Below are 72,089 nucleotides of genomic sequence, written 5' to 3'. Positions count from 1 at the left end.
CAGGGTTTAGGGCAGTGGTGTTCAGGCAGTGTAGGTGGTCATGCTGGGGGTGGTCTTTCAGTGTTTAGGGCAGTGCAGCGGTGTTCAGGCAGTGTAGGGGATCATGCTGGGGGTGATGTTTCAGGGTTTAGGGCAGTGGTGTCTGGGCAGTGTAGGGGGTCTTGCTGGGGGTGGTGTTTAAGGGTTTGGGCAGTGCAGTGGTGTTCGGGCAGTGTAGGGGGTCATGTGGGGGTGGTGATTCAGGGTGTTGGGCAGTGCAGTGGTGTTCGGGCATTGTGTGGGGTCGTGCGGGGGTGATGTTTCAGGGTTTAGGGCAGTGCAGTTTTATTCGGGCAGTGTAGGGGGTCGTGCTGGGGGTGTTGTTTCAGGGTTTAGGGCAGTGCAGTGGTGTTTGGGAAGTGTAGGGGTCGTGCTGGGGGTGGTGTTTCAGGGTTTGGGGCACTGCAGTGGTGTTACCGCAGTGTAGGGTGTTGTGCTGGGGGTGGTGTTTCAGGGTTTAGGGCAGTGCAGTGGTGTTCGGGCAGTGTAGGGGGTCATGCTGGGGTGTTGTTTCAGGGTTTAGGGCAGTGCAGTGGTGTTTGGGCAGTGTAGGGTGTTGTGCTGGGGGTGGTGTTTCAGGGTTTAAGTCAGTGCAGTGGTGTTCGGGCAGTGTAGGAGGTCGTGCTGGGGCTGGTGTTTCGGGGTTTAGGGCAGTGCAGTGGTGTTGAGGCAGTGTAGGAGGTCATGCTGGTGCTAGTGTTTCAGGGTTTAGGGCAGTACAGTGGTGTTCGGACAGTGTAGGGTGTCATGCTGAGGCTAGTGTTTCATTGTTTAGGGCTGTGCAGTGGTGTTCGGTTAGTGTAGGGGGTCGTGCTGGGGCTAGTGTTTCAGGGTTTAGGGCAGTGGTGTTTGGGCAGTGTAGGGGTCATGCTGCGAGTAGTGTTTCAGGGTTTAGGGCAGTGCAGTGGTGTTAGGACAGTGTAGGGGGTTGTGCTGGGGCTAGTGTTTCAGGGTTTAGGGCAGTGCAGTGGTGTTCGGGTAGTGTAAGGGGTCGTGCTGGGGCTAGTGTTTCATTGTTTAGAGCTGTGCAGTGGTGTTCGGCCAGTGTAGGGGTCATGCTGCAGGTAGTGTTTTAGGGTTTAGGGCAGTGAAGTGGTGTTTGGGCAGGATAGGTGGTCGTGCAGGTGGTTGTGTTTCAGGGTTTAGGGTAGTGCAGTGGTGTTCGGGCAGTATAGGGGGTCTTGCTGGGGGTGGTGTTTCACGGTTTAGGGCAGTGGTGTTCGGGCAGTGTAGGGGGTCTTGCTGGGGGTAGTGTTTCAGGGTTTAGGGCAGTGCTGTTCGGGCAATGTAGGGGGTCATGCAGGGGGTGGGTTTTCAGGGTTTAGGGCAGTGCAGTGGTGTTCGGGCAGTGTAGGGGGTGTTGCTGGGGGTGGTGTTTCAGGGTTTAGGGCAGTGGTGTTCGGGCAGTGCAGGGGGTCTTGCAGTGGCTGGTTTTTCAGGGTTTAGGGCAGTGCAGTGGTGTTCGGGCAGTGTAGGGGGTCCTGCTGGGGCTGGTGTTTCAGGGTTTCGGGCATTGTAGGGGGTCGTGCTGGGGCTGGTGTTTCAGGGTTTAGGGCAGTGCAGTGGTGTTCGGGCAGTGTAGGGGGTCGTGCTGGGGCTGGTGTTTCAGTGTTTAGGGCAGTGCAGTGGTGTTCGGACAGTGTTGGGGGTTGTGCTGGGGCTGGTGTTTCAGGGTTTAGGGCAGTGCAGTGGTGTTCGGGCAGTGTAGGGGGTTATGCTGGGGTGGTTTGTCAGGGTTTAAGGCAGTGCAGCGGTGTTCGGGCAGTGTAGGGGGTCATGCTGGGGGTGGTGTTTCAGGGTTTAGGGCAGTGCAGTGGTGTTCGGGCAGTGTAGGGGGTCATGCTGGCGGTAGTGTTTCAAGGTTTAGGGCAGTGCAGTGGTGTTCGGGCAGTGTAGGGGGTCATACTGGGGTAGTGTTTCAGGGTTTAGGTCAGTGCATTGGCGTTCGTGCAGTGTACAGGGTTGTGCTGGGGCAGTGTTTCCGGGTTTAGGACAGTGCAGTGGTGTTTGTGTGGTGCGCAGGCATGTGCTTCATCACTAGGCGAGACCTAAAAAGCATTGCACCAAGATGGCTGCCAACACTTCCTGGATTGAAGTGTTGGCAGCCAATTAGAGCCAAGCTCGTGCTTGTGTAGTGAGGTCCCACCCAGATATATAAAGATGTTTTTCCTTTAATATCTCGAAATACTACTGAACGGATTTACACCATTTAAAAAAAAAAATGTCGCTTTATGAACCAATCACTACCTTTTTGCCAAATTTGGTGCAATTCCGTTCAGCAGTTTCAGCTGTAACTGTGTCTAAAGTTCCCTACAGGAAATTGATTTTTTTACCTCTATTTTTTGAATTTCTCAAGAACTTCTGAACGATTTTACACCCTTTAAAAAAAGGTCTCTTTCAGAACCAAGGGCTACCTTTTTGCCAAATTTGGTGTAATTCCGTTCCGCAGTTCGGGCTGTAGCCGTGTCTAAAGTTTCCTATAGGAAATAACATGGAGAAAACGCGTTTTGGGACCCTCCTTTTTTCTCGGCCCCCGCTTGGCCAATCACCCCGAAAGTTTCAGTTTAGGAGCTGACCGGAGCGGGACCAACGTTTTGAAAATTTTGCGAAGATTCGTCAACCGGCGCCAAAGTTATTGGGAAAAGAAAAAACGCTTTTTGAATAGAAACATGGTCCTAACTATAACTACCTACTGGCGACCACCTAGAAACACCCTGAGCCCCTAGGCCTGCTCAGGGGGTCCCACAAGGACCCCCAAAGCCCCAAAATGTTTTTTTTTCAAACGGGAGGATGCACGCTGGATCCGCGCATCCTGCCGATACAAAAAAAAAATCAGCATGGGCTCCTGCGCTAGATATGGTAATTTGCCCCCGGGGGTGGCCAAATCCCGAGGCCATATTTAAAAATTAAGTGTGGGGGGGACCACCACCCCCTGGGGCACGCACATAAAATAGGCGGGAGGCTAACAGCCCCCCCGCAGCCCCAGGGGCCGCCACCCCCGGCGCTTCTTAACAATGGGTGGGGGGGGGGCTCTCAGGCCCCCCCAGCCCCGGGGACCACCACCCCCTGTGACAACTTTAAAATAGGTAGGGGGCTCTCAGGCTCACCCAGCCCCGGGGACCGCCACCCCCCGGGGCAACTTTAAAATAGGTGGGGGGGCTCTCAGGCCCCCCAGCCCTGGGGACCACCACCACCAGGAGCAACTTTAAAATGTGTGGGGGGGGCTCACGGGCCCCCCCAGCCCCGGGGACCGACACCCCCAGGGCAACTTTAACATATGGGAGGGGGGCCGCGCGGCCCCCCTCCTGGAGCCTTGTACAGGTGCTGGGGACCGCCACCCCCAGGGCCAGCTCCTACAGTATCCCGGGGTGCCCACCCCCGGGACACTTCTGTTTGCAATGGCAGGCCATTGCAAACTGCTTTGCTTCAATGAAGCAAAGCAAATTGCTTTTCCACATGGGGAGCAGCATGTTAGCTGCTCCCCATGTGGAAAAGCAATGCCGGCCCCCGCAGGAGGCGGGGAGCCGGCTGGGACCATGGGGGGATTGGGACCCCCCCCACGGTCCCCAACGAGAGCTAGGCACCTGGGTATGGGGTCCCGGAGCCATAAGTGGCCTGGGAGGGGGGCCACACGGCCCCCCACCATTAAAAAAACAATTAAATAAATAAATTAATAAATGGCTGGCCTCGGGGGATGGGGTCCCCGGGGCTTTAAAGTGGCCAGAGGAGGGGGCTACGCTGCCCCCTCCATAGAAAGATAAAAAAAAGTTGCCCATGCCCCGGGGATGGGGTCCCCGGGGTAAATTATGGCCTTGGGAGGGGGGCCACGCAGCCCCCTTCCCGATTTTAAAAAGAAAAAAAAAATTGGGACCAGGCCCTGGGGGATGGGGTCCCCAGGGCCAATAAATTAGAAAAAGAAGGGGGGGCTACATAGCCCCCCTTCTAAAAAAAAAAAAAAGACGGGATCGGGCCAGAGGCCACGCCCCCTCCTTACACCACTCTGCAAACACTCCCCCTGGCGCATTTGCAGAGGGGGAAATAATTCCCCTCGAATACTGGGGGTCCCTGGGGGCCAACTAGCCCACCAGGAACCTCCAGTATGCGCCAGGTGGCTGCATTGCAGAGAGGTGTAATGAGGCCACGCCCCTTTTTACACCTCTCTGCAACGCAGCTCCATGGCGCTTACTGGAGGTACCTGGTGGCCTAGTTGGCCGCCAGGGGACCTCAGGATTCAAGGGGACTTAATCCCCCAACTAAAAAGGCGCCACGGGCGCGTTTGCACAGTGGTGAAGGTAGGGGGCGGGGCCTGAGGTGATATGTGTGCAAACACGCCCTGTGGCGCATTTAAAGTTGGGGAATTCATTCCTCTTCAATCCAGAGGTCCCCTAGGGGCCAACTAGCCCACCAGGTACCTCCACTAAGTGCCATGGAGCTGCGTTGCAGAGTGTTGTAAAAAGGGGCATGGCCTCAGAACACCTCTTTGCAACGCAGCTCCCTGGCGCATACTGGAGGTACCTGGTGGGCTAGTTGGCCCCCAGCGGACCACAGGATTGAAGAGGAATTAATTCCCCAACTTAAAATCCGCCACAGGGCGTGTTTGCACTTGTCACCTCAGGCCCGCCCCCTTCCTTCACCATTGTACAAATATTCCTCTAAAATCAGCCGAACTACGAATTACGGTTTTCTCACCTGTTATCAGGAGAGAACCCAGGGCTGCATCTTTTAGCCCAGCACTGACCCTGAAAAGTAATTCAAAGCGTACTTACCAGTAACTTGTATTTCCTTCCATAGGAATCCATTGTGTGGTTTTCAGCAGAAAAGTTTCTAAGTATCCATTTTTAAACGGACAAATATTTCTCTAAAATCAGCCGAACTACGAATTCCGATTAACTCACCTGTTATGAGGAGAGAACCCAGGGCTGCATCTTTTAGCCCAGCACTAACCCTGAAAAAAGTTATTCTAAGCGTACTTACCAGTAACTTGTATTTCCTTCCATAGGAATCCATTGCGTGGTTTTCAGCAGAAAAGTTTCTGTGTCCATTTTTGAAACGTACAAATATTCCTCTAAAATCAGCCGAACTACGAATTCCGATTTACTCACCTGTTATCAGGAGAGAACCCAGTGCTGCATCTTTTAGACCAGCACTGACCCTGGAAAGTAATTCTAAGCATACTTACCAGTAACTTGTATTTCTTTCCATAGGATTCCATTGTGTGATTTTCAGCAGAAAAGTTTCTAAGTGTCTATTTTCACAAACTAAAAATATTCCTAAAAAATCGTCTGTATGACTCAAACACATTCTTTCAACTGTTTACAGGAGATTCACCAGTGCTGGATCCAGGATCCACCACTGAGTAAGAAAAAGTAACGATAACACTACTTACGTTCGAAGTGAATTTTCTGCCATAGGATAACATTTGTGATTCTATGTGAAAAAAATTTGTGTCAACTTTTAAAATACAATAATATTCCTTAAAAATCACTACTGTAACCAAAACGCTTTAACTCAACTGTTTACAGGAGATGTCCAAGGACTGAATCTAGGATCCAGTCCTGTGGTTAGCAAAGTAATCCATAAAGTAACTAATTGCATTTGACTAGAAATTCACTTTGAGCTCAATGTTGCATTGTGTTTGAAATTGTGTTGCCCATTGCAACAACTGTAACTACTGTACTTAAAAGTCTATTGCCTATTTGCAAAGTATTTAAACTAAAGTAATTCATTCTGAGAAAGTATATTTTGTACTGTAATGCATAATGTAATTATAATGTAATTAAAAAAATATCTAAAACTAAATAGTTTAAAAAATGTAGAAAATCTGTATAAAAAAATCAGTATAACAATTAATACATTAAAAATTGTCAATTACAAAACCATTGAAATTCACTGAAAAAACCATAGGTTTCAGGCCTGATATAGTTAGGAATTAGCATTTAAAAAACCTTTGAAATTCACTGAAAAAACCATAGGTTTCAGGCCTGATATAATTAGGAATTAGCATTTAAAAAACCTTTGAAATTCACTGAAAAAACCATAGGTTTCAGGCCTGATATAGTTAGGAATTAGCATTTAAAAAACCTTAGAAATTCACTGAAAAAACAAAAGGTTTTAGGGGTGTTATAGTTAGCTGGACATTTCACTCGAACAAAACCATTGAAATTCCTCCGATATAGTTAGTTGTACTAACTACATCTCGCGTGCCCGCAATCCACTGCTGATGATGTCACATATTACATCATTTATGACATGGTCAGTAACATCACTGATGACATATCAAATGACATCACTGATGACATCACTGATGACATCATCCAGTGAATGTGGTTTGGTTCGTTATTTAAATATGTATTATATATATAGCAATTTGCACTGAAGAATGAGTGGATATATAAATATAAATTTCTGAATGGAACATTTAGTAGCAGTGTGATTGACTGTTTACTTGACTGATGTATAGTGTCTCACTAAATACATTGGATAGTGACTAAACTGTGTGAATATCTGTATCACTTTGTCAGTTGTTGTGTAAACTGCTGCACCAGTTGGTTACTAGCTATTTGAAAATCTATATTAGTTATAGATTAGTTAACTGAGTATTTGTATGGGAGAGTGAATGTGTGTGTGGTTTGGTGGGGGGGGGGGGGGTGACAGCCCAAAGATGTGTGAACAGTTGATTCAGTAGGTATATGAAGTTAAAACTACATGTTATAACAGTTGTTTGGGTGAGTGAATATCTTTATGGGTGTGGTGATGAGCCAATATATGTCTTAATGGTACATGTCCAACAAACTAGAAAAATAAAAGCCATTGTATGTGTCAGTTGTATATAAATAAGTATACATAAGACTCAGTGATTGTATGAGTGACTGTATGGATAACTGTATACTTGTAATAGTGTTTTTATAACACACTAAGTATGAGTTATTATCTATATGAATAGATGAAGTGGTGTTTTTATAAGTGTATAGCTAAGTAAAAGTAAGTATGATCCATTGTTTGCATAAGTGAGTAGGATGACTTCATAAGTGATTAGGATGTGTGCTGGTGTGTAATGTCGATATAGGTGTATAAGTATATTTGATAGTGTTCTATTGATCATTGACAGCATGTAAGAGTGAATCTATAGGTAAATGATTAGATGTGTGTATAGATCTAGGAATCACTGAATGGGTGTTTAAAAACTTGTATTGGTGTGTCAATGGTTTTAAATCTGGCACTCTGTATTTTACAATGAGTGATGAAAGGTTATACTAGTGTATGATGATGTGTATCTGATTGTCACGTGGATGATGTCATCAGTGATGTCATTTGAGATGTCATCAGTGATGTCACTGACCATGTCATGAATGATGTAATATGTGACATCATCAGCAGTGGATTGCAGGCGCACGAGATGTAGTTAGTACAACTAACTATATTGGAGGAATTTCAATGGTTTTGTTTGAGTGAAATATCCAGCTAACTATAACACCCCTAAAACCTATTGTTTTTTCAGTGAATTTCTAAGGTTTTTTAAATGCAAATTCCTAACTATATCAGGCCTGAAACCTATGGTTTTTTCAGTGAATTTCAAAGGTTTTTTAAATGCTAATTCCTAACTATATCAGGCCTGAAACCTATGGTTTTTTCAGTGAATTTCAAAGGTTTTTTAAATGCTAATTTCTAACTATATCAGGCCTGAAACCTATGTTTTTTTCAGTGAATATATATATATATATACATATATATATACATACATATATACGTATATGGTCCAGTCGAAGGCACATCGCCGAAACGCATAGACCGTTTGTATCCCCTACCTTGGTGATGGAATAAATTATAAAATAATTTAAATCTGCTTCGAGTCCTGATTGGGGTGCTGTGGATGCCTGCTGCTGCCGGACGGGTAGTTTCGTGATTTCCTGAACATATATACGTATATACATATATTCGTAATGATAAATATAAAATATTGTACTAAATATTATATAGTGTAAAATAAATATTTTGTATTAATTATGTTACACATATGTGGATGTGTGTATAGATAGATACACACACACACACAAACAACCATAAAGAGTTATATATAGTATTAAATATTAGTTGAATTTATTTAATTTACATTATTTTACATTTATATGTTAAAATATTTAACATTTACTACTTAAAACTCTAGTTATATTGAAAAACCAATATATTTGTACTTTTGGGGATGATAATAGTGCCAATGATTTTTTTTCCATATATTTTAGGCCTTACCATTATAAGACCACAATATTGTGGTAAACAATATTTTTGGTCATGATATTGTTTACCACAATATTGTGTCAGTGATACTCTCAAACATTAGAAAATGTCACTTGTCTTTTAAAGGATTTTCAAAATAGGAGCAGTTTAAAAAAATGTAAGGAAATGGTCCGAATCTGAAGCAACTGAGGGCTGATTATGATGCCGGTCAGACCGCCTGTCAGACTGCCTGATTAAGACCGCCGAGGCCGGGAATGCTCAGCCCGCCCTAATACGATGCGACCGCTGCTACCACAGAGGTCTCATTGTCAGCGGAGCCCTGCTTTCCAGACATGTTGCTGCAAGTGGGTACAAATGCATAGGAAACATGTGCAGTTGTACACACATGCATGGCATATGGGGGGGGCATGCCTTGTGCACCACTTACTCCATTGCTGGAGTGTTGCGAGATGTGCACAGTCCAGTCAATGGGGATACATGACAAATGAGGACTTACCTGTATTCCACCCCCACAACACCGTCTACCTCCGGGTTTCAACTGCTAAGGTGTAGGGCGACCTTGAGAAAGGGATCCATGCTGGAGACCGCAGGGAAGAAGGGGTATTGGCTGAGTATGCACCCCTTTTTTCCATTGTTTCTGACGACTTGAGGTAGGTGGTTGGACCGCCACAGTTGGCTCATTGGAAACCCGCATCATAATCTGGATGGCGGTAGGAGATCAATGTATTGCCCTATGGGTGCTGTTGTTCTCTGACTATAGAAATAAAGGTGTTGTGTTGCACTCCAATATGATTCAAAATAATCTACTGGTTTAAACAAGTAATATAGTTTATTAGGATTTGTGTGCACTCTGCGAGGGGTCTCCACCCTTGTCCCTAGCTAAAAGTGAAGAAAGTACCTAGGACATGTGCTCTAGACACAGTGTGCACTACTCTATCCCCTGACAGGTTTAAACAATGATAGTAACATGAATCGGTAAGCTTCAACAATTAAACAATTTGTCAATCATGCATAAACATAATAATATTGCAATAGAAAATTCTATGCAAAAAACACGCGTGAATGCTGTCTTCCAACAAGTCGCTTTCATTTCAAAGACGTAATTGTTTTGAGAATGCTTTTCACATAGTGGCTAAACTTGATAGTCTTTGAAGACTAACTGTTAAGTATATCCCAATGCATTTCAGGCTCTAACAGTAGCCCTTCTGCAGGAGTATCTATAATCAAAAACATATGTATGAATATGGGGGGCTTGGTCTGGCCACGAGGAAAGATGGCTACCTGAACCAAGGGCTCTGCTGTGAGACGAGCTCTGGGTGGAGGAGGTGGCATTCCCAGCTTGAAAGAAACCACCACCGCAAGCGGTCTATCCCAGGCCACTACAGCCTCTGCTCAAGGTGAGACCATGGACCTCATCCTGTAGGATATCTCAACTGTCAGGCGACGACTGGAAGGGATGGACACTAACATATCCTCTCTGGTGGTAGAGGCAAAGTCGATCAAGACTGACAGTGCGGTGTTCCACACAAGGACAGAGGGGCTGGATCACTGGCTAACGACAGTAGAGGGCCACCTCGACTCAGTGCAAGGCAGGGACCAGGAGCTACTATTCCTCCTCAGCAAGTTGATCGACCTGGAAGACCGCAGAAGGAGGGATAACGTCCTCTTCTTTGGCTTTCCGGAGAAAATCGAATGTCAGCACGCCAAAGCATTACTACGCGAAACTCTCCCGAAACTGGTTGGCATCACCGTTAACCCACGACTGCAAATACTGCATACACATCGCATCAGCCCTCCACGTAAAGACTGAAACGTGCCCATGACCCCGCACCGCCTGCTTCCTAAGGCACAAACAGACGAGGCAGCTGTTGGCTGCAGCACGTGCCCAAGGTCCATTCACATATGATGGGCAAGGCATCCGCAAGGCAACGACCGACGAAAAGCATTCCTCTCCATGAGGCCCCAGCTGCGACAAATGAACATCAAGTATGGTCTATTCGAGCCTGCCTGCTTCCGCATCACCAAGGATGGGTACTCCAAGGACTTCTATGACCCCGAGGACCTATGCCTCTTCCTGGACAGCATGAGACCACAGGACATGGACACACACCATACCATTACCGTACAGGCACAACCCGGCCTTGGACCCTCCCAGCAGATGTCAGGCAACAGGCGGCAGAACACCAGTGGCTCCCGGCATCGTGGCAGGGAACTTGAAAGATCCACCCTCACTCATGAGGACAAGGCCTCGGCCCACCAAACGGTGCCCACCTTTACACAGGAACAACACAGAGACAAGTGCTCCTCCCCCTTAAAGCCCATCTCAAATGCAGAATGAGAAGGAAGAGGGACCACTCACAGTTACCGTTAGAGTCTCGGTTATAGCAATGGCTCCAGCCAGGGCCACCAACGCCACAGACAAGCGGGGGCGGACAATACGCTGAGAAGAAAGAAGACATCTAGCAACCGGACAGCTGAGGATCGCTACCATTTTGATCACTGTGTTACTTGTGCTAGCTATGTTAAAAACTCAAACAGCGATGTATACAGTATATGTTATCCGCAGATATGGCCCATTAGGCCTTTGCTATGTTTGCTATGTACAATGTAATTGATGCAACTGACGTCACTACCTCTAACCCAACCCCACCTGCAGCAGGCATGTAACCCTTCCTTATACTCCTGGGCGGGACCAGCGTGCTACCATGCTACAACATGACGTACCTCCCCATGCCAAAAGCCAATACTGCACACACACCGGTCCACAGGACATATATACTCTTCCGTTCTGCCCTAGCCATCGCCCGTCCTCCCGACGGAGCCCCCTCCTCGCAGCGGTGCTCCAGTGATCCCAGACCCGTGGTTGAAAGCTTAGGACCTCCAGTGCTGCTGCACGGCAGCCTACAGGCCCTCATTCCTAGTTGCCCCCCACCACCCTAAGCCCCCTAGCAAACCGGAATACCCTCCACGTGACCTACACCCGAGCCACCGGCCACAACTGCCCAACTGAGCTGCAATACCTTTGCTTTGTGCCAGGGCCCTGCACCCATCACCCACGTACATTTTCTCACCACCCACCGTCTCCCCTCCTCCGTCCTTACAGCACCATCAAGACCTCGCGCGCCCCCCACAACGCTGATGACCCTTAAACACATTTTCAGTGTACACTTGACACAAACTCCCCCCTTGGCTTCCCCAGCATGAACAACACCCACCCTCTCCGCGCAATAACATGGAATGTCCATGGACTCACACACTACATCAAAAGGGAAAAAGTACTTTTTTATCTCCAATCAAAGCGGTGGACATGGCATTACTCCAGGTAATGCACCTAGATGCACTGGAGTTGCACAGGGACTGAGTGGGAAAGGTGATTCACAGCAGTGTGCAAGGGGGAGCGCCCCAGACACGAGTCCCACCCGCAAATGTGATGTTTCGATCCCCATCCACAAATCTCTTCCGGCCACGGTGTCAAAGACATGAATGGACCCAGACAGATGAAACAAGCTCGCCAATCTGCAAATAGGGGAAGCTCATGTTTGCGTGGGATCAGTCTATGCCCCAACGGAAACAAAAAACATTCCTTTTCCAATTGAACTGCTTATTAGTGGAAATGGGTGCCTCGCAGTACTTTAAAGGCGGATACTGGAACCTGGTAAGAAACCCAGTTATGGATAGAACTGGCCCCCTCGACAGGGGCAATGCCACGGACAGGGCCCTGATAGGCACCATACTGGCTGATAACAGACTGGTAGATCACTGGCGCTTTTGCCACCCGGCCAATGCAGAATATACTTTTACCCCCCACCCATAGCATGCTGTCTCACCTACACTACTTTCTGATGTCCCAGAGAGCGGTGCAGCTGGTCCAAGATTCCCACATCCTGGAAGCAGCACTTTCAGATCACTCCCTGGTCCTTTTATCACTGGAATTAGGACTGGCCAGACCGGGCTGCAAGCCCTGGCGCTTCAACATTCAGCGCCACTGGACCCCCAAGGGTAAATCCCAACTGCGGACACACCTTCATGGCTACCTCTCCACCAATCAAGGGTCCGTGGACTCGAGCAGGATCCTCTGCACCGCAGGAAAAGCTACCATTTGGGGCCCGCTTATGCAGGACGCAGCACAAGCCAACAGGAAAATATCTGACCGACAGAAAGAGCTGGAAAAGGTCCTATACCCAATTATACACAGCAAAATCAACCCTACAGCATCGCAAATCTTTGAAGCAGGCCCAGATGGCGTTGAACTGCCTTTTTACTTCGAAGGCAAAGTACGCCCTACAAAGGATGAAAGGAAGACACTACGAGCAGGGGGAAAAGGCAGGGAGACTCTTGGCGGCACAGCTACGCCAAAGGGAAGCTACCATGGCCATACCGGCTATACAGTCAGCCAGAGGCGCCACACTCACCCCACCCCAGGATATTGTGAAAGAATTTGCTCTGTATTACAAGTCTCTCTACACCCCGGGGACACAGGCTGACGAGGACAAGCTGGCTACCTTCCTCACAGGGGTGGCCCTCCCCCGCCTTCCGGACAAAGGCAGAGAACTTCTTGAAGGAGAGATTAGCAAGGAGGAGCTCCTGCACGTGATAGCCAGTTTACTCTACCACAAGGCCCCGGGTGAAGACGGCTTCCCAGCTGAGTTTTTTCAATGGGCAAGAGAAGGGGCAGATGACACTCTGCAAGCTGCATTTCAAGAGGTGGAACTCAAGGCCTCTCTAGGTCCCCTGTCTAAGATAGCAGTGATTGCAGTCCTACCCAAGCCTGGGAAGGAAGTCTTAGCCTCCCTGGTTCACCATACGCAAGTGGGATTCATACCTGGACACTCCTATAGGAACCACCTGTGCACTCTAGCCCACACATTAAGGTGTGCCAAATGCCTTCAAAATGACGCACTGGCATTATCACTCGATGCGGAGAAGGCGTTTGCTCGCATCTATGGGAATACCTTTTGAAAGTACTGGAACGATTCAGTCTGGGGGACCAGTTCATAGCCAAAGTGTGACTGCTATACAATAACCCCACTGCACAGGTGAACTGTGGGGGCTTTGTATCAGATCCGTTCCCGATCCACAGGGGAATACGTCAAGGGTGCCCCCTCTCCCCACTCCTCTTTCTCTTGGCTATGGAGCCACTAGCAGCCACAATCCATCAAGCGGCCAATGTTACAGGCATATGCCTCCCGACGGAAGAATCTAAACTCTACCTGTACGGAAAAGACGACATACTGCTTACTCTCACGGATCTACCCCGTTCCCTGCTGTCTCTGTTCCAAATTCTAGATGATTTCTCCTCCTTTTCCAGCTACAAAATAAACTGGGACAAAAGCAAAGCACTGCTCATCGCAGATGGGACCACGAATGCAGCCATACACATGTTTCCCTTCCATTGGCAACCCTCGCGTCTCAAATACTTGGGAGTTTTGGTGAACAAAGGGATGGATGCAGATAACCTAAGCCCCCTGCTCACCCAGATGCAACACGACTTTGAAAAATGGAAGGCGCTGGGGCTCTTCATGTGGGGTAGAGTACAAGCTGTGCGAATGGTCACTCTCCCGCGCTTTGTATATACCCTTGGCATGCTCCCCCTCCAGGTACCTCTGGCCACGCAATGCTTAATAGACTCCAGGATAAAATCCTTTGTGTGGGGCTCAGAGAGGCCCCGTCTGGCCATGCTGAAACTTCTTATGGAGAACTCAGCCTCCCATTGGTGGATCACTTTGCCCTTGCACTGCAGCTATACATAAATGGTGTACATGCTAACAAGAACCCCTGACGTGCTGCAATGGGTACATATAGAAAGGCACCTGTTGTCTACAGAGGCAGGCCTCTCTGCCCTGTATGGGACAGGGACCAATCCTTCACAACCCTACCAATCCAGTACTATCAGCCATGCACAGGACCTGGCAACGGGCGCACCAACTGCTGGGCTTGAACCTACGACTCCATGGGAAAGCCCCCCTGTGGGGAAATGCAGGCATACACATTGATGAGCAAACACTGTCCTGGCCCCTGTGGAAGGCAGCAGGCATCCACACCTTGGACTAGCTCCTCCATGACGATGACCTCAAGGCATTTGTGCAATTAAGGGAGGAGTGTTGCCTCTCGGAGCAGCAATCCTGGAAATACATGCAACTGCAGCACTGCCTAAAGAAACGTTTAGGACCGTGTACTTGGTCGCTACAGACCTCGCCAGTGCTAGTGTATCTGCACACGTGGGGGAAACACAAGGGGTTGACGTCTGGCCTGTATGGAGAACTCACATCCCACTTATTCTCGCAACCCCTACCGCGAGAACTCCGCACCAGATGGCAAACCCGGCTATCAGTCTCCTATGAGGATGATGAGTGGGCAGAGATCGCAGATGACCTGGACTGGGGCACCCAGAAGGCAAGACTGAAAATCTGCGTATTTAAAACCCTACACGATTGGCACTGGTCACAGACAAAACTGCATAGAGCAGGGGTGCTCCCACATGCCTTCTGCTGGAGATGCGCAGACACCGGCTGCGACACGACCCACATTATATGTGAATGCCCGACAGTGCAACCCTTCTGGGCCTACGTGGGCCAGGTCCTACATACCACAATGCCCCTGCACCTCCACGTACACTCGCCACTATCCTGCCTGCATGATCAGCGGCACTCCCCAGAGCTTTCAAAACCACCTCTTTCACATAGCATTAGTCACAGCCAAAATATGCATACTGCAACAGTAGAGATCACCGACTCCGCCGTCGCAGGAGGCATGGTTAGTAGCAATTATACACACAGCCTCCCACGAGCGAGTCATTTACAATCTTCAGGACCAGGCTGACCTGTTTCTCCAGGTATGGGCACCCTTCCTACGCACAGCAATGACGAGAGCCCCACATCAGATAACCTGGCCCATGCAGGGGCAATGACGTCAGCTGGCGTCCTGTAAATCAAAACAAGAGCAGCGGCACCCCGCCTTAGAGGACACCCCCATCAGCATTCAGGCAACCTTACATAAAGCTCAATCCCCCTCCCCATCTCTCTCCTATTGGCACACAAGGACTGCTCTGCACCCCATACTCTGCATCCTCGACATCCCCAGCTACCATGCACCCTCAGACACATATTCCAATGATCCTTCTCATTCCCCCGCATGCTTTGGACACCTCCCTTCCCCTCTTCTCACCCACCTAACATCCCCCCTGCCCTCACTCCCCCCATCCCTCTCCCCCTGGTACCGCAGCAATGCAGCAACACAAACACACCACCACCGATGCTCCGCACAGATGCTGAGAAAAGAACTCACAGTAGGAAGTGAATTGTAACCCCCTTCCGAGCCATGCCCCCCCACCAGGCACAGTAGCTACACACAGGAGCAGGAAGAGCCGCCCCCTGAGTCACAAGCGGATGCACCCGATTCATAGACGGCATCAGGCACATACATGGGCCCCAACCCGATGAACGAACCGCTGCCCCTAGGACTCCACGTATCCGGCCAACACAGAATTTGCTAACACCGGCATGCCTATCAGGCCACGGGACTTTCCCCCCTCCCTTCTCCCCTCTCCTCCCCTGACCCACACTAATGAATGAATATTTCTTTCAGCCACTAAGAGGCACAAGTCATGCAAGTTTCTCGTTAAACTGTTTATCCGGCAATTGTAAATGTGTTGCCGATGCTATTGCTTTCAATATGTAATCTCTTGCAAAATGTTAAAAATGTTAATAAAGAATTACAACACAAAAAAATTTTATGAATATGATGGAAAAAGGTTTTTCTCTGAATGCCATCTCGGAGGTCAGAGAAAAGCTGTTGGAGTCAAGGGTCTTTCAGCAGTCGGTCGGAGTACAGGAAGCATGTATCGCAATCTGGTCGTCAGACCGACGGCTTAAAATGAGACCGCGGCGGTCCGACCCCTTCAGACAGGGCTGCAGAATGCAGTCTGACCACCATCATAATCAGCCCCTGAGAGTTAAGTTACGAATGTGAGAAAATACATAATTTAATCAAATGTTTTAATTACCATCATAAATCATTCTTCACTTTATTTAGGTTGTACTTTACTCAGTGGAAATTCAGTCCTGCTCCCCAGATTCCAATCCAAAATGTCCTTGTTGTAATGAAAAAGTGACATGGGAACATATGGTCATTGCTTGTTCTAAAAGGCAAGAATTGTGGCAAAATGTTCAAAAATAATTATCTTTGTTAACTATGATAAAATACAGGAGCAGTACAATACAAGAAAAAACAGAAACTTTGCTGGCCCTCTTGCAGGATGTTCTTTAATGGAAAAAAACAGGACTGAAGTTGTTAGAACACAGAATGAAAAGCGAGGTCATATAGTGGTATAACTATAAAGCAATTAGTTTTGTGCACTTTGGAGAAAGGAGACATCGACAACTTAGGGCCTAATTACGAGTTTGGCTCACACGTTGGTGGTGCGACTACTGCTGCGCTGCCGGTCTGACCACATATTATGAGTTTGGCAGCCGGACCACCATAGGACCCTGGGATCCATGATTCCTTGGCGGTCTTGCAGCAAGCATATTATGAGTTTCCTCACCATCACAGTTTTCATGGCGGTGAGACACTGAAAAGTGTGGTGGTGAGGAAACTGAGGGGGCCCCCTGTTATCTCTGGGACAGGGGATGCATGCAGGGAGACACACCATGTGCCTCAGTGTATGCATGCACCCCCAGTTCCTGCACGGCATGGACCTCACAGTCCATGTCATGCACGAACATGCTTCGATGGTCCCATGGCAATGCCTTGCTTAGGCTCACATATGATCCTTAGCATGGCACCACCGTGGGACTGCCAAATCACCTCCTGCCAGACCAGGAGACAACTCATAATTTGGTGGGTGGTGAGTGGACGAGTTTGGTGGTGTGGCAGCGGGGCGCTGGCATGGCGGCCAGCTGCCATACCGCCAATCTTGTAATCAAGCCCTTAGTGTTTCATGTCAACAGATATTAAGGTATTTTGATAAATTCACTTAGATGTGAGTTTTCTCCAGAGAACTTAGAAATTAAATGAAATGAAATGTATTTACTGTGAAAATATTTTAAAATCATGGACTTGGGTTTTGTAGTATTAGTAGCAGAATAGAAGAAGTATTATGTACCTCCTTTGCTCAAATCACAAAAATCACCACCATCCCCCTGGCTGGGCAATGGTATCTCGGTCACCAAAGGCCTAAGTTAGTCCCTTGATTTTGAAGGAGAGCATCTTGCATCATGGCTCTTTATACACATTAATGTTATCTGTATCTTTCATCGGAGATACTTATACACAATGATGTTATCTGTCCCAATCTGCAAGCTCAAATAATAACCTGTAAATAACAGATTCAAGAGATCCCTACTTAGATGTAATTTCCATTTCTAGGGCTAGAAATAAAGACTTGCAACCTTATGTAGAAACTGGAGTTCCAGGCGTTAGACTATATTGGTATTGCAGTGTACTTTTGGTTCAAAATTAAAATAAAATCAAGTATACTTTTTCTACTTCTTTTCGATCATCTCCGACATTTTAGAAGAATGCTTGCTTTACATATTATGTGTGTTCTGTTAGGAAAGTTTGGACAGCAACATGTCCGCCACTGAGGACTGATGAACAACAAATCGATGAGGTAATATCTGCCAGTGCATTGTTATGTCAAGCCTAGAGACAGCACGCATGCGCTGCTCTGCGAGGCATGCTGTAATCCCTCTAGGGACTTCGACACGCCCACTGCGTTTTAATTGGTTGCTTGGTCTGCCTTTACAAAATCCAATGGCTTTGTTGGTGAATAGTGTACATTTGTCCCACCTTGTGGCTGTTTTGTTCCCGCCCTGGCGACTGCCCATGCTACATGGATCCGTTCATTTTTAACCATATGGTTTGTTTTACTGTACTACTTTTTGTTTACCCCCTCTCCTCGTTGCTCGCTGGCACATGGTGCTGCCCCATTTCCTGTGCCCTGTTGGATTGGAGGTACGCAAAAGAAACAATTAATGGAAGGAATGCTGGACAATGCAAACATTCACCCCCAGTCACAAGGATCTGGGTTTAATCCATCATTCTTTTGCTCACCACCCCACCCCAGTTTGGACCCAGCCATATGCAAATCAGTCTTGACCCTGTTCCATATGGGAACAGTCCAGCTCGAACTGCCAAGCCAGGTCCTCCCTGGACCGGAAACAAGCATCCTGGGACCGGTTTCAGGCCATCACCCTTCATCAGCCAGGCTTGCTTTGAATCCAGTGGTGTAGTGAGCACGGGTCCCAAGTTTGGGCATACCCTTCCCACCTAGGGCGACATATGCGAAAGAAATAACCATATGGTTTGTTTTAATGTACTACTTTTTGTTTACCCCCTCTCCTAACTGCTCGCTGGCACATGGCGCTGCCCCATTTCCTGTGCCCTGTTGGATTGGAGGAGTGTGTATATATAAGTCGCTTACTGTACCCTGTTGGCCTCAGAACACTTTAGATAATATTCAGGCACTCGCTGCAAAAGATACTTCAGGCTGGATTCACTTTTGAAGACACTATCTGTTTACAAACGTCATGGCACATTGGGTTCTCCTGTGCATGGCTACAGCATGAGGTATGTATGGCGGCAGAGAGCACTCCCGAGGCCAACAGCAGCAGCAGCAATGCCACTGTTGGTGATGCAGTGGGGGGCAACGCCCGTTGACTTGGGTATCATGTGTTTTAAAAAAACCAGGAGATGCTGTCTTTAGGGGAGCCCTTTTTGTCATGTTTGTGTCGCTTGCATTCACTTTCCTGCAAAAACATTAATCACCAAATTTACCTTTACATTTCTGTTGATGCCTGAAAACCTCTTGACACACAAGGGCATGTTCTTTACAGCAGGCCTCTTAATGCCCTGCACTACTTTAGCATGTGTGGAAACAGCCATCAGACAAAACACAGATCTCTTTCCAGCATGAACATTAATTGCCAAAGTTACCTTTACATTTTTGTTGTTGCCTGAAAATCTCTGGACACACAAGGACATGTTCTTTGCAGCAGACCTCTTAACCCTCTGTGTTACTTTAACATGAGTGGAAACAGCCACTAGATAAAACTCTGATCCCTCTCCAGCAGGAACAATAATTGTCAAATTTCCCTTTACATTTTTGTTGTTCCCTGAAAACCTCTGGATACACAAAGACATGTTCTTTGCAGCAGGCCTCTTAATCTTCTGCACTACTTTGGCATGAGTGGAAACAGCCACTAGATAAAACTCTGATCTCTCTCTAGCGGGAACATTAATCGCCAAAGTTTCCTTTGCATTTATTGTTGCCTGGCAACCTCTGAGCACGCAAACACATTCTTTCAAGCAGGTATCTTAATCCTCTGTGCTACTTTAGCATGAGTGGAAACAGCCAATAGATAAAACTCCAAACTCTCTCCAGCAGGAACATTGTTTACCAAAGTTACCTTTACATGTTTATTGTTTCCTGAAAACCTCTGGACACACATGGACACGTTCTTTGCAGCAGGCCTCTTAATCCTCTGCGCTATTTTAGCATGAGTGGAAACAGCCTCTAGATAAAACTTCGATCTCTCTCCAGCAGGAACAATAATCGTCAAATTTACCATTACATTTTTATTGTTGCCTGAAAAACTCTGGATACACAAGGACATGTTCTTTGCAGCAGGCCTCTTAATCCTCTGTGTTACATTAGCTTGAGCGGAAATAGCCACTAGATAAAACTCCGATCTCTCTCCTGCAGGAACATTATCCGCCAAAGTTACCTTTACATTTTTATTTTTGCCTGACAACTTCTGAATACACAAGGACATGTTCTTTGCAGCAGGCCACTTAATCTTCAGTGCTACTTTAGCATGAGTGGAAACTGCCACTAGATAAAACTCCGATCTCTCTCCAGCAGGAAGATCAATCGCATAAATTACCTTTACATTTTTATTGTTTCCTGAAAACCTCTGGACACACATGGACATGTTCTTTGCAGCAGGCATCTTAATCCTCTGCGTTACTTTGGCATGAGTGGAAACAGCCACTAGATAAAACTCTGATCTCTCTCTAGCGGGAACATTAATTGCCAAAGTTTCCTTTGCATTTATTGTTGCCTGGCAACCTCTGAGCACGCAAACACATTCTTTCAAGCAGGTATCTTAATCCTCTGTGCTACTTTAGCATGAGTGGAAACAGCCAATAGATAAAACTCCGAACTCTCTCCAGCAGGAACATTGTTTACCAAAGTTACCTTTACATGTTTATTGTTTCCTGAAAACCTCTGGACACACATGGACACATTCTTTGCAGCAGGCCTCTTAATCCTCTGCGCTATTTTAGCATGAGTGGAAACAGCCTCTAGATAAAACTTCGATCTCTCTCCAGCAGGAACAATAATCGTCAAATTTACCATTACATTTTTATTGTTGCCTGAAAAACTCTGGATACACAAAGACATGTTCTTTGCAGCAGGCCTCTTAATCCTCTGTGTTACATTAGCTTGAGCGGAAATAGCCACTAGATAAAACTCCGATCTCTCTCCTGCAGGAACATTATCCGCCAAAGTTACCTTTACATTTTTATTTTTGCCTGACAACTTCTGAATACACAAGGACATGTTCTTTGCAGCAGGCCACTTAATCTTCAGTGCTACTTTAGCATGAGTGGAAACTGCCACTAGATAAAACTCCGATCTCTCTCCAGCAGGAAGATCAATCGCTTAAATTACCTTTACATTTTTATTGTTTCCTGACAACCTCTGGACACACAAGGACATGTTCTTTGCAGCAGGCATCTTAATCCTCTGCGTTACTTTAGCATGATTGGAAACAGCCACTAGATAGAACTCCCATCTCGCTCCAGCAAAAACATTAATCACCAAAGTTACCTTTACATTTTTATTGTTGCATAACAACCTCTGGACACACAAGGACATGTTCTTTGCAGCAGGCATCTTAATCCTCTCTGCTACTTTAGCATTAGTGGAAACAGTTACTAGATAGAACTCCAATTTCTCTCCAGCAGAAACATTAATCTCCAAGGTTACCTTAACATTTTTATTGCTGCTTGAAAACCTCCGGACACAAAAGCAACTCTGCACTGGGTGCTTTTTAAAGACCTCTAATTCCTCACCACGCCTCCCGCTCCCTCCAAGGTCAGCACCAGGTGTTGCTGCACTGTGCGCACCGCCCTGGAGCCCATCCTGTACGTAGCAGGAGGAAGCTACTGGGTCTTACAGAATTACAGATTATGAACAAAAATTATTTTACCTTCAATGTCTTGTTTGATGGCTTGCAATCCTAATGTACATACTGGTGGAGTGAACTGTTAAATAGTTTTTGTACCCTTACTTACTTTGCCCACAACTTAGATGGTTACCACAACTACCATTTTAATTTTTCCCCATGCAATCATTAATCAAACCTTTTTTTCTACCCAAATAGCATTCTAAATTGTGGCTAGCTAAAACATCTGTTACACGAATGCCTCACTACCTTCACAGAACACGATTTGACCAATTTAGTGAGTTTGGCTTCTGGATACTGCATATACGTGGCCACACAGTATCTCTGTAAACAGTGGTAAACATCACATGTATACATACATCCTTACCCTCAAATACATTCGGCATAAATCCACTACACACAACACATTTTAATTAGTGGTGTCCGGTGAACTCAGTCTGCTGGCGGAGCTTGCAAAGTTTTTGCCACTCTGCTTGGAGCGTGGAGTTCGGCAAAATCTCTAACTCCATGTAACAGAGTTTACCAGTGCCGGACACATCGCACACCAAACAATGCCCCGGGCTTTCCAAGGGTCACGCTGTTCGTTCCAACTCTGAAACAACATGCCCACTTCCTGCTGAACCACCCATAGAGCTCACCATTCTTGGAGGTCAGTGCTAATGATCTCCCAATTTAGCTGAAAATACGCGGATTGGTGAAAGAAAAAGACTCTTAATTATTGGATGGGAGGTTAGCTAACGCAACCAATTACAGGTTAGCATTGGGATGGAGCCTAATTTCCTTTCCGTGAGAACGCGTCTGGCTTAATCATGTGGTCTTCCATTCTAACAAATCACAGTAGACAAAATAGGAAGGAAAGTAGGGCAAAATGGAGCACAGCGATGTGACTTGGATGTCATAGTTTTCTGCTGTCCGATGTTGGCGGTGATGGAGCAAAAGGGGCTGGACCTGATAGCTGCAGCCAGAGATGACCCTGTCCCGAATGTCTGAGGACGCCAAGAGCAGAGAGCAGAGGGAGCTGGGGGGGGGGCAACACCAGGCAATGGTGTGGACATCATTTTAAATGCCTGACCAGGTGTGAGAGGATGCTAACCTGAGGGAGGATATGAAACAGGACGGTGCATGTAACACTATCGTGCAACTAGGAAGTGTAAAAACAAACGCCCTCAAAATCCGTCAGGCATGTTATTTGCATCACTGTGATTTTGCACCTGCTCCATTCCCCGGGTCTAGGTTAGTCGTTAGTGTCACACACCACCCCTTGACTAGCAGCAGCTGGGAGATGGAACAAAGCTGCCTGGCCCGTTCATCTTCACCTCTCAGACATGCCCAGGTAAGCACTTCATTGACTCAATGGAGCACTTCCCTGTTGCTTCTCAACTCCAGTCTAATTTGTGAAACTGTTTTGCATTATTTTGAGCTGTCAATGGTGGTAGCCTCATCAATATTCCCACCTTATTTGCACTTATCTTTTCTGCATGCAGGGTTACATGCAGACCAGGCTGGCATTTGCTCTTTTGTTTTGCATGTGTCTGTACATTGATTTGTCAATTCAGGCTTTGTTTTTCTGTCATTCGAACTTTGAGCTGAGTACGCTTCTTAATCTGGGAGGAGACTCCTACCTGGTTTCCAACATCACATTCTTTCGAGGACTTTGTTGTGAAATGAGAGGACAGTGGACACTGGGAAGACCAGGTGAATCTGCCTGCAGGGCTCCACTGGTGGAGCCATTCTTTTCTGACCCTCTGAATCTGTGACATTTTCCTGCTGTGTGGTAGTGGCCTTCGCTAGAACATATGATGCATCTTTGATGATGAGTTTTTAACAACTTAGAGTTATGAGGACAGCAGTGTAGGCAATGAAGGCTGCACCAATATGTTAGTTCTCATGAATATTTAGCTTTGAAATGCTCACGGCTAGACAGACGGCATTTCATACACAAACGGAGATTATGCCAGTGTTGATATAAGGCATTTATCCTTATAAGTTCATGATGTAACAGACACTACAGGGACTACCAGCGTATGCACTCAATGAAATATATTGAAAGACTGCTTCAGTTATCTTTAAGAAATAATTATAACCCTGAGGAAGTCCATGTTTGGACGAAACGCATTGGCTGGACTGATGCATTTGACTGAAAATGAAAATAAAGATTATTGATGAAAAAAAGAGATTTCAAGACTATGTGCACAATAATTCTGTGTGAATTTCGTGGATCTGAAGAGACTGTTTATAATTGATAGATGATTTATACTTTACTTTATGCTCCTTTTCATCACTCAGAGTTTTTAAACAACTCAATGGAATTCCACATAGTGCAACTCCATGAGCTCCACTCACTCTTAATTTTAACATCTTATAATAACATGCCACACAATTCAACTACACACACTTCCACACCACATCATTCCACTCCATGTCACACAATTACAAACCAATAACATAAACAACACCTAATTACACTCCACTCCAGACCATATAAATACTCTCCACACAACACAATTCAGTTCCATATATTTTCACTACACATAATTACACTCCAACCTACATTTCATGATGTAATTACACTACAACCTACATTTCACACAACACATTTACACTGCACATACATCCACTCAATTCTAAAACACATAATTAGACTCTATAAAAACAATCATCTTTGCAACTAGCCACATGATTCCACACCACAGAATACTACTCCACACCATGCCACATAGTACCACTACAAACCATGCCACGTAATTCCACACAACACAGCACAATTCAATGCCACACAGTTCTGCACCACACAACATAGTTACACTCCACACAATACCACTCAGCTTCACATAATTACACTACACACAATTATACTCTACTCAATACAACATGAATACACCCCACAAAAATGCACTCCATGCCACATACCAGCACTCCACAACATAACAAATAATTCCAACAAGCATAATTTCGCTGAACGCCACACAATTCAACTCCACACCTTTACAAAACACACCACATAATTCCACACCAAACCACATATTTCAAATACACAACACAATTCCACAACACACCACATACCTCCAACACACACCACAAATTTACACAACATACCACAACCACAAACATCCGCTACACGACATTTACGTCAATAGCTCTAACTCTCTCAAATGTGAGACCGATTGAATTGCAAATGCTTGTTTTAAGTACGGGACAAGGACTGACCATATACATCAAACATTGATCAAAAACATCAAGAGCTTTGGTTGAGCCCACTAAGCAACTTGTTTGCTGGTGAGAAGTGAACCCTCTGCTGAAGCATGCAACCTACTGCTAGTGAAGGAGTTGGTGTCTTTTTCAAAGAATGTATGAATCAAGAGTTAAAAAAAACCCTTTCCATATTGCAAGATAATACTGACTCCGAGAGGTACAGGCATAGATCTAGGTTTGTGTGTTTTGTAAATAAGAACTGTATTGTTTCCTTTCATTACTCCCCCACACCCCATTCAATTTTGTTGAAATACTAAGTAATGCTTTAAATATACCTAAAATCCTAAAATTATGAATCAATTATGGTACCTAATCCTGTATTTCAGAAGATATAGCCCATATCTGCCACAAACCCTCCATAGCTGAATAAAAAGAATGATGCACTGAGATGAAAGATTTTTGCTGAGTACAAAAACCATTACACTCCGTTCCAGATGTACAAACGGATTTTGGATTCTCAAAGCCTGCACTTCTTAAATTGACAATATTTGTGATTGCAAAAGACCATATCCCAGGGTAGAGATATGATACTGCAAGCTGCAATTGTGTTTGCAATTTGAAACGTAAGCAGTGAGATTATGTGCAGGCAATACAGGACTCCTGCTGTTGCAAAGCATTGAAGCTTTACTGAGAGCAGTTGGTGACGAGGGACAGTTTCCACAGTGTGAGATGTAGACATGGGCATCAGAGGCAGGAGAAAATGATTCAGTAGACCACTGTATGCGGTTTCCAATGCTTCTTTTATATTATGCTACTTTTTTGGTATTTCAGATTCAAATGCTATTAGGCAGAAGGACTAACCTAAGGACACACTGCAAATTCAAATGCAGATTTGGTGAGCTACTATCCCTTGTAGACCTCCATCTCAACATTTGAAGACATTCCCAAGGATTTTCAGAGGGAATTCTACTTTATGAAACCTTTGGCAGACAAATATCCTTCAAGAAATGGGTTAAGGGCATAAGGACAAAGATCATATTTTAGAACAAAATGCTAAACAATATGACAAATTTCAGTTTCTGCCAGGTCTTCTGGTCTGCAGATAGGGGTGAGGGGCATTTGCTAGAGTCTGGTGAGCCTGGTTATGTTAGCAATTGTACTTATTAAGCTAAAATATCAAGACTAAGGCATCATTTACATTCCATTCATGCTTGAACAGTTGCTGATACTCATTGACAGAACTGCAGGCCTCCTGGTTTGTTTTGACATATTGGACACATTTGATGCTCTAGATAGCTCTATCATACTCAATCAAATGCATAGACCAATATATGGGGACATGTAACATTGAACTATTTGCGTGTTTGGAAGAAACAGGTCGCAAAAAGGGCTTGCAAATTGTGTTCCAAATTTATGCGGCCAGTCTCTGATATTGCCATGTAAATTTTGTACTAATAGTTCATGTGGCTGAATCTCCTATCCCAAAGAGTCACAGTCTAATTAATATTAATTAGGGAGATTGCTATTTGTGACCACTTGTAATTGGCTACAAACACAGTGATGGTGACCTGCAAGGAACAGCAGGCCACTATCCATGTGTTCACGTTCACAAAAAGGAGATGTTTTTTTAAAACAACCTGTGTTCTTTTAAGGATTTTTACATTCTTTTAAAGTTTCTAGATTGAGAAGTTGTCATGGGGGAATAGGCAGCTCCCAGAAATGTCACCCACCACCTTTAGAGGGACAGTAAATAGTCAATGCTTTGAGACACAACGACAATTAGGTTGGCATCCCTAAACCCATTTTGCAAGTGGGAAATGCTGAAACCAAAAAATGGATTTTGAAAGTAGTAAAATAATATTTTGCTCTCACACTGTGATTTTGCAAATTGTACGGTTTGCAGCCGCAAAATGGTTTCATACATGTAGCTCCTAAGTTATTTTAAATAATAGTGAATGACTATCACCTGTAGTGAGTCCCAGGGTGTTACCGTTCTACAATCACTTATTCAATTTTGATATGTTCCCTTTGGTCAAAGTAATCAAGGAATGTTGTCTGCTGTGTCAACTATATGCCACTCACACCCAGATTGTGCTTGGTCTGCATGGTGTCAGCAGTAGAAGGTTTAGTGAGGTTTAACAATGGATGTCACATATTACATCATTCATGCAATGGTCAGTGACATCACTGATGACATCTCAAATGACATCACTGATGACATCACTGATGACATCATCCAGTGAATGTGGTTTGGTTCGTTATTTAAATATGTATTATATATATATAGCAGTTTGCATTGAAGAATGAGTGGATATATAAATATAACTATCTGGATGGAGGATTTAGTAGCAGTGTGATTGACTGTTTACTTGACTAATTTATAGTGTCTCACTAAATATATTGGATAGTGACTAAATTGTGTGAATATCTGTATCACTTTGTCAGTTGTTGTGTAAACTGCTGCACGAGTTGGTTACTAGCTACGTGAAAGTCTATATTAGTTATTTATTAGTTAACTGACTATTTGTATGGGAGAGTGAATGTGTGTGTGGTTTGGTGGGGGGTGTGTGACTGCCCAAAGATGTTTGAATAGTTGATTCAGTAGGTATATGAAGTTAAAACTATATGTTATAACAGTTGTTTGGGTGAGTAAATATCTTTATGGGTGTGGTGATGAGCCAATATATGTCTCAATGGTACATGTCCAACAAACTAGAAAAATAAAAGCCAGTGTATGTGTCAGTTGTTGTATAGAAATAAGTATACATAAGAGTCAGTGATTGTATGAGTGACTGTATGGATAACTGTATACTTGTAATAGTGTTTTTATAACACACTAAGTATGATTTATTATCTATATGAATAGATGAAGTGGTGTTTTTATAAGTGTATAGCTAAGTAAAAGTAAGTATGATCCATTGTTTGCATAAGTGAGTAGGATGACTTCATAAGTGATTAGGATGTGTGCTGGTGTGTAATGTCGATATAGGTGTATAAGTTTATTTGATACTGTTCTATTGATCATTGAGCATGTATGAGTGAATCTATAGGTAAGTGATTAGATGCGTGTATAGATCTAGGAATCACTGAGTGGGTGTTTAGAAACTTGTATTGGTGTGTCAATGGTTTTAAATCTGGCACTCTGTATTTTACAGTGAGTGATGAAAGGTTATACTAGTGTATGATGATGTGTATCTGATTGTCACGTGGATGATGTCATCAGTGATGTCATTTGAGATATCATCAGTGATGTCACTGACCATGTCATGAATTATGTAATATGTGACATCATCAGCAGTGGATTGCGGGCGCGCGAGATATAGTTAGTACAACTAACTATATTGGAGGAATTTCAATGGTTTTGTTCGAGTGAAATGTTCAGCTAACTATAACACGCCTAAAACCTATTGTTTTTTCAGTGAATTTCTAAGGTTTTTCAAATGCTAATTCCTAACTATATCAGGCCTGAAACCTATGGTTTTGTCAGTGAATTTCAAAGGTTTTTTAAATGCTAATTCCTAACTATATCAGGCCTGAAACCTATGGTTTTTTCAGTGAATTTCAAAGGTTTTTTAAATGCTAATTCCAGGTAACGTATGCAAACACGCCCTGTTTTAAGTTGGGGAATTAATTCCTCTTCAATCTTGCGGTCCCCTGGGGGCCAACTAGCCCACCAGGTACCTCCAGTATGCGCCAGGGAGCTGTGTTGCAGAGAAGTGTTCAGAGGCCTCGCCCCTTTAACAACACTCTGCAACGCAGCTCCGTGGTGCTTACTGGAGGTAAAATCAGGAAGGGGGTCGCGTGGCCCCCCTCTCGAGGCCATAATTTGCCCCGGGGACCCCATCCCCCGGGGCATGGCCCTTTTTTCTTGAATTTTTGAATTTTTTATGGAGGGGGGCTGCGTAGCCCCCCTCCTCTGGCCACTTTAAGGCCCCGGGGTCCCCATCCCCTGGGGCCAACCATTGTTTTTATATTTTTTTTATTTTTTATTTCTTTAATGTTGGAGGGGGGCCATGTGGCCCCCCTCCCAGGCCACTTATGGCCCCAGGGACCCCATCCCCCAGGGACTGGCCTCCGTTGGGGGCCGTGGGGGGTACCCAATCCCCCCACGATCCCAGCCGGCTCCCCGCGTCCTGCGGGAGCTGGCATTGCTTTTCCACATGGGGAGCAGCTAACATGCTGCTCCCCATGTGGAAAAGCAATCAGCTTTGCTTCATTGAAGCGAGAGCAGGTTTCCTGCTCTTGCTTCAATGAAGCAAAGCAGTTTGCAATGACAGGGCGGGAGCCACGAGGCTCCCGCCCTGTCATTGCAAACTACAGTGTCCCGGGGGTAGGCACCCTGGGACACTGCAGGAGACGGCGCTTGGGGGTGGCGGTCCCCAGGGCCTATACAAGCCTACAGGAGGGGGGCCACGTGGCCCCCCTCCCACATTGACCAGTTGCCACGGGGTGGCGGTCCCTGGGGCTGGGGGGGCCCTGAGAGCCCCCCCACCCCAAATTATTTCAAGCCCCGGAAGTGGTGGTCCCCGGGGTTGGGGGGGCTGCGAGCCCCCTCACCCATTTTCAAGAAGCCTCGGGGGTGGCGGTCCCCGGGGTTGCGGGGGGCCGTGAGCCCCCCACATATACTATCTTCGAGCCCCGGGGGTGGCAGTCCCCGGGGCAGTGTGGGGGGATTGGGACCCCCCCTACACTTTTTTTTATTACGCCCCAGGATTTGGCCCCCCCGGGGGCAAATTAGCATATTCAGCACTCGAGCCCGCGCTGAATTATTGTTTGTATCGGGATGATCTGCGCATCCAGCGCGCATCCTCCCGGCCTTGGGTGTCCTTGTGGGACCCCTTGAGCAAGCCTAGGGGGTCCGGGTGTTTCTACCCTGCCCCCTTGTCGCGTTTTGCGTCATTTTTTTTTGGCTTTCTTGTGCCTCGGTTCTACAAGATGGCTGCCAACACTTCCTGATTCAGAGTGTTAGCAGCCAATTAAAATTCAGCTCGTCATCGGGAGGGTGTGTGGATCCTCCGAGGCCATAGATATATATGTACTTTTGACCCTAATTTTCTCAGGAACTACTGAACGGATTTACACCATTTCAGCAAAAGGCACGAGTCTGAACTGAGGACTACCTCGTTGCCAAATTTGGTGTAATTCCGTTCAGCAGTTCGGGCTGTAGCTGTGGCTAAAGGTCCTATGGGGAAAACGCATTTTGGGACCCCCCTTTTTTCTCAGCTCCTGCTTGTTGAATCACCGTGAAACTTTCAGGATAGGAGCAGACCGGAGCTGGCCAAAAGTTTGGAAAATTTCGCGAAGATTCGTCAATCAGCGCCAAAGTTATTCCAAATAGAATGTTGCGGATTTCCTATGGAAAATAGGTCCTAACTATATCTACCTACTGGCGATATATATATTCACTGAAAAAAACAATGGTTACAGAGATGTTATAGTTAGGCTCATATTTCACTCGTACAAAACCAGTAAAATTCAGCAGTTATAGTTACCTGAGCTATACCTATAATTTACACCCCCACAATGCACTGCTTTTGACCTAACATATTATATCACTCATGACATGGTCAGTGCCATCACTGATGATATCATCGACATAACCACTCACATACCCACTCACACCCTATACAAGTGCACATGTGACTATTCACACACCCACACAACTACTCACATACCCATACAAGTACTCACACAACCACTCACTCCTCCTAAGAGCTACTGACATACCCCCCACACACTCATACAGCCACTCACATAATCATTCACTCACTCATAATAATAATAATAACAATAAGTAAGCTTATAAAGCGCATGGTTAAACTCACTAGTGTGTCCCCGCGCTGCAGCCAGTCACCCTGTCTGTTGCAGTAACATGAGAAAGTTTAAAAGGTAAACCTATATGTAGAAGAGCCAGGTCTTTAGTTTTTTTTGAAAGAGCCTTTCCGATGGTTCTGCCCGAAGAGCGAGAGGGAGGACATTTCAGTTTTTAGCGGCTAGGTAGCGGAAAGATTGGCCACCTACTCTTACTCTTTTGATTACTGGAATCTTAACCTGTCCCGTCCCCAAGGACCTCAAGGCCCGGGTAGGAGTGTAGGGAGACATTAGACTATGTATATAGCTAGGTCCGTTTCCCTGCAGAATGCAGTGACTGACACATGGGGCTTTAAAAGGGATTCTCTCCCTCACCGGGAGCCAGTGTAGGGCAGCAAAGGCATTCCTGGAGGTACCTCTTCTGAGCTGCATCAGAACAAGGCGAGCCGCTGCATTCTGAATGCATTGAAGTTTCTGCACACACTTACCACTAGCTCATAGATATAAAGTGTTCCCCTAGTCCAGGCGAGAAGTTACCAGTGCATGGACTAGAGTGTTCCTGGCTGCTACGGGAAGCACATCTAAGACCTTCTGAAGTCTTTTCATTATTCCGAAGCACTTCCCGGCCACAATCCTGGTTGGTGATCAAAGGAGAGCGTAGAATACAGCCACATCCCCAAGTTCTTAACCTGGTTACTGGGGGAGATGGTGGGGCCCAGGGTCTGCAGCCACCACGACGAGGACCATATCAAGGGAGCCTTACCCACGATTAGACCTCCATCCTACTGCCGTTTAACTTTAAACAGTTACATGACATCCAGACTGCCAGCTCCTATAAACAGGTGGAGAAATTGGTGGCTGTCTCTTCATGAGGTTGAGATAGTGATACCACCAGTTGCGTGTCATCGCATATGACACAACACTAATGCCGTATTTCACAATAATGTCTGCAGGAGGGGCCATATATATATGTTAAAAAGAGTGGGGCTAAATATAGAGCCAGCACAATGCTTTTAGAATAGTATGGTCTTTGCGATACTTGAAAGCTTCGATCCTTTAAGAAGGATCTCAGCCACTCCAAGGCCAGTCTATCTAACCCTCCTTTCTTGAGGAGCTGTAGAAGCAGTGGGTGGGCTACGGTATAGAATGCGGTGCTGAAGTCCAGCAGGACCAAAGCCACCGTCTGATCTTCATCTACATGTCTGCGAATGGTTTCTGTTGACAGAAGCAGTGCTGACTCAGTAGAATACGTTGCCCGGAAACCCGATTGTGTGGGGTGCAGTAAGATGTGCTTTGTCATTTGAGCATTGACCACTTTTTCTGCAATTCTAGCAAAATTTGGCAAGAGTGAGACCGGTCGAAAGTTATCCAACTGACTCGCACTGACACCCTTTTTCTTAATGGGGATAACAACCACTTCTTTCCACCTTTTTGGGACCACCCCTGATTCAAAAGAGAGTTTAAGGAGGTGCCTAATATAGGGTACTAGGATCTCCATGCTCTCCCTCAGAGTTTTAGGTGTCGTAGGGTCCCTTGGTGAACCAGACTTAATGCTGAAGGCCTTAGTTTTGAGGTCATCACAGGAGGGGAGGTTAAATCTGGAGAGGCAGTGTGCCTCCTCCACGTTGAACAACCCCGCCCTCTCCGAACTTCCATTGAGTGCCTCATTCGGGAAGGTGGTATAAATCCTTGCTACCTTCTCTGCGAAGAAGTCTGCTATCAGGCTGCAAGAATCCACCGAGCTGCTGTTCGGAGCCGTAGTTCTGGCAAGTGACGATATGTCCTTAAAAATTACGAACAGCTCTCTGGAAGAATTTACAGCTTGCTCTATCCTTGTGTTGCAGTAGGCGGCCCAAGTTTTCCTTATGAGTGAGTGGTAGTATTTAAGCCTAGTTTTATAATCGGTCTTCCTATGCTCTGAAAACTCTTTCCTCCATATTCGTTCCAAACGCTTGCACGAAGTCTTAGCTCTCCTGAGTTCTTCATTGAACCATGGGGCAGATTTTGACTGTCTCCTCGGTGCACTAAAAGGCCATGGGGCCGCTCTGTCTGGCGCCTCAGTGATCCGTCCATCTAGCGCGCTACAGGCAGTTTCAATATTGGCAAACATTGGATCTAATAATTGGTCCTGTTGGTGGGCCGGGAGGGAAGCTTGCAGCACCAACTCTAACGCGGCCAGTTCCTGACAGAGCTCTTGCACTACAGAATTATCCATATCGTTAAAGTGTAGGTTCATGTCTCCCAACACCAACATTTTAGAGTACCGAAGAGCCGGTTGTATTACTTGTTACCTGATGCTAGGTGCAAACTGGGCGATAGGACCTGGTAGTCTATAAATTAAAAAGCCTTTAATTACATAATTAGCGTCCGCCATGATTGTCAAAAAGCCTGCCTCGCTGGCTTTGATTTTCACCGGCTCTAAGGAGCATTGTACCGATAGCTTATGGATAATAGCTATCCCCCCCTGTTAAATTGACGATCCAGTCTGGCGATCCCATAATTCAAAGGGAGGGCCTCAAGGATTTCAGGTGCAGAATCCTCATTCAGCTAGGTTTTGGTGAGAAACATATCTGGCTGGCTATCAGCAAGGTGATCGTGAAGCTCATATTTGTGCTTGTTGAGGGATCTGCAATTAACTAATAGTAGTTTAAATTTCTGCTCTATCCTGGATTGCTTCTGGTTCGCCACCATAGCATAGGGGCAGTGACTGCATTTCTGCGTAGTGGATCCCATCTGTATAGTATGCTTACATGGTTCTTGGATGGGGGGACATAGCATGTGTAATTGCTCTGAGGTACATTTGTGAGTTGCTAAAAAAACGGGCAGGGGTTCTGACCCCAGGCCCCGAACGGCCACTGACAGGCGCAGATGGGCTTGACTTTGGAGCGCCAGCGGCGCGCCCGCTGCACGCATCCGCTCAGGCATGCGTCTTAAGTGGGGGCCTCCCTTCTCCACACTAGACCGCTGACTGCAGCTCAGACCGGGAAACCGGAAGTGCTTCACCCCCCTTCACTGTCCTCCGTTCAATCGGCACTTAACGCCATGACGGACCAGGGCGGGAGAAATACTCTGCACCAGGTGATTTGCAGAGCTTTACAAACCGTGAGTTCCAAACAATTTTAAAAACAGTACTTTGGTAATCTTAAAAAGTGAAATTCAAGTTATTGTTTTTGAAAGCGCTTTACAGTGCAGTTTGCGTTACCGCCACAAACGAGTTGCAGCAGACACTGCCACTATCTGCCTTTCGCCACTGCGTGTCCGCTGAGGCATGCGCCTTAAGTAGGGGCCTCCTGTCTCCACACTAGACCACTGACTGCAGCCCAGAAACCAGAAGTGCTTCACCCCCCTTCCCTGCCCTCCGTTCAATCGGCACTAAACAGCGCAATGTACCGGGGTGGGAGAAATACTCTGCACCAGGTGATTTGCAGAGCTTTAAAAAATGTGAGTTCCAAACAATTTTAAAAACAGTACTTTGGTAATCCTAAAAAGTGAAATAAACTAGGAGTCAGTTTTCTTTAGAGCCACAAACGGGTCGCAGCAGACACTGCTACTATCTGCCACTACACAGCCACTCACATAGCCATATACTCACCCATTTCAGCTACTCACATACAAGCTTATTCACCTATACAGCCACTCTCACACCAACTCACACACCCATACGGCAACTGTACACAGCCACTTACATACTCATTCACACATCCATACAGGCACTCCCATATCTGCTCACTCACCCATACAGTCATGCATACAGACACTCACTCTCTAATACAACCACTCACACACCAACTCACTTAACCAAACACTCATTCAAACAGACACTAACTTTCCCATACAGCCACTTACATACCCAGTCACTCACTCATACAGCTAGCCAGACACTCACTCACCCATACAGTCACTCACACACCCAGTCACCCACCCATACTGCCACTCACACAACCACTCACTCATCCACACAGCTACTCACACACCCACTTATATACCCATACACCCATACAGTCACTCACACGCCGACTCACATACCCATGCATCCACTCAGACATCCAGTCACACACAGATACACACAGTCCCAGGAGGCACTCACATAATATTTGTTAGAAGTAGTATCACTCATTAGTAGTACACCTAGTATCCTAATTACAGTTCTGTAGCAGCTTAGTATGTATGTTTAACACTCATGACTCTGGATGATATCATGAGTGATGTCATTTGAGGTGTCATCCATGTCATGGTATGAGTGATGATAATGTGAGGTCATAAGCAGTGGGGGCATAAGTCATAGTTAGCTGAAGTAACTATAACTGCTGAATTTCAATGGTTTTGAACAAGTGAAATCTGAGCTAATCTATAACGTCCCTGTAACCTTTGGTTTGTTGACCTCCAAAGACCATCAGTATTTAAGGGGACTTCATCCCCAAACCAGTAATGCACAAGGAGGTGCATTTGCAGAGTGGTGGAGAAAGGGGGTGGGGCCTCGGGTGACTTGCTGTGCTGGCTTTTCTTTTTTTAAATGTTTTTTTTCTTTTATTAGTGGAGGGGGGCCACATGGCCCCCCTTCCCTGGGCAAAATTGGGCCCCAGGGATCTCATCTCACAGGGCCAGGCCTTTTGAAATGGGGAGGGGAGCCAAACAGACACCCTCCCAGGCCAATTCTGGCCCATGGGCCCCATCCCCTGGGGTCTGGCCTACATGTAATAGGGGAGGGGTGCAGCATGGCCCAACTCCCAGGCCGATTTCGGTCCTGAGCACCCCATTAACCGGGGCTCAGCCATGTCTACTGGGTGCCCCCAGGGTACCCAGTCTCCACTGGGACCACTTGGGGAGCATCAATGCCTCTGTGTTCCCTTCCGGCTCCCTGCCTCCTGCGGAGCCATCATTGATTTTAGACATAGGGAGCTGCTGAACATACAGCTCCCTCTGTCTAAAAGCAAGTCTGCTCTGCTTCCAGCAAGCAAGAGCATTTTTAATGCTCTCGCTTGCTGGAAGATGAGCATTTGCTGTGGCTTGGCAGGAGCAGAAAAAGCTCCAGCCAAGCCACAGTAAGCAGCTATGTCCTGGGGTGGGCACTCTGGGATATAGCAGGAGCCGGCCCGGGGAGTTGTTGGACTTGGCCCTTTTTGGCAGGTTCACCCCTGAACTTTTTGCCTTAAGCTCTGATATGGTGGTAGTGGTTTTAGGACTCTAGGCACTTTAGCACTGTGGTCCAGTGTAAAGTGCGTGCACTCTCTGTGCACGTGTGGTGAGATGGGCCTGCCCTCCCATAGGAATGCATGGGGGATAAGTGTGTCAATGTTAATTCCTGGTATGAGAGGAGTGCAGGGTCGAGTTTAGTATGTATGAACTCGTGAAGATAAATGCTGCGCAATGGTGTGCTCAGATTTATGGTGACTGGTGGAGAAATGCCACTTTTAGAAGTTGGTATTTCTGTGTGCTATGTGTCTGCCTGCCTGATGTGAATTGCATGTCTGGCTTGTGAGTGACAGGAGCTGGGAGGTGTGTGTGACTCCAGGAGGGGCAGGGTGAGTCAGCGCTGGGCTGAATGGGGCACCTGGGCTAAGAGTAGTGGGAGGGGTAATCCCTTGACTCTGAATAGGATGGTGCCTGCCCCAGTGAATGCTGCCCCCTGTGGTGTGTCTGATCACCTAGCCCCCACCTGACAAAGGGGGAGAGGAGCTTGCAAAACAAAGTGCTCCAAATCCCCCCTGAACCAGTTGCATCTGGTTCCCCCATGCCCTGCACTAAGACAAAGGATTACATGGTATAAGTAGAGGGGCTGTGACCCCATGAAAATGTTCACTTCCTGTACTGGTGTGCTGTTCCTGACGAAGGGGGCTTGCTGCTTCTGGGGCCCAGGAGGAACCGCCATGGAGGCTGCCTCCCTGCTGGAGGGCCCTGTGTGCCGGCCTCCCTGGGCCCATCTGTGCCCCTGAAACTCTCATGGACTTTTTGCTAAGGAGCTATGGCTCCTAGCCCCTGTGAGCGCTATCTTTGAGTTTTGCCTCTAGCGCTTCGGAGCGCTATCTTTTAATTGCCCAACATTGCCCCCTTCATCTTCCAGGTCTGTGTACAGCTAGCGCCTCATGAGTGCTCTCTTTTTAATTTGCCCAAAAAGAAAAGGGAGCGCTGGGCTTTACTTTCCCCAAGAAGAGGAGCGCTGGAGCGTCGCAGCACTGGGCTGCACGTCGCCGCTGAGGGAATCCCCAGCGTACGGATTCCCCCGGGCTGCCGATCTAAGCGGGAGCCCACCCCCCTTTTGGATTTTTAATTGCATTTTGTGGAGAGCGGGTGCCCATCTCGCTCCTGCTATTTTGAATAGTGGGTGCCCACCCCACATGGCCGCTTTACATTTATTTTTAATTGCTGGTGCCCACCCCGCATCCTCTGCCCTCGCGGGAGCCCACCCCGCATTCTACTCTTAAAAGATCACCACCGTGGCCCGAAACCGGAAGTCAGGCAGCGTGGTGCCTGACGTAGGGTGGGACTTGCGCTTCCCCGAGGGAAGCCCCGCGCCCATGGGACAACCGGAGGAAAAGTGCTGGAGCTGGCCGTCGAGGCTCCCAAGTCCTGAGGGAGAGCCCCGCATGGTGTGCTGAGAGCCGCCGGCCACCTAGGGCTATCCGGAGCCTTGCGGGCTCCACCATGAAGTCCCGGTCCCAGAAGAGGGACCTGGCGAAGAAGAGCGCAAGAGGAGTGGGGGCACTCTCAAAGCGCGCCGCAGCCAGCCGCTGTTCAAGAGCATGGCACCAGAGGAGGAGTTCCCCCCGCAGACCGGGTGAGTGGGGGATTCTCAGTTTTGCCAGTGTTTGTGCCGATCAAGGCACAGTGTCCAGGTCTATTTCCTGAGCAGACCTGCCATTGCGGGCCACTCCAACGGAGCATGTGTTGTTTTAAGAGCCTGTGTGTGGCTCCAACGTGGGGGCACCTTGGTCTAAGATGCCCCAGTGTGACCCCGAGGGCACAGATGTGCCAGGGCCCCCCCTTCACCTTGTTATTTAAGCTGCCCCGCTTGCAGAGGGCAGCTGCACCGAAGGGGCAATGTTATTAAAATTATAGGCCCCAAGGGCCCCAGTGAGGTGGTGCAATTCAAGGCACATTGTCGGTGCCTGAGCGTCCCGCCATTGCGGGCCGCTCCAACGTTGGGGTACCAATTGTATTTAGAGGGAGCCCCAGTGGATACCCAGAAGGCACAGTGGTGCCAGGCCTCATTTGGTGATCCCAGCTGCCCAGGAATTGGTGGGCAGCTGCCACGTTTAGGCCATCCTGCCTCTGGGGGCATTGTGAGAGAGAGGACGGAGATGTACTCCTGCCCCAGCGCCATGATGCGCTTTTGGATACTGCTGCGTTGGCAGCGCACCCTGACATTTTGGACACAGGGCACTTGAGCCCCTTTGAGAAGGCCAGTTGGCCAGGGGGAGTATTAGGTTTGTAGGGCGCCAGGCCCTAATGTGATTTATGTGGTGCTAGGAAATGTGATTTATGTAGTATGATTTATGCACCCTGTTTTATGCCTCTAATGTGGTTCTATGATTATGAGGTTTTGCATACTGTGGTATGTTTGAGTTATTCCCTACTGTGGTTTATGCTAGTGAGATTATTTCCTAATGTGAGTTATGCTTAGGAGGTTATGGTCTAATATGTTTAGGCTTATGAGGTTGGAGCAGAATATATTTCACGCCTAATGTGATACTGTGTGTAAATAGGATTTATGTTACAGGATGATGCTGAGTACAGTGTTTGCCAGTAACTACTGGTTGTGTTCTATGTTTACTATCTTACTACTATATTACCCAGTGCCAGGTGGCACAGTTTATATTGTGTGATTACTATTCTAATGTGTTTTATGATAATACAAAGGCTATTTTTGATATAACCTTGTGTGGAGTTCCTTTTGTGGTGTGCCTAGTATGTTGTTGCTGTGTGTGTGGTGCAAATGCTTTACACATTGCCTCCGGGATAAGCCTGACTGCTCGTGCCAAGCTACCAAGGGGGTGAGCAGGGGTTATCTTTGGCGTGTAACTCCCTTGCCCTGACTAGAGTGGTGGTCATTGCCTGGCTTTGGCGCAAGCCTGAGCCAACCAGAGATCCCATTTCTAACTGGGGTGGTGGTCCCAAGGGCCATCTATGGCTCCAGAAGGAGGGCCATGCAGCCCCTCCCTATGTTGGATGTTGCCCTGGGGAGGTGGGGGTTCCTGGGGCTTCAGGGGGGATCTGTGCAGCCCCCCATATTCAATTGAAGAAATGGCCTGGGGAGGTGGCGGTCCCCAGGGTTGCAGGGGGTTCCATGCAGTCCCCCGCATTTATTCAAATTAAAGCCCTGGGGAGGTTGCGGACTCCAGGGCTGCGAGGGTGTCTGTGCAGCACCTCGCATTGTTTTAAGATAAAGCCCTAGGGAGATGGTGGTTCTTGAGACTTGGGGAGGTCCGTGCGGCCCCCGATTCAATATAATTAAATCCTCGGGGAGGGGGCAGCCCCTGGTGCTGCGGGGGTACTAGAAGCCCCCCATTTATCAGTAAACAAGACCCAGGGAGCTGGTGGTCCCTGGGGCATTAATAAGCCTTAGGAGGTGGGGGGCCCATGTGTCCCCTTCCTTGATTATCAAAATGCTCCAGGGACCTTGCCCATCCGGGGGCCGATTATTAATGAAGCGCGAGAGCCCATGCTTCTTTTAAAAGAGGATTCAGTGGTGGTTGCGCTGGATCCGTGACTCCTGCTGAAAAATATAAAATATCAATCATGTTTTAGAAGATGACATGAGTGATGTAATATGTGGGGTAATTAGCAGTGCATGGTGAGGATATGAGTTATTGTTACCTTTGATCATGAATCAGTGAATTTCTAAGGGTTTTTCAATCCTATTTCCTAACTATATCATCCCTTTAAACTTTTTTTCAGTGAATCTCTAGTTTTTTAAAACTGTTTAATAATAGTACATTGCCTTACATTAATCCAAACCCCGCTGCAGGGCTTGGCTGCCAACTCTGCTTCGGGAACCTATCTCCACAGTGCTCATGGCCTTCTGCCATGTGAGGCAGGGGGTCGGTGGCAGTGCCTGCAGCCAACCACCCCATAAGCATCCAACTCCACACATGGATTTTGGCCATGCTCCGTGGGGAGTCGGCTGCTGGCCCTGGCTGCAGCCAACCCCTTACATGCAGGCAACGCAGAGGGCGGCACAGTCCCCTCCCTGGGCCAATTACAGTCCCTGGACCCCATCCCCAGGCCCATCCTTATAGTAAATGGAGAGGGGGCAAGCAGCCTTCCTCCCTGGACTAATTTTGGGTCCAAGAACCCCCTCCTTCGGAGTCCAGCCATATTCTAAATTGGAGGGGGACACACAGCCCCATCCTCAGGTCAATTTTGGCCCAGGGGATCCCATCTCCTGGTGCTCTGCATGTTTTTATATTGGGAGAGGGGCACGCAGCCCTGCTCCATGGCCCAATATCGGCCTGGGGATACAATCCCTTGGGGCTTGACCAATTAAAAATGGTGGGGGGCCATGCAGCCCCCTCCCCAGGCCAATTCTTGCCCTGGAGACCGAATCAACAAGGGCCTGGACAATTGTAGAGAGGAGAGGGGGCTGTGTGGCCCCATGCCCCCCAGTCGATTTTGGCCCCAGTGACCCCCATCCCCTGGCCAATTACTGCAAGAGAAGGGGGCTGTGCAGCTCCTGTCCACTGGGAGAGGGCTTGTTATTTGCTCTTGTTTTTTGGGAGATTAAAAATTGCTCCCGCCAAGCAAGAGAAAACACGCTATGTCCCAGAGGTGGGCACCCTGGGACATAGCACTAACCTGGCCCTATAGAATGGGGTTCCCAGGCCATTAATGGCTTCGGGAAGGGGGCCACGCAGCCCCCACTCTCTGTATTGCATGGCCGAGCCCTGGGGGATGGGATCCCTGGGGCTGAACATGGCCCGTGCAGGGGCCGTGTGACCCACCTCCCCATATTCTAATGTGGCAAGGGCCAATTTGTAAAATCGGTCTGGCTCCCGGGGATGGGATCCACAGGGCTGAAATTGGCCTGAGGAGGAGGGCTGCGTGTGTCCTGCCCTCCCCCTTAATTGAGTTGGGTAACAATATACATCTGTTATTTCAGCGCCAAGATGCCCCATTTCTGGGCTGAACGTGCACTTTACGAATACACATGTTATGTTATGTTATATAAAATATATTTCTCCCCAGGACCTGACCCACCTGGGACGCAACGAAAAGAGCTTGTTGTTTTTTCAATGTTGCCGCAGATTCCTCCATAATTTTGTGGCAACATCTTTTTTAAACATTTTTGGCCCCCTGCCGGTTCCCTGTGAAGCCCCACTAGCAGGCCTATCAGGACAAGGTTTTCCCACCCTGCCCCCTTCTCTCTATCCTTGATGTCCCAAGATGGCTGTCAGCACATCCTGGTTAAAGTGTTGGCACTCAATCAGATCTCATTTTGAAAACTGTCGGAGCTGCAGAGGATTCGCATCCTTAGATATATATGCATCTTTTTTCCTTTAATAACTCCAAAACTACTGCACAGATATACACCAAATTACAAAAAGCACTCTTTCTGAACGAAGATCTAGCTTCCTGCCAAATTTGATGTAATTCAGTTTGGCTGTTCGGTCTGTAGTCATGATCAAAATCTCTATGAGAAGTTACTTGGGGAAACCACATTTTGGAACCCCCTTTTTCCCAGCCCCTGATTGATGAATCACCCCAAATATTTTCCAAACAGCAGCTGAAGTGAGTGGCAAATTTTTCTATGAAAACTAGGTCCTTACTATAACTACCTACTCACACTTCTTTATTCAGGAAAGAAGATGCCGCACTCACTGGTGATTTCATTCAATATTTAATTTAACAAAAAGCGGGACACATTTCGGCTTGCGCCTTTTTCGACCACAATGTTTACCGAGTTTGCTACGCCATTTTATTTTACATTCGCACATGTGCACATGCAATACCCTCATGAAAATAAAAAGCGGACATAGCTGATTCATCGGCTGCAAAAAGTAGACACCATTTTTAACATTAATATTTTTTTTTCTTTTTCAAACCGTGAATGAACTCAAACCAAAATCTTATTATCAATATGAGGTCAATCACATTTGTCTCATATTATCTTATTGTAAATATGAGGTCAATAACATGTGTCTCATGTTAAATAATTCAATGATTAATGTGCATATGATATTTTCATTTCCCATAATTGTCATGTTCCATCGAACAACAGTAGCACGTTATGAAATCCCGCTCTGAATGAGCTTATTACTATATGCCAATAACTCTGTATGGGTATACGCGGCTTATATCAATAAATTCATGCATCCTGACAAAATATCGACATTGTTCACATGTTAATCTTTGGTGCATTTTGCACATTCGACCAACTGATTAGGCTCTGGATGAGCATTACCATTCCTGTTTTTAACTCAAAAAACTCCCATTAAATTCATTAAAAATATTGGATCATTCATTTAGGTGCAACACAATATAATAAAATGACATTTCATGGTTGGTGACAAACTTCAAGGAGGTACTTCAACCCACGTGAATGACCAGTTCTTTTTCAGTGTTCAAGCCTCCCGGAGTCCTAGTCTGAAGATCAATAATATATCTGGACTCGAGTCTATGTAAGCGTAGCTCTCTATTTCCTCCTCTTTTATTCTGTGGGACATGATCGATACAAAAAAAACGTAAAAGGTTTCTGGTACTGGAGTGGGATCAGGCAAAGTGCCTGGCAATGGGATATGATGGATCCTTTTTTTCTATAGCTCTGGCATGTTCAAGGATACATTTTTTGGTGGGGTGGGTAGTGCTCCCTATATATAATAGATTGCAGGGGCATAGCAGGCTGTAAATACAGAATGGAGTATTACATGTGAGAAATGTTTTTATCTTTCTCAGTCTGTCAGACCCCGGTACTTTGTATGATAATGTTTTACTGCTGTGTCTGCATGCTTTGCACTTGGTACATGGAAAAAATCCCGTCAATTCACTTATATGTGGATTCCTCCTACTGTTGTCTAGATGACTTTGGGTCAAACTGTCTCTTAATGATCTACTTCTCCTATATGTGATTTTAGGATAACTTGACAAGTACCTTACTATAACTGGATCTGTTTTGAGCATATGCCAGTTTCGTTTGACAATTGTGGTTATATTCTGGACTTCATCGGTGAAAGTCATGATCAGTCTGCACTCTGGAGTTTCAGGGTTTACTGAATCATGTTTTTTATCTTTCAGAAGTAGCTTTCTGGGAATTCTGTCAACCCAATTAAGAGCTGATTTGAATAGATTCTCTGAGTATCCTCGTGTTCTAAATCTCTTTGTGGCTTCTAGGGCTGCCTGTTCAAAATCTGACTGTCTTGTACAATTTCTGTTCAGCCTTAAGAATTCCCCGTATGGGATGCTCTTTATTAGGAGTGTCGGATGACTACTTGTGGCTTCTAAGATTGAATTACCAGCCGTTGGTTTACAAAAGAGGGTAGTGCATATCATACCATCTGCAATAAAGACTTTTAGGTCTAAGAAATTTACTTCTGTGGCACTCATTTCCCAACTGAAGTGTAAATTAACCTTATTGTCATTTAGAGCCGCAATATATTGTTCTGTTTCCTCTTTGGGTCCTTTCCATAGGATGAATAAGTCATCTATATAGCGGTGCCAGCCCACTATACAAGACACCCATCTCTGATATTCATCAGCTTAGGCCACCTGCTTCTCCCACCAGCCCACAAATCAATTTGCGTAGCTGGGGGCGAAGCAGGTTCTCATGGCTGTACCTTTCAGTTGTATATACAATTGTTGCTGAAAAAGAAAAATATTGTTATGTAGGCAAAATGTTACAAATTCATGCAGCATTTGACTATGTTCCGCTAACTTTAGTGATCTACCTTTTAAGAAGTATTCAATAGCTTTAATTCCTTGAACATGATCTATGCTAGTGTATAAGCTTGTTATGTCCAACACTATCATCAACATGTCAGGCTCCCAGCTAATATGGAAAATTATACTAATGAAGCCGGTTGTAGCTCGTACATGAGATGATAGATTCTTTACAAGGGGGACAGAAAAACATCGACAAATTGAGACATATGTTCAGGTAGGCTCCCAATAGAGGAGATAATTGGGCGGCCTGGAGGTCTGCTTGCATGTTTATGTATTTTAGGCATTTGGTAAAATGTTGGTAGAATTGGATGTGCACAACTCAAAAAGCGTATTTCCTCATGATCAAGCATTCCTCGACTGAACCATTTTTGTATCAGTTCCTGATGGTCTATGATACTTTGATTGTACTTCTCCTTTGTAATTCTTGCATAATTTACTGTGTCTGATAACTGGTGTAGTGCTTCCATGATGTAATAGTCTCTTGCCAATAAAACAATGTTGCCCCCCTTGTCTTATGGCGTACATACAATAGTGATGTCCTGTTGAATCCCCATGATTGCCTTTTTCTGTTCATACGTGAAATTTGGTTTTGATTGGTTTCCTCTTGTTCATTTAGACTGCTTCATTCTTATTTGTTGTTATTCGAGCTTTACTGCTTCTTCAAAAGCATCAATAGTATCGAATGGAGTGTTCGGGATAAAGGTAGGTTTGAGCCTTAGGCCTGATTTGACACTTGTTTGATCAATCCCAAAGCTTTCAATATTTGTTATCTCTTGTGTTTCCGAGATAGGTTCCTCATCTGCCAGTGTCCGTAGAAGATCTAAATCCTCCCCTGTTAACACATCCGTCGTAGTCTGTATAGCCTCAGAGGAAGACTCAATCTGAGGTAGATCCGAGTGCCCTCGCAATTTAAAAAAACTTATACAGTTTGAATTTCCTTGTAAATAGGAAAAGGTCAATCCGTGATTGTGTGTACTCAAACTTCTGTGTGGGGCAAAACGTAAGTCCCTTCGTGAGTGTTGCCTCTTCAATTTTAGACAGTTTCCTTGGTGTTAGGTTTACAATTGTTAGTTCGTCAGTTTCATCTATTTCCTGGTATTCCTCTTGCTTCTTGTCTGTGAAGCTATGCCCATACTTGTTGAAGCCTCCTCACCTTGTTTTTCTTTTCTTTGTTGGTTTCTCCATTCAAGGGGTTTGCCTCGTCCTCCCCTTTACCACGTCTGTCGCATTAGTTGAAATTCCTTGTGAAAAAGGGAGCGTGAAGGGTTATGCTCTGCCTCTTCTTCCCCCGATTGTTCAGCATCAGTTGTTACATCTGATTCAGATGTTTCCCGCTATTCAATTGTTTTACGTGCAACACTGGATCTCAGAGCCCTTCTCGGTGCATCGTATTTGCGTGCAAATGTCAACACTCGCCCTTGTTCATAATCTTGTGATTCACAATTAAATTTACTGTGTTTTTCACATCCCTTCACCTAGCTCTTCTCTGATCTTGGCATCCTTCTCAGGATTGTTTCTAACGCCTCTATTTCTTTAAGGCACTTGTCCTTGTCACTCCAAGCAAATTTGCTAAGTATTTTGAGCATACCCACAGAGGATTCTGTTGTGTAGGCTGACTATTCATCTAACAACTTGGGGTCTGGGTTTCCGTAGGTGGGAACAGTGTATACGCGCAAACCACGTGGAATGCGGTTTACCTCTATATAATTTTGAAGGGATGTCGCCTCCTGCCACTTCCGGACTTCCCGTTCGTAAAGTCTTTCTAATTTTCCAAACTGGGCCTTAAGTCCCCCATGTGTACCAGATATCTTACTTGTGGCACCTTCCTCGCCGGTTTTGCCTCTTTTGAATATGTCTACTACAGCCGCTTGGCGTGCCTCGACGGTGAACATGTTGAATGATCCACAAATCAATTCACTTATTCACTGGTGCTGCATGGCGCACGATATTACTGTGTCACCCTCGTTCCAACCGCTATGTATTACCCAGCTTCAATGCCTCTGAAAATGGGATATACAAGTTTTTGGACTCACTCGTTTCCAGATCGTAGTTCAGTCCTTGTCCGTGTTTTCGGGACAATCGCAGCATAGTAGAGTGTCTTCCTGCCTGGAGGGGCAACTTGGAGCTTTATGTTAATGAGGCAGCCCTCTCCGCGAGGAATGCATCACCCCGTGACGACTGGGGGCCACGGCGCAGAGAATTCGACCTGCCTCGCATTGTGGGACATGGAACTCGGATCAATGATGAACACGTATGTGGAGGCCCATACAGGGCTTTGACGAAAATGCTATGAACACACTACAAGAACCAGAGTTCCTTGCCCATCAAAGGGTGTGGTATAATTTGAAATAAAGTGAAGGTGTGTTCTAGAATCACGTTGTTGTCGAGCCTCTGAGGAAGAAGCAGTTGGGCTTTGAAATTCGTCAGGTGATATCGACTACAAGCTGTTTTAGCTTTCCACATATGAGAAACAATTTTATCAGGGAAGGAGTTTCTCCTGTTCAGTGTAGAGTGCGTTCCTGCCTGGAGGGGAAACTCGGGGCTTTATTTTAACACAGCAGCCCTCACCGTGAGGAATGCACTACCCCGTGAGGACTGGGGGCCACGGGGCAGGGAATTCGACCTGCCTCGCATTGTGGGACACGGAACTCAGATCAATGATGAACCCGTATGTGGAGGCCCATACAGGGCTTTGAAGTAAAAACTATGAACACACTACAAGAACCAGAATTCCTTGCCCATCAAAGGGCGTGGTATAATTTGCAATAAAGTGAAGGTATGTTCTAGAATCACGTTGTTGTCAAGCCTCTGAGGAAGAAGCAGTTGGGCTTTTAAACGCGTCAGGCGATATCGACTACAAGCTGTGTTAGCTTTCCACATATGAGAGACATTTTTACCAGGGAAGGAGTTTCTCCTGTTCAGTGTAGAGTATGTTCCTGCCTGGAGGGGCAACTTGGAGATTTATGTTAATGCGGCCGCGCACGTCGCAATAAATGCACCACCCTGTGAGGACTGGGGGCCACGGGGCAAGGAATTCGACCTGCCTCACATTGTGGGACGTGGAACTCGGATCAATGATGAACCCGTATGTGGAAGCCCATACAGGGCTTTGAAGTAAATGCAATGAACACACTACAAGAACCAGAATTCTTTGCCCATCAAAGGGCGTGGTATAATTTGCAATAAAGTGAAGGTGTGTTATAGAATCACGTTGTTGTTGAGCCTCTGAGGAAGAGCAGTTGGGCTTTGAAATGCGTCAGGCGATATCAACTACAAGCTGTGTTAGCCCTTCACATATGAGAGACATTTTTACCAGGGAAGGGGTTTCTCCTGTTCAGTGTAGAATGCCTTGCTGCCTGGAGGAGCAACTTGGAGCTTTATGTTAATGCAACAGCCCTCGCCGCGAGGAATGCACCACCCTGTGAGGACTGGGGGCCACGGGACAGGGAATTCGACCTGCCTCGCATTGTGGGACACAGAACTCGGATCAATGATGAACCCGTATGTGGAGGCCCATACAGGGCATTGAAGCAAATGCTATGAACACACTACAAGAATCAGAATTCCTTGCCCATCAAAGGGGGTGGTATAATTTGCAATAAAGTGAAGGTGTGTTCTAGAATCACGTTGTTGTCAAGCCTCTGAGGAAGAAGCAGTTGGGCTTTGAAACGCGTCAGGTGATAACGACTAAAGCTGTGTTAGCTTTCCACATATGAGAGACATTTTTACCAGGGAAGGAGTTTCTCCTGTTCAGTGTAGAGTGTGTTCCTGCCTGGAGGGGCAAATTGGAGCTTTATGTTAATGCGGCACCCCACGCCGCGTTAAATGCACCACCCTGTGAGGACTGGGGCCACGGGGCAAGGAATTCAACCTGCCTCGCATTGTGGGACATGGAACTCGGATCAATGATGAACCCGTATGTGGAGGCCCATACAGGGCTTTGAAGTATATGCTATGAACACACTACAAGAAGCAGAATTCCTTGCCCATCAAAGGGCGTGGTATAGTTTGCGATAAAGTGAAGGTATGTTCTAGAATCACGTTGTTGTCAAGCCTCTGAGGAAGAAGCAGTTGGGCTTTGAAACGCGTCAGGCGATATCGACTACAAGCTGTGATAGCTTCCCACATGTGAGAGACATTTTTACCATGGAAGAAGTTTCTCCTGTTCAGTGTAGAAGGCGTTCCTGCCTGGAGGGGCAACTTGGAGCTTTATATATATATATATATTCACTGAAAAAACCATAGGTTTCAGGGGGTTATAGTTAGTTGGACATTTCACTTGTACAAAACCATAGAAATTCCCCCGTTATAGTTAGTTCAGCTAACTATAACTCGCACACCCGCAATGCACTGCTGATGACGTCACATATTACATCACTCATGACATGGTCAGTGACATCACTCATGACATCACTGATGACATCTCAAATGACATCACTGATGACATTATCCAGTGAATGTGTGTTTTTCTGAAAATTAAATATGTTTTATAGATGTATATCTCAAGGTCGATGGAAGAATAAATGGGTATATAAGTGTCTAAATGGATGATTTTTTTTGTAAAATTGATTGCATAACTGACTGATTAAGTGAATACATGGGTTAGTGAGTAATGTTTAAATATGTATATATCTGCATCAGTCTCTCACTTTGTGTATAAGAGGCTGCCACCTTCCCCTTCAGTGAGGGCCTGGGGCATTTTCCCCTCATCCTATTCCTGACCTCCCTTTCAAGGGGTTGATGGATTTTCCCCACCACATACTCTGCCACTTTGGTGTCAGGGGTGCACTCCGCCAACCTAGGATGGTAAATTTGGGTAGGCTCGAACATGTTCCAGTGGACCCCGTTCCCAACCCGGGACTGAGAGGAGTGGGACTCTGGATGCCAGGGACGCCCTGAGTCCTTATCCTCATCGGAGGAGAAATCGTCCACCGATACACCCTCTCGCTCTAAGGGAAACCCGCCGTAGGGGTCTACAATAGTGGTGACAGCGTCGCAATTTTCTCCGGATTCCTCCTCCTCCCGGCAGGGTGCATGTTTTGGAGTTCGTGCATTCTTGAGGAAGGTCTCCGTAAGTTTATCAAATCCTTCCAAGTGTCCCGCATTATGCTTAACGGCCCTTTTATTCCCCATCTGGGAGCTACAGGGACCCGCCACCACCAGATCTGGGTCACTGAACACCCCAGGGATGCTTTTTGCCAGCTTACCAACCTGATCCCTAAGAGGAGCCAGCACCCTAGAAATAGCCAGAGAGAGGGCTTGGTCCACTGCTGGAGGGAGAAGCTGGGGGGCCATTCCTCCTCCACTTCCTGGTAGGAGGAGTAAAAATGGTCTTCTGGAGATGACATAATAGCAGAGGGTGTGAGCACAGAACAAATGCCCTTAAAATCCTTAAGCCAGCCCCTTCGCCGGTGCTCCAATAGCTGGGCTTTCCCCTAAGCTGTTATAAGAATACACTGAGGCGCAGTACTAACGTGGCCATGTGGGGAAATCACCGCGTAGCGGTGTCAAAATAAAGCAAGGGTTGGTTGGGAATCGAGCGGACACTAAAGGAGTGACCAGATTCCCAAACCCGCGTAAAGACCAGCGGGAGCACTCGATGGAGCTGCCTCGCTCGGACCACACGCGCCTGACAGGATCTCACCGTGCACAGTGGGAGAAACTGTGAGGGGGAGAACGCTCTCAGGCAAGAGCCTGCTGCGCAGGGAATATGAAACAATACCAAGGCAATAATGCTAATAACGTGCACAAGAAACCGCTATACAAACAGCAACAACGTCAGATTGAGCCAAGAATGTAAGGAATGCACTTAACTGACGAGCAGTGAAGAAAGAGGAAGCGGAAGGGACATCACAATATTATATACGATGGACTGTGATATAATTGGACTATAGTTGCCTTGGAGACTACCCCCCTAATGGTTCATGGGTTGTGTAGTCTTTTGTTTAATGATTGTTGTGTTACGTTTTGTTTGAACTGCTATGCAAATACACTGAGGAAAGATATGCATAATCCTCGCCTCTCTCCTGCCATAGACTTCATTAAACTTTATTCAATCTGATTTAGAAACATAGATCATAAAAGTGTACATAAAAACAGTAAATCCTCTTTCCTAATACAATACAGTGATAATTAATTAAAACCAGTAGGTAAAAGCGGGTGTTACAAAGCCCGGGACAGAGCAACTTCACGCTTAACAGAATCATAAAGTTCAATGTTTTGCAAGATCAATCTCATGTACTTCGTGCAAAATACGCAATAAGGGGTCCAAGTAAGATGTAACGCTCCAACACCTGACCAGTCTGCACTATATAAAACTGCAGTTTTGCACACTTCTGTCATTGGGCTATATGTGGGCTACATCTGGGTGATATTTGTGCTACATTTGGGCTCTTTTTTCTCTGGTGGCCATCTTGGGAGACTTATTTGTTTTGAAGTTTCCTAATTTCATTATTTACTGCAGTCTCCTCAGTAGGAAATGCTTTCAGTTTTTTACTTTTATTCCATCAAGAAGACATTCAGATGTGTCACACATTTGCCATAAATTCAGAATGTTAGCACTCTAGTTGTTCATTAGATCACTGTAGTAAAGCTACTGCTCACCAGGGAGTTAAATGGAAGTCTACTGCTGGTATTGAAGGTGATTGTTTCAGTCTGCATGTCATAATTTTCTAATGAAATAGAAGAGGATTTGAGATCTCACTTAAAACATGCCCTACATTTTCTTTCTGCAGAACTAACTATAATTTCTATGGAAAAATGAACCCCCTCATTTTGTTCCTTTTTAAATTAAATGTTTTAAGTGTTACCAGTCTATTACAACCAAGATGGCTTCAGGTGTGCCATAATTTTGTCATAAGTAAGACTGTTAGCTCTCTAGTTGTTCTTTAGAACACTCTGGGAAGGTGCAGTAGAACACAAAGGCATCAACTGACAGTCTGCTTCTGTTGAAATATAACAGGAAGATATTTGAGATCTCACTTAAAACATGTCCTAATTTTTCTTTCTACAGCACTAACCATAATTTCTATGGCAAAATGAACCCCCTCATTTTGTTCCTTTTTAAATTAAATGTTTTAAGTGTTACCAGTTTATTCCAATCAAGATGGCTTCAGGTGTGCCATAATTTTGTCATAAGTAAGACTGTTAGCTCTCTAGTTGTTCTTCAGAACACACTGGGAAGCTGCAGTAGAACACAAAGGCATTAACTGACAGGCTGCTTCTGTTGAAATATAACAGGAAGATATTTGAGATCTCACTTAAAACATGTCCTAATTTTTCTTTCTACAGCACTAACCATAATTTCTATGACAAAATGAACCCCCTCATTTTGTTCCTTTTTTAATTAAATGTTTTAAGTGTTACCAGTTTATTCCAATCAAGATGGCTTCAGGTGTGCCATACTTTTGTCATAAGTAAGACTGTTAGCGCTCTAGTTGTCCTTTAGAACACTCTGGGAAGCTGCAGTGGAACACAAAGGCATCAACTGACTGGCTGCTCCTGTTGAAATATAACAGGAAGATATTTGAGATCACACTTGAAACATGTCCTAATTTTTCTTTCTACAGCACTAACCATAATTTCTATGACAAAATGAACCCCATCATTTTGTTCCTTTTTAAATTAAATGTTTTAAGTGTTACCAGTTTATTCCAATCAAGATGGCTTCAGGTGTGCCATACATTTGTCATGAGTAAGGCTGTTAGCACCCTAGTTGTTCTTTAGAACACTCTGGGAAGCTGCAGTAGAACACAAAGGAATCAACTGACAGTCTCTGCCCTTGTTGGATGTACATGATTTACTGAGAATGACAGACTTAATTCTCACAAGACTGAGAAAGATAATGTGAATTTACAGAAAATATGCTCTCATTTTAGCTTCAGTTTTCTCTCAAACATGATTCATGATAGCCCAGCAGAAGGTTTTTCACAGGGTAAAATCACCTCAGAGCACACCACAATTCCTGAAATTAGTATGGTACCATCAACAAATGAATTCCAATGTAACTAAAGTCTGTTATCACCCTTTATAGTTCTCCTTTTGGTAACCCTCAAAATCTTCGATTCACTACAATGCATTTCAATGGGGTACTATCATGTATATTGGTCCCAAGATGGCTGCCAGCAATTCCAGGATGAAGTGCTGACAGTCAATCAGATCTCACGATGATATGTGTCGTTAGGCTCCACCCAGATTTTGAAACTTTTTCTTTTTCTAATTTCTCATGAACTACTGAACGGATTTACACCATTTAACAAAAGGGGATCTTTCTGAACCAAGGGCTACCTTTTCGCCTAATTTGGTGTAATTCCGTTCAGCAGTTCGGGCTGTAGCCGTGTCCCCTTTTTTCTCGGCCCCCGCTTGCCGAATCACCCTGAAACTTTTAAGATATGAGCTGACCGGAGCTACCCACGAGATTTGAAAATTTTGTGAAGATTCGTCAACCGACGCCAAAGTTATTGGGAAAAGAATGTTACGATTTTCCTATGGATAATAGGTCCGAACTATAACTACCTACTGGCGACCACCAGTAGGTTATATATATGTATGTATATATATATATTCACTGAAAAAACCATAGGTTTCACACATGTTATAGTTAGCGGAAATTTTACTGATAAAAAACCAATGAAATTGCCCCGTTATAGTTAGTGCTGGCAACTATAACTCACGCGACCGCAATCCTCTGCTGATGCTAATACTGTATTTAGACACTTATTTGCCCATGTCTTCTTCCATACATTTTTAGCTATACATATATTACAAATATTTTTTTTTATAAAGACACATATGTCATCAGCAGAAGATTGCGGTCGCGTGAGTTATAGTTGCCAGCACTAACTATAACGGGGCAATTTCATTGGTTTTTTATCAGTAAAATTTCCGCTAACTATAACATGTGTGAAACCTATGGTTTTTTCAGTGAATTTGCAAGGTTTTTTAAATGCTAATTCCTAACTATAACGTGTGTGAAACCTATGGTTTTTTCAGTGAATTTGTACGTTTTTTTAAATGCTAAGTTACTTTACGCCATTTGAGGCGTGCGCGCCCACTTAACGCAGTTCGTTCCGTGCACGGTTTTTATCAACTTTAATAAGCCCTGTACATTTGGTGGCCTTCGGCCACCAAAAGCACAGGTGGTGGGGTCAATGTGGATAGTGTTTTTTTTATTTCGATTTAATAATTTCATGTTGCCAAAATTTAGTTTTTTTCCACTATTAATAAGCCCTGTACATTTTGTGGTCTGCGGCCACCAAAAGCACAGGGGGTGGGGTAAGTGTGGATAGTGTTTTTTTTTTTTTTTTTTTTTTTTACCGTACGCTTACGGTAAGCGTACGGTAAGCGTACTCGGCGAAATTGCCGAAAAAAAAATAAAACCGTTTTTGCACTTGGGGGATGTTTGGGGACTCCCTCAACATGACTATGTGGGAGGGAGTTGTCAAAACAGCCCCGTAACATGTTTTTGGCCATCATGTTTGATAAATAACACTCAGTGCGAGAGACAAAATGGCGGACGCCGCTTCCTGGTTTCGGCCGATTCGAATGTTTACTAAGATCTAAGAGCCAATCAGAATCGCGCTCGCGCACGCCACCGTATGCTTACGGTAAGCGTACGGTAAGCGTACCGTAAGCGGGCTCAGATATATATATTGATTTAAAGGCTATTTTCTCAGAATCTACTGAACAGATTTACACCAAACCTACAAAAGGCACTTCCTTGACCTAGGGACTACCTCTCTGCCAAATTTCTAGTAATTCTGTTCAGCCGTTCGGGCTGTAGCTCGTTCTAAAGGTCCTATGGAAAAATGCATGGGAAAAACGCGTTTTGGGACCCCCCTTTTATCTCAGCCCCCGCTTGACGAATCCCCCCGATACTTTCAGGGTAGGAGCGGAGCGTAGCGCCCCACCTATTTTGAGAAATTCGCGAGGATTCATCGACCGGCGCCAAAGTTATTCAAATTAGAATGTTGAGGTTTTCCTATGGAAAAGGGGTCCTAACTATAACTACCTACTGGCGACCGCCAGTAGGTAATATATATATATATATATATATATATATATATATATATATATATATATATATATATTCACTGAAAAAAACATAGGTTTCAGGCACGTTATAGTTATAATTTAGCATTTAAAAAACCTTAGAAATTCACTGAAAAAACCATAGGTTTTAGGGAAAGTTATAGTTAGTTGGACATTGCACTCGTACAAAACCCGTGAAATTCCCCCGTTATAGTTAGTTCAGCTAACTCGCGCCCCCGCAATGCACTGCTGATGACGTGACATATTACATCACTCATGACATGGACAGTGACATCACTGATGACACCTCCGAGAGGTGTTTAGAGGCCACGCCCCTTTTTACACCTCACTGCAACGCAGCTCTGTGGCACTTACTGGAGGTACCTGTTGGGCTAGTTGGCCCCAAGGGACCCTCAGGGTTGAAGAGGAATTAATTCCCCAACTTCAAACGTGCCACAGGGCGTGTTTGCACACATATCACCTCAGGCCCCGCCCCATCCCTTCACCACTGTGCAAACACGCCCCGTGGCACATTTTAAGTTGGGGGATTAAGTCCCCTTGAATCCTGAGGGTCCCTGGATTCCAACTAGCCCACCAGGTACCTCCAACAAGTGCCACAGAGCTGCGTTGCAGAGAGGTGTAAAAAGGGGCATGGCCTCTGAACACCTCTCTGCAACGCAGCCCCCTGGCGCATACTGGAGGTTCCTGGTGGGCTACTTGGCCCCCAGGGACCCCCAGTATTCAAGGGGAATTACTTCCCCATCTTACAACGCGCCATAGGGTGCGTTTGCAGAGTGCTGCAGGGAGGGGCGGGGCCTCTGGCTTGATGCCAGTCTTTTTTTCCCTTTCTATTTTATGGGCCCTTGGGACCCCATCCCCCAGGGCCTGACCCCCAGTTTAAAAAAAAAAAAATGTTACAGGAAGGGGGCTGTGTGGGCCCCCCTCCCGTGGCCAATTCCGGCCACGGGGACCCCATCCCCGGGGCATGGCCACATTTTTTTTTTTATTATGGAGGGGGGCTTCGTGGTCCTCCTCCTAAGGCCTCTATTGGCTCTGGGGACCCCATCCCCTGGGGCCGGCCTTTATTTATTAATTATTATTATTTTTTTTCTTTGGGAGGGGGGCCACGTGGCCCCCCTCCCGGGCCCCTTCTGGCCCCGGGGACCCCATCCCCTGGGGCCTGGCCATTGCTTTTTTTTTTCAGAGGAGTCCACCTCAGACCTATTATGGCCCTGGGGACCCCATCCCCCGGGGCCGGCCTGCCTTTTTAAAATGTTTTTAGGGGAGGGGCTGTGTGGCCCCCCTCCCAGGCCACTTCTAGCCCTGGGGACCCCATCCCCGGGGCCGGTCCTATCTGTTGGGGACCGTGGGGGGTCCCCAATCCCCCCACGGTCCCGCCGGCTCCCCGTGTCCTGTGGGAGCCGGCATTGCTTTTCCACAAGGGGAGCTGCAGACATGCAGCTCCCTTTATGGAAAAGCCATTCTGCTTTGCTTCATTGAAGCGAGAGCAAGTTTCCCTGCTCTCGCTTCAATGAAGCAAAGCAGAGTTTGCAATGACAGGGCGGGAGCTGTGAGGCTCCCGCCCTGTCATTGCAAACAACAGTGTCCCGGGGGTGGGCACCCCGGGACACTGCAGGAGCCGGCCCTGGGGGGTGGCGGTCCCCAGGGCCATCATTGGCTCCTCCCACTTAATGCAAAGCCCCGGGGGGGTGGTGGTCCCCGGGGGTCCGTAACGGACCCCTTATTTTGATTAATTAGTGGGACCAGGACACCCAGGGACACATGGCCGGGCACCAGGAGATGAGTTCCCCAGATCTGAAATTGGCCTGGGGAGGCGGGCAGCACGGTCTGCCTCCCTCATTCAATTGTGGCCGGTCCCAGGGGAACCAGCCATATTCAATATCGGCTATCAACTCACTATCGCTTCACCATCTTCGACTCACTGTTACTCCATGTTTGCCAACTCATTTGCTCTCCTTCGGCTTTCTGCCACTCCACATTCTTTGACTGACTGCCACTATCGACTCTCTGCTAGTTAACGTTCACTGACTCGCTGCCACTGCACTTTCACACACTCACTGTCACTCCAACTACTCGACCCACAGGAAATCCATCTTCATCGACTCACTGCCACCAAATTCAGGCCAAGGCTTAAGAATATCTCAGAGATTACAGTGCTGTAGGGGCCCATCACTGCAATCTGTGGGGGAGTGGTGTGGGGGTGCATCTTTTTTCATTACACCACTGCCTTGCTCCTGACTTATCTCTTTTTCTCCTTGCACACTGATGCAATATTCGCGACAATGCCACGATCACCAGTGCAGCCCCCCATGGACTATTGCGGGGACTTTGCGAATATTGCAGCAATCGCGATTATTGGTGAAAATATAAAAAAAATATCATTCAATCATTAATACACATTGTATTATATTGACATTCTGATAAATGTTTTCATAGTTTTTTAGGTAGTGATTTATCTAGTGTGAGAGTAAGAATGAATTATATAGTTATATTTTTTTTATGTGGTGGTGACTATTGAATTCCTGCTTTTGCTCTCCGTTTTCATGCCATATCTGAGGGGATCGCGATTTCCAACATCATCACGATCTCCGGCCTTACTGCGAAAATAGAAAATAGGTTTTAGAGATGGCTGTTCTAGAAATACACTAGGAAAACATGAGTTTGAAGTGTACAGTAATAAACCCCTGGTGTGTAAAATACTCTAATATGTGTGCATATATGCGTTTTTCACTTTATGGAAAAGGTGCAACGGTCACAGTTAATGCATCATCCGACTACCCGAATAACTGTGAAAACAAAAAATAGGTCTTGAAAATGGATTTTAAAGAAACTTAGTACAAAAACATGAGTTTAAACATGTTTTTAAAGAAGCATGTATATAGCAGTATGTGTAGCGCAATGTTTAGAATGGATTTTTTTAGTTCATAATTTTGTATGTGTTGGTGGCCATTGAATGTCTGCTTTTGTTTTGCAATTTCACAACGTATTCAAGGTGATCATGACATCGTCGTGGAGATGCATAAAAACTAAAAAAAAAGGATCTTTATAAAGAAAATTAACAATATTTTGGGTACTGAGGTGGCTCTGACAAGAGCCTTGTGTTCATTGTGTGTATATGTTTCCTGGTTTTGTCAATCTGTGGACAGAATTGATTTGACCACAAAGACAGTGTGAGGGAAAAGTGTCATCAGTTCTGCAAAGGTATCTGTCATTAGGATTTCCAGCCCTACCCCATACATTGTGCCTAGGACATTGCCTGGGTATCAACCAAACCCAAGAAGGGGGGGACCAAGGAGCCAATTATGGTCCAGTGTCCATGCTCCTCACATGTAATAATTAAACCAAACAGAAGGACACAGTTCCTAGGGCGGGGTGCAAATTGTCACCCAAAGCCGCAAAGAGAAAGATAAAGAAGGAAAAGGAACCTAGGTGTAATGGAGACCCACTAATTGGGGGAAAAACAAGTCTTGTCTCCAGTTGTCCTCACACACCCCGATGGATGTCATGGTTCATCATCGGGCATTTGCTCCTCATCGGGCTGGCACTGCACTGCCCCATGGGTCCCCCGAAGGGTCACTTTATCGGAGATCTTTTAGGAGAAATGACGGATGGTGCCTGCGGGTGTGTGGGTACTAGGAGGAGGGGGGGGGAAAGTGCATGCTAAGTAAATTAAAAACTGTCCAAGGGGTCTGACAAAAGGGGGGTAATACCCAGAGTTAACTAGAACCCCGTGGGTCGAGTATGTTACCCCAACAGGCGTAATGTGCCTGGGTGTAATAGGTCAACATGTTTCGCGTCCTTGTTGCCACATGGGTCATTGGCGCTTCTTCAGGACCAGAAACAACAGAATGTGGTGAAGTGCACTTGAATGGAAAATAAAGACAAATACCCTTAGAGTAAGTCAGGACGGGCCAGCTCACTGTCTGAACCTACAGTGTGGCAAATGGTTAAAACCTCTCCGGATCAAAACCCATCACTAACAGGAGAAGTACTCCAATGGCTAGAAGCAATGGACACCCGCACCTTGCCGGGACACTTTTTCGGGTGCCGATTCCAGAGTACCTACCACGTCCATGCACCTGCCGGAGCGGTTTTAACCATTTGCCACACTGTAGGTTCAGACAGTGTGTTGGCCCGTGGAGGTGAGGAGTTCGGCAATCCACAATGGTTTTAACCAAAGCTAGCAACTTTAACCCTCTCAGGCCAAGCCAAGTAATTTCCATATTTGGCAAATCCAATTCCCTGTCAATACCTCTCTTTTTTGCAGCCTTTCTGGCTATTAGAAATGAACATGTATATGAGAGTTTGATAAAAAAAAAGAGTATCACAGTGATGTGAAAAAATATATAAGTTGAACTGTATCTATCAGAGAATATGTGTTTAAGATGTTAGTACGAAATGTTTTGGCAAGTAAGAGAAAAATTAATTAGGGATCCTTTATTCCATTGTATAGTTTATAGAAAAACAACAGTATAGTATTGTTCAAAGTTGTAGTGAGGAATGTATTTAAAACTAAGTATATTTACAAAAATTGCCGCTAGGCAGTTTTGACGTTGCTAAGCAGCAATTCTTTTACTGCTATCTATCACCGAAATCCATTGCCATGTTTGTGATGTATTCACAATACGTTGTTACATGGCATTAGGATCAGCTAACGGCGAGGAAAATTGCCCCTAACTCTAGCATCACGGCATTAAAAATCTTGACGCTAGAGTGAAAAAAGTGACGCCCGCCCAATATGTGGCAACAAAAAATCACATTAATCAGCCCAATGTCACTTTTCAGCCTTTAGAGGCAAAAACAGCTGTAAAATACAGCTCTTAGGAAATAAAGGAAAAGAAAAACACCGGAGTGCAGAATGGAGCAGCCAGGACCAAGTTCATCACAGGTCAACAACCCCCCCTCAAACCCCCTAACAGACAGGATGACCAGCCAGAGTCCCAGGGGAAGAGGAAATACAGAATCATGGCCTAATTAATTAAAAGTGGCACATCGCTGGGAAAAAACAGCGATGCAGCACTTGCCATCCTTGCGACAACATGGCGGCCGATGCCTGGAAGCGCGGACAGTCCCCGGGACCTGGATGCCTCTCTGGGCCTGCATCTGAGAACTGGAGTGGGAAGTGCCGGTGCTTTGGAGTTACTGCGGCCTGACGGTGGAGGCTGTAGAGATTGAGGCGTTGGCAATCACCCTTACCTGGTGGTGAAATCTGGCAGGTCGCATGGAGACACATTCCTGACCTATGTGAGAAGACCACCTGGTGCAGTTTGGAGCTGCGATCGGTAGAGGCACTTCTGCACCCTGATGTGGGGAAGTCTGCATTGCATAATACGTTCCACCAATACACCAGTGTGGATGGAGGAGATTGATGATGGTGGGCCACACCTCTCTGCATCACAGGCCAGGGAAGGTGGTGCTGCCCAGACGCTGTAGAGGGTGAGGCCCCTGAGCTGCACCAAACTTGTGTGGCGGGAGCACAATGACTTCACACCTAAGAAAGCCCTGTTGCATCGCCTGCAATCGGAGGTTCCCCAGTGGACTCAGAGGCAACTGCTGTACCCAGGCTTGTGAAATCTGGCCTGGCTGAGGATCCTGCTGGCTGAGTCACAGATTCGGAGAGAGCGTTGCGGATTGAGCCCTGGTATCGATGTCCAGGTGAGGAGAAGGTGGGACAGGGAGTGGTGGAGGCCCGGGGGTCGTTTGGGCCCAAGCCTAGAGCCTGTGAGTGGAGCACACCGTGCCATGACCAATCTCTGTGCTGAGGCAGACCCACATCACCAAATACACCACACAAGCCTGGTGGAGGACTCCACTAACTGGCTCAAGTTTCTGATATCGGCCGTTGGTGGCAACGGGTTCAGACTGAGTCACGGGGGTCGGTTCGTGCCCAGGCCCTTGGGCGCAGAGGTCAATCTGCTGTTACTCGCTGGGTTACTGGGAAACACGGAATCTGTTCGCTACTGTTAGATCGGAGGAGGTGACTGGGTGGTGCTGCCTTTCCTCATCCCCTGGTAGTGAGCTCGCTGGTGTATGGGGGATTTCCATTGGTGCCACCCAAATGAAGATTTCTGGCTAGCACACACCTAACTGGAGGAGAGGGGCTGCCTGGCAGCACTGCCCTGCGCTGCATGTCATACATAGTGCCTGGGCTTCTGGTGCAACGATGGCCCGCCTGCATACGGGGGTGGCGTCAACACCTGGCTGCTTCTCTGTATCTGTGAAACGAGTGGCTGGGGGTGCTGACTGCAGGACAGGTGACAGCAGACACCCTGGACTCCAAACTAGACTCTGTGCTCGCAGCGTGTACCTCCCTTGAAAAAACCACACTTCCCTTGAGGGCCGCATCGACAAAATCACAGTTGACTTCATCCTAAAGTGTGCAGATCACCCTGGAGCACGTAGCTGACTGTCAGGGTACATAACATTGAGCAAGGGCTGCAGCGTAGGAGGTACAGCAGCTAATGGCATGTGTGAAGTCACTAGAAAGAAGAGCGGAGGATGTGGAGGGACGCTTCTGGCATAACAACGTGTTGATGGTGAGTCTGCCCAAGGAAGCAGAAGGGGATGATGCACTGGCATATACTGAGACATGGTTGCGTGATCTACTGCCAGCAGATGCACTCTCCTTATTCTTTGTTGTGGAGCTGGCCCATCGAGGGGCACCGAGCCATCCGCCGCCGGGGAAATGTCATAGACCCTTTTTCTGCCACCTCTTACAGGGATCATAATGCTGTCCAGAGGGAGGTCCACAAGCTGGGGGAGGTGAAAGTAGAAAACATGCAGTATTTTTCTTTCTTGACTACGCCACAGGGGTACAGAGGCAGAGGGGTTCATCTCTAGTGGTTAAGCGATGCCTCTGAGAGTTTAGCATCAAATACTTCCTCCTGTTCCCGGCAAGGCTGCGAGTGGTTTCAGATGGTGACATGCGATTCTTTGCTACCGCTGAACAGGTCTGGACCTCTCTGGAATATGCTGGTTGCCAGGTACTGCAGACAGGTAGTGAAGGGTCTGAGCCACAAGCTATCATTCGCGGAGCCTGTCGTAGTGGGAGGTATAAGAGAAGCAGGCGTCTGCCGCACAGTACAAGCCACCCCCAATCTGGAGCAGGTTATACAAGAGAGGCAAAAGGCGCGATCACACTCAGAGACAGGATCCCAACTCTTTCCCTGAACACTCCCCCAATGACAATTCTACTGTGGCGTGGTCATCCGGTGCGGAGTCCGAGCGGTCCCCGGATGTAGTTCCTCAGATGGTAGATGACCTAATTTAACGTTGACTGGTCTCTTCTCCTTCCAGCTTCCTGTTGCTGACATTCCGGTCTGTGGAGGTCAGCACTTAGAGGGGATCAGGTCTAGTCGTCACCCAAAGGGAACGGTGCAGTTGTTAAGGTGAGTGACGCATGACAGGGCTGGTTGTGTCTTGGTGCTCCGAGCTGCAATTGCAGGAGGTCCATGGCGTCGTTGACCTTGCCAAGGATGAATTGTGGGAGTTCTCCTATTATCTAAAAGGCCTAATGTATGAGGCCCTAGCAGCACGGCTCCTGCCCTGTCATTGCAATCCTCTGCTTTGCTTCATGGAAGCAAAGCAGAATTTCTTTTCAACAAGGGGAGCTGCATGTTATCAGCTCCCCTTGACCAAAAGCAATGCCAGCTCCCGCAGGAGGTGGGGAGCTGTCAGGGACCGCAGGGGCATTGGGGCTCCCCCGCGGTTCCCATCAAAGAGTCCAGGCCCCGGAGGATGGGATCCCCGGGGCCAGAAGTGGCCCAGGAGGGGGGCCACTTGGCCCCCTCCCTTTTTATTTTTTTATTTTTTTATTTTTTTAAACGGAAGGCTGGTCCCGGGGATGGGGTCCCCGGGGCCATAATTGGCCTGAGGAGGGGGGCCACGTGGCTCCCCTCTTAACATTTTAAATTTATGCTGGCCAGGCCCCAGGGGATGAGTTCCCTGGGGCCAGAAGTGGCCCAGGAAAGGGGTCCACATGCCCCTCTGACATAATTTTTTAAAAAACGAGGCGTGGCCCCGGGGATAGGGTCCCTGAGGCCAACAGTGGCCCAGGGAAGGAGGCCACATGGCCCCCCCTTCCGTATTCATAATAAAAAAATAAAAATAAACAAGACCATGCCTTGGGGGATGGGGTCCACGGGGCGAAAATCAGCCTCGTGACGGGGGCCGTGCGGCCCTCTTCCCTATAAAAAGAAAATGGGTCAGGCCATGGGGGATGGGATCCCTTGGGTCCACAAAATATTCAGAGAAAGGGGGCCACACAGCCCCCTTCTAACAAAAAAAAAACGCCCTCTCGAGGAGGCCCAACCCCCTCCCTGTACCACCTTGCAAATATGCCTCCTGGCACGTTCTAAGTTGGGGGATTAAGTCCCCATGAATCCTGAGGGTCCCTCGAGGCCAACTAGCCCACCAGGTACCTCCAGTAAGCTCCACACAGTGGGATTGCTGAGAGGTGGTCCGAGGCCATGCCCCTTTTTACACCACTCTGCAAACGCGCCTCTTGGTGCATTGCTGGTTGAGCGGAGAGGTCCTGTTGTGTCCTGAGTACCTCAGGACTAAAGTGGATTTCATCCCCCGAGCAGCAGTGCACCAGAAGGCGAATTTGCAGAGTGGTGTAAAAAGGGGGCATGGCCTCAGACAACTCTCAGCAATCCAACTGTGTGGGGCTTTATGGAGGTACCTGGTGGGCTAGTTGGTCCCCAGGGACCCTCTGGAGGCAAGGGGACTTAATTCCCGAACCCAGAACAAGCCAGGAGGCACGTTTGCAGAGTGGTGGAGAAAGGAGGCATGGCCTGTGCCCACCTGTCAGCTATCCCACTATCTGAGGCATACTGGAGGTATCAGGTAGGCGAGTTGGCCTCTAAAGACCCCCAGCTGCTAAGTGGACTTTAATCCCCATCCAAGAGCGCACCAGGGAGTGCATTTGCAGAGTGATGGGCAAAGGGGGCGTGGCCTGCAATGAGAACTTAGCAATGCTGTTGTGTGGGACTTACTGGAGGTAATAGGAGGAGTAGTTGACCCCAAACGTTGTCCTTAGGGGCCAACTAACCCTCCTGTTACCTCCAGTAAGTCCCACACAGTGGGAGGCCATGCCCCCCCTTTCTCCATCGCTCTGCAATTACGCCTCCTGGCACACTACGAGTTGGGGGATGAAGTCCACTTTGCTCCTGAGGGACTTTGGGGGCCAAGACGCCTTCCTGGTACCTCCTGTAAGTCCTACGAAGCGTAATTCCTGAGCCCTGGTCGGAGGCCCAGGCCCCTTTCTCCACCTCTCTGCAAACGCGACTACTAGTTAAAGAAGCATTTGCAATGTAATAGGTTTCACATTTGCGAGAGTTAGAGCTAAAGGCGTTGTAAATGTTTCTTGGAGTAGTTATGTGGTATGATGTGCAGTGAAATTATGTGAATAGACTTTGACGTGGATAGAAGGTATGTGGTATTTAGTGTATAGGAATTATGTAGCTTGGGATTATGTGTTATGGAAAGTAATTATGTGGTATGGTAGTCTGTGTTGTGGAGTGGTAACCTCAGGTTTAGTCTTCCTAGTTTCCATAGAAGCTAAACTATAAACTCAATGAGAAAAAAAAGAAGGAACCACTGAGGTGCACTTCTGGACATAGTCAAAGGTATGAGCAGGGCTACTGGAATTATGCGACTGTTTGGCTGGACCAACTTTCGCACAGTTATATATTTTCCGCATTTGCCACATAATCAATCATGCAGATTTGAACAAAAAAACCTTGTTTCTAGTTCAAACTGCTCAAATGCTACCAGACATGCAGCAATAAGCATTACAGCGTGGTGGAAGGCCCTTTGCAAACCTAGAATTGTCACCTGTTACTTATTGCTAAATGTGGGTGTTAAATTGGTACTAATGGTGTACAAACCAATCTTGCTTCTTTCTGCGCCTCTCTTGCCACTTTCTGGATTTATGTTGCTTATTTTTGCACCTTTTTTTTCTGCACGTCTTTTGTCTCTTTTTGCTCATCTCTTCCATTTTCTGCACCTATCTTGCCCCTTTCTACACTTCTTTTGCCTCTTTCTGCACCTCTGTTGCTTCTTTCTGCTCTTCTATTGCCACTTTCTGCACCCCTCTTGCCTCTTTCTTTACCTCTGTTGCTTCTTTATTCACTGATCTTGCCTCTTTCTGTACCTCTGTTGCTTCTTTCTGTGCCCCTCTTGCCTGTTTCTGCACCCCTCTTCCATCTTCTGTGCCTCTCTTGCCTCAGTCTGCCCATTTGTTCCCTCTTTCTGCACTCCTTTTGCCTATTTCTGCAACTCTCCTGGCTCTTTCTGTAGTTCTCTTGCCTCCTTCTGCACCTCATATGCCTCTTTTTGCAACTCTCTTGCTTCTTTCAGCAGTTCTCTTGCCTCCTTCTGCACCTCTCTTGCCTCTTTCTGCAGTTCTCTTGCCTGTTTCTGCACCTCTCTTGCCTGTTTCTGCACCTCTCTTGCCTCTTTCTGCACCTCACTTGCTTTTTCTGCACCCTTTTTATCTATTTCTTCACCCCTCTTTGTGCAACTCTTTTGCCTATTTCTACACCTCTCTTCCCTCTTTCTGCACCGCTCTTGTCTCGTTCTGTACCTCTGTTGCTTCTTTCTACACTTCTCTTGTCTCTTTCTGCACCCTTTATGTCTCTTTCAGCACCTCTGTTGCTTCTTTCTGCAGTTCTCTTCCCTCTTTTTGCACCCCTCCAGCCTCTTTCTGTACCCCTCGCGCCTCTTTCTGCACCTCTCCTACCCCTTTCTGAACCCCTCGTGCCTATTTTTGCACCTCTGTTGGTTCTTTCTGCACCTCTTTTGCATCATTCTGCATTTCACTTGCCTCATTTTGACCCCCTTTTGCCTCTTTCTGCACCTCTGTTGGTTCTTTCTGCACTGCTCTTGCTTCTTTCTGCACCTCTGTTCCAAATCTATGCATCCCTCTTGCCTTTCTCTGCACCCCTCTTCCCTCTTTCTGTACCTCTCTTGCCACAGTCTGTCCACCTGTTCCCTCTTTCAGCACCCCTTTTGCCTGTTTCTATAACTCTCTTGCCTCTTTCTGCAGTTCTCTTGCCCCCTTCTGTACCTCATTTGTCTCTTTCTGCACCTCTGTTGGTTCTTTTGCAGTGCTCTTGCTTCTTTCTGCACCTCTTTTGCAAATTTCTGTAGCCCTTCTTGACTCTTTCTGCACCCCTCTTACCTGTTTCTGCATCTCTCTTGCCTCTGTCTGCACCCCTATTCGCTCTTTCTGTACCTCTTATGCCTGTTTCTGCAACTCTCTTTCCTCTTTCTGCAGTTCTCTTGCCTCATTCTGCACCTCTGTTGCTTCTTTCTGCACTTCTCTTGCCTCTTTCTGCACCCCTGTTGCTTCATTCTGTACTTCCCATGCTTCTTTACTGCACCTGTCTTGCATCTTTCTGCACCTCTCTTGCCTTTTTCTGCCCCTCACTTGCCTCTTTCTGCACTTCTCTTGCTTCTTTCTACACCTCTGATGCTTCTTTCAGCAATTCTCTTGCCTCTTTCTCCACTTATTTTGCCTGATTCTACACCTCTCTTACCTCTTTCTGCACCTCTCTTGCCTCTTTCTTTACCTCGCATGCTTCTTTCTACACCCCTCTTGCCTCTTTCTGCACCCCTTTTTCATCTTTATGCAACTCTCTTGCCTCTTTCTATACCTCTCTTCCCTCTTTTTGCACCACTCTTGCCTCTTTCTGTACTTCTCGTGCCTCTTTCTGCACCCTTTGTGCCTCTTTCAGCACCTCTGTTGCTTCTTTCTCCACTTCTCGTCCTTCTTTCTGCACCCCTCCTTCCTCTTTTTGTACCCCTCATGCCTCTTTGTGCACCTCTCCTACGCCTTTCTGCACCCCGCTTGCCTCTTTCTGCCCCTCTGTTGGTTATTTCTGGACTATTCTTGGGTCTTTCTGCACCTCTTTAGCTAATTTCTGCATCCCTCACCCCTCTTTGTCTACCTCTCTTGCTTCTTTCTGCACTTCTATTGCTTCTTTCTGCACAGCTATTGCTTCTTTCTGCACCTCTTTTTCAAATTTCTGTATCCCCCTTTCTGCACTACTGTTCCCTTTTTCTGCACATTTCTTACCTGCTTTTGCACCTCTCTTGCCTCTTTCTTTTCTTTTTTTTGAATGAATGAAAAATGTTTTGTTCAGTTAGTAAAAACTTACAATTAAAAACACCTTTATACAATTCTTCTTACATTTCATGCATAATCAATTCTATATCCTTATTTAAAAACCACATAATTAAAAAGTGCTATTCATCATAAAGACTAAAAAAAAAAACAATCCTCAATGGCCACAGTTAATCAGTTTCTTCTCCACTATTTCTATAAACTTCAAAAGTCTGATCGTGAATTTCGAATTTTCTCCTTGTAAACTGGCTATAACTGCTTGACGACGTGTTCATATCATTTGACTATTAAAGTCCGACCTCAGCAGCCTCCTACGTTCAACTATTAAAGCAAGACAGCTACAAATGATATGGCAAATATCTTCTCTCCTGTTGTTACAGAGGCGACACGTCCTCTCACTACTCATCTTTTTCCAAACAGGGGTATTTCCAAGAAATTGGCTATTTCCAAATCGGAGGTTCATAAACTTAAACTTTGCCCTTTGGCTATTGAAGTCTCCTAGATAGCTCTGAGGTTTTAACATACCTTAGGAAGCAATAACTGTCCACGCATGGGATCTCTTTGCCAATACTGCTTTATCCCATAACAAGGACAATTTTTTACTGCACCCATTTATTACTTTATTAAAAGCGACCTGTGAGAGGGGTAAAACCCATAATTGTTCCGCCTTAAACGTGTCTATCGCCAGTTTAAAATATTCATGGGCCTGCTTATGTTTACTGTCACATATTGCCTCCCAGACCAGTGCCATAAGCGAGGAGTGATCTCTTCTAAGTTTATGGCAGAATTTTAAATATGCTCCTAAGCTGTTTAGGTTCTGTTGTTTGAGTCCGAACTCAAGTTGGATTTGCGCTGGTGAAGTCTGCCTAGGAAGATTAAACAGGCATCGGTAGGTCCCTGTCACTAGTTTGTCTACGGTATTATCAGCACATCCACTTGAAGTCTCCACTCCATATGTGAGAGATGGAACATGTTTAACTGACATGACTTGTAATAATGGATAGAGGGAAAGCCCTTTAAATTATTCTGGAGTGTGGCAAATGCTGCAATTAATGAATTATTACTTCTCTGTAGTGCAGCGCACTGATTTTTACCCGTACACCCTAGCATCTATTATAACACCCAGATATCTATACACGGAAACAGATTCTAAGGCAGAACCTTCCATTCTCAATAGAGGTCTTGCAGCTAACCCCCTTGTCACCAGCATTGTTTTTTTCTTTTTTAAGTTAACCTTTAACTCATGAGCACTTTCACCAATTAATCTCTGCAACCCTACCTTTGTGTGACTTATTAATACTATATCATCGGCATACAGTAAATGCGAAACCTTAAAACCTGCCACAGTCGGGGAGTGAGAATTAATATCATTCAGCCCTGATGAGATATCAGCTAAATACAAGTTGAATAAGGTAGGAGCCAAAACACATCCTTGCTTCAACCCGTCCCTTATTATCATTTTTTTTTACGGTACTGTACCCTTTCCCAACCTTACTCTCGTCCAGGTATTGGTATACAACAATTGTATCTCTCTCAGCAAACTAGGTGCGATTCCCATTTTCGATAATTTGTTCCAAAGAATATTTCTTTGCACAGTGTCGAAAGCCGAGCTAAAATCAATAGAACACAAATGAAGATTCACTGAATGGTGCCTGGCCATTTCAATTATGAGAACTAACAATTGAATGTTAATAATCATCCCCATGCCTTTAATAAACCCTGTTTGATTCCTTGGAAGTAGTTTACTGGGACCAACCTAAGCCGTTAGCTCTGCCAGCAAACATTTAGCAAACATTTTGCTTCACAATCCATTAAGGCTATAAGTTTATAATTAGCAGGATCCGAGGCTTGACCACCTTTGTAAATCAGGGCCAAAATTGAGCCCCTACATTTATCTGGGAATTCTTCCTTCATCAGAACATGATTAACCCCTTGTGTGCCCCGCCCTTTCCCCGCCCTGTGCCGGGCGTTGAATTAGCAGGCGGGGTTCATGACGAGATAGTCTCGTCATGGGCACAGCGCAACCGCGGCCCATGACGAGACCATCTCGTCATGGGCACTCAAGGGGTTAAACAAGATTGACAATTTTTTTGCCCAATGTTGCGGATTTTCTGTAAAAAGGGCTTGAGGAAGGCCATTTGGCCCTGGAACACTACTCCGTCGGCTAGAACTTATAATTTTTTCCACTGCTATATGCTGGATCATTAGCAAGGTATTTTCCCTTAGATTGTTGTTGTCCCTTAAGTTGTCCGCTGTACCTTCTTGCCTCTTTCTGCACCTCTGTTGCTTCTTTTTATACTTCTCTTGGCTCTTTCTGCACCCCTCTTGTCTCTTTCAGCACCCCTGTTGCTTCATTCTGCAATTCTCTTGCTTCTTTTTGTACCCCTCTTGCCTCTTTCTGTACCTCTCTTGCCTCTTTGTACACCTCTCCTGCCTTATTCTGCACCTCTTTTGCCTGTTTCTGCAGTTCTCTTGCCTCTTTCTGCACCTCTTTTGTTTCATTCTGCACTTCACTGGCCTCTTTCTATACACCTCTTGCCTCTTTCTGCACCTCTGTTAGTTCTTTCTGCACTGCTCTTGTTTCTTTCTGCACCTCTGTTCCAAATTTCTGTACCCCTCTTGCCCTTCCTGCACTCCTCTTCCTTCTTTCTGCACCTCTCCTGCCTCTTTCTGCACCTCTCTTGCCTCTTTTTGCACCTCTGTTGCTTCTTTCTGCACTTCTCTTGCTTCTTTCTGCACCTCTATTGCTTCTTTCTGCACTCCTCTTGTCTCTTTCTGCACCCTACTTCCGTCTTTCTGTACCTCTCTTGCCTCTTTATGCACCCATGTTCCCCTTTTCTGCACCTCTCTTGCCTGTTTCTGCAACTCACTTGCCTCTTTCTGCAGTTCTCTTGTCTCTTTCTGCAGCTCTGTTGCTTCTTTCTGAACTTCTCTCTGTACCCCTCTTGCCTTTTTCTGTACCTCTGTTGGTTCCTTCATCACTGCTCTTGCTTCTTTCTGCACCTCTCTTGCAAAGTTCTGCACCCCTCTTGCCTTTCTGCACCACTCTTCCCTCTTTCTGCACCTCTCTTACCTCTCTCTGCACCCCTGTTCCCTCTTTCTGCGCCTCTTTTGCCTGTTTCTGAAACTCTCTTTTTTCTTTCTGAGCTTCTCTCTCCTCTTTCTATACTCAAATGGGAAGTGCAAGCTGTCAAGTTTAAAGGTCTGTGGGCTCTTGTGACTGAGGTATATGTCTACTTGTATATGTATTCTTATATGTGTTATGCATCTGAAGATGGTAGCTTAAAAAACAGGTAACTTCTCCTAAAGGTTGTCAGATTTTCTCAGTTCTGCTCTGCCATTCGGTTGCACAGGCAGACATGTCTTATGTATATATGTGTTATAGAGCCCCTCAAATATATTATTGAATACCCATGTGCCCTGTATTGTGAGAAGAAAGAAATGTATACAACTTTTTTTAAACAAATTTACAGAGTATGCTGTTTGAAACAGAAGTATTCAAATGTTTGTATGTTTATTTTCATTTAACATGTCACTAGGTAATAGCATAGACATGCATGCATACCTTCACAAACTTGGTCAGACTTTCAACAGTCATATGCTTAGGTTTGCTGTTTTATATTTGGTAGGTCTAACATTCTGAGCAGTCGATTAATAGTGAACCTTCAAGAGAAAAGTGAGGTTTAAGACATCTTCGGAGAAGGATTAGCCATTAGGGTACTTTTTATGAGTCTGTCAAAGTAGCCCTCTTTCTGCACCTCTGCTGGTTCTTGCTGCACATCTCTTGCTTCTTTCTGCACCTTTTTTCCTCTTTCTGGACTTCTGCTGTCTCTTTCTGTATTTCTCTTGCTTTTTTCTGTACCTTTCTTCCTTTTTCTGCACCTCTCTTGCCTCTGTCTGCACTTCTCTTGCTTCTTTATGCGCCTTTCTTCCTCTTGCTGCACATGTACTACCTATGTAGGCATAGTTAGAAATTATCATTTAAAAAACCTTAGAAATTAACTGAAAATACAGGTTTCAAGGAGGTTATAGTTAGGGATTAGCATTTAAAAAACCTTAGAAATTCAATAAAAAAAACACAGGTTTCAGGGACGTTATAGTTAGGGATTAGCATTTAAAAAAAACCTTAGAAATTCACTGACAAAACCCACAGATTTCAGGGATGTTATAGTTAGTTGGACATTTCACTCATATAAAACCAGAGAAATTAGTACGTTATGGTTAGTTAAGCTAACTATAACTCGTGCCCCTGCAATGCACTGTTAATGACGTCACATATAACATCACACATGACATGGTCAATGTCATCTCAAATGACATCACTGATGACATCAATGATGACATCATCCACGTGATCATCTGATGTACCTCCTCACACCCTAATTAAACCTTTGATGTACCCACTCTAAAATACAGACTACCAATATTGGAACCATAGACAGACAAATCGCAGTAAGTACATACCAGCTCAGTGATAAATACGTCGACACACACATCCACTCACTAACCCATACAGTCATTCATACACACAGTCATTCATCAATACAGCCACTGATATATCCACTCATATACCCATATAGACACTCACACACTGCCACTCACCCAAAGAGTTGCTCAAACACCTAGTCAGTCACCCATATAATTAATTACACTGCCATTTACTCACTTATACAGTTAAATACACACACCACATCACCTATTCATAGTACCATATATGTACTCTCTTCAGCAATTACTGACATAAGCACACACTTATCCATGCAGCCACTGTCACAATCACTCATTGTCACATAGACTCACTTATATACTCCAACACTCCCATATAGTGCCTTTCACACATGTAGTTACTTATATATATACCACTAAGACATCCATACACTCACCAATACAGCTATATGTACCCTCACTCACCCATAGAGTCCCTAACACAAGCACTCATAAACCCATACACCCAGTGAATCACCCACTCACACATCCATGCAGGAGATCACCCCCCACCCAAACAGGCACTTAGGCCCCCATACAGGTACTCAGACAACCAATCATTAACCCATATAGACACTGATGAAGGTACTCACAAACCCATGCACTTACAAACCAACTGATAGACTGATACATACATTCACACAGATTAATCATTCACCCATGCATTCAGTAAGACATGTTTAATCACTCAATTATACAGTCAGTCACATACCCACTAAATCATCTATTCAGACACTCATGCACCCACTCATTATTGAATACACTTTGGTGTATACATATATATATATATATATATATATATATATATATATTCACTTAAAAAACCATAGGTTTCACACACGTTATAGTTAGGAATTAGCATTTAAAAAACCTTGCAAATTCACTTAAAAAACCACAGGTTTCACACATGTTATAGTTAGGTGGACATTTCACTCGTAAAATACCAATGAAATTCCCCGGTTATAGTTAATTCAGATAACTATAACTCGCGCGCCCGCAATCCACTGCTCATGACGTCACATATTACATCACTCATGACATGGTCAGTGGCATCACTCATGACATCACTGATGACATCATCCTTGTGATAGAGTGGCGGTCGCGCGAGTTATAGTTATCTGAATTAACTATAACGGGGGAATTTCAATGGTTTTTTACGAGTGAAATGTCCAGCTAACTATAACATGTGTGAAACCTATGATTTTTTAAGTGAATTTGGAGGGTTTTTTAAATGCTAAGTTATGTATGTATTATTATATTTTTTATATATTTATTTTACAATAAACTACCTATGTATATAGTTATAGATTGACTGTAGCATTTAATATGGAATGGCTCGTCTAAAATGTTTTTTTTTTGTTTTTTTTAAGGTTTTTCCCGGTGCGCGCACCCCGCGATTTTTTGAAAAAAAAAAACAATGTTTTTTTCACCCTTCGGGGTCCTTCAGGGTCCCCCTGACAAAGGCTAGGGGGTCAGGAACTCTCTACCCTGCCCCCTTTTCACGTTCTGCACCTTTGTTTTTCTCTCTCACACAAGTCACACACAAAATGGCGGCCGACACTTCCTGATTTCGACCGATTCGAACGTTGACTGACATCTAACCACCAATCAGATTTACGCTCACGCACGGCACCGTGCGCGCACCGTGCGCGCCTATAGATATTTATATGCTTTTAAATGCAATTTTCTCAGGAAATACTGAACAGATTGACTCCATATATGCAAAAGGCACTTCCCTCACCTGAGGACTACATCTTTACCAAATTTCAAGTAATTCTCTTCAGCCGTTCGGGCTGTACCTTCGACTAAAAGTCCTATGGGAAAATGCATGGAGAAAACGCGTTTTGGGACCCCCCTTTTTTCTCGGCCCCCGCTTGACGAATCACCCCGAGACTTTCAGGGTAGGAGCTGAGCGAGCGCCCCATTAGTTTTGAAAATTTCGCGAGGATTCGTCAACCGGCGCCAAAGTTATTCAAAATAGAATTTTCAAATTTCCTATGGAAACTAGGTTGTAACTATAACTATCTACTGGCGACCGCCAGTAGATAATATATATACATATATATATATATATATATATA

Source organism: Triturus cristatus, chromosome 7 (assembly GCF_964204655.1).
Source record: "Triturus cristatus chromosome 7, aTriCri1.1, whole genome shotgun sequence".
Classification (NCBI taxonomy): domain Eukaryota; kingdom Metazoa; phylum Chordata; class Amphibia; order Caudata; family Salamandridae; genus Triturus; species Triturus cristatus.
Note: the sequence above shows the minus strand (reverse complement) of the source record.